We start from the raw sequence: 56,003 nt of genomic DNA on the forward strand, positions 1-56,003 counted from the left end.
ATCAAACATTAAAAAAGCCCAACTAAGAGACACATTGAAGAAATGTGTTATAGACTGTCACCATCTACTGGATACTGAATGAATCAGCAGAAAAACTGAGAGAGCTGAAAGCTGAGAGCAATTTGGAAATTGTCTAACAGAAAGAAGAGGGTGTCCCCCTCCAAAGAACCTCAGAACAGGATATATAACCCGGAAGACACCATGTGTGACCCCCAGCGCTTGCTGAACCCTGTGGACAGCTTTTCCCTTCAGCCAGGTCACAGCACTAGGAGGAGTTGACTGAACCCACAAATAAACAGCAGAATCCAGAACTGTGACTAACGCCTGGACCAGCAATGTGGCAAGGACTCTCCACCATTCCAGGGTTAACAGGAGAAGAAGTGGTGAGATTTCGTATCAAAGATCGTATTTCTCCTTCTGTTCTTTAATATAAATAACTGACGGTTGTCTTGTTGAGTCCAGGCCTTAATTTGTGCCAGGGCTTGCCAGGTTGAGCCTTGGTACCTGTGGGTTTGGCAGTTCTGAGCTTGCTGCATCAGTTATGAATGTAAAACATTGCTTGAGCCCCAGCACCTCTTTCAGTGCACATTAAGCACTGATTGAATCTACGCTGTTTGGTGAGACGTCAAATCATTTCTGTTTTGGCTTTTCACTAACTAATGTGGTGATGTTGTTTTTGGAGCCTCCTGTAGTGGCTGATGTATGAGAGTCAGTTTGTTTCAGTGCATCTTCTTGTGCGAATGTAAGCCAGTGAGGGATCTGCAGGTGTGTCTGCATGTCGGGCAGATGTGGCTGCATGTTTTTGCCATAGCCTCCTTTCTTTGATCATGCTTCTCTTTGGCTTTTTCTGTTCTGCTCTTCTCAATGGCTTTAACCACTGACCAACAGGTCTGCTGCCACCCTGATCTGCTGGCAGCAACAACTTCACACGTGTTTGGGTCGACTTGGCCAGCTTTTAGGTGAGCTCTGAGACTGTCCTTATATTGTTTTCATTGGCCTCCCAGCATACGTGCTCCTGTTTTCAACTGTCCATCAAATATTGCTTTGGGGAGTCACCTATTATTCATATGCATGAGGAACCAGCCCAGAAAATGGCACCTGGACCATTAGGGACTCAATGCTAGCCATGCAGCACTGGTCCAGGACTTCAGTGTTTGGTGTCCTGTCCGCTTGATGTTACAGATGAGATGCTGAGAGTGTAAGCCAAGGGAGAAGGCGGTATGCCAGGTCCCCCATAATAATTGTAGGGACAGGTACTCCATTTATGACAATGGCCTTTGGTGGGAATAATGTCCCAGCCTGTCCATGAATGTGGACTCCTAGTCAGTGGAAAATCCTGAGCTTGTCCAGTGCAACCCATGTTAACACTTATAAATCACCCACAGCTCTCCAGGCCTCAGCAATGTGTATAAGGTGCCTCCTCACCCAGAAAGAAAGGCAGGACTAGCAGACCCGTACTGACGAGGAGTGCAAGAAAGTGCGTGATCTGTTCACAGGGTGGCTACTGCACTGTCCTCATGTAACAAACCCAAGCCTCCGCAGGCCTTTTGACTCTACGGTGTCCCCTTTCGCCAGCTGATATGCACAGGATCTTATAACAGCAGTTTAAAAAAGCAGCCGTGAGCCTATCCTCCGACAGAGGGAAGAGCTTGGGAGAGAGTTCCCAGGATGACAGGTCAGCACAAATCCCAGCCCATGACGTGAGACAAGCAAGTCCTGATTTGGAGAATGAGTGAGCAAAGGGCCCCTCTTGAGTAGTGGGGAAGAGGGAACAGAAAGAGAGAGAAAGCTCCAGAAGGGCAGTTTTTTGATACAATTGTTTAATAAAGGCAGCATTCAAATCGCTAACTGGCTGCTCGTTCATCCTAAGCTGCTCAACACTGATGGGAAGAGAGAAGGACTCTTTGACAGCAAGTCCTGAGTCAGCTGTGCTGGCTTCATCTGTTCCCCGCCCAGGTGCTTAGGGAGAAGCGGGAGGGGGACATCTCCTTACTCCTGTGATCCCAGACCCAGGCTCCAGGGAGGCTGCACAGGACATCATGGGATTCGCATTCCCCCTTGTGCGCCAATCAAAGCAACAACTGAGGCCATATTGTTTTGGATGAGGCAACATATGGTTTAGAATGAAGCTAAATGCTCATTGGATTAGGAGGTGCGTGCTAAACCTTGTGACATCAGTGCTCAGCAGTGATATTTACAGTCCCTGGCATTTTTCCAGAGCTGTAGATGTTTGATTAACTGGGTGTTCTCGGATATTCCTAGATGCCAATGCTGCACTTGCATATTTATCAATGGCTTTTCAGGGCAATGGAGCTTTGCTGGTTTATCCCAGCTGAGGCTCTGCCCCTTATCCTGTGGTTAATGCAATCAATCAGAGCATTCTTTTCTCTATAAATAGTAAACTACTCAAGATATTCAGTGAATGAAAAACATTAAAACGCACTGGCCAAATTCGGTTCTCAGGGGCAAGGAAGTAAATCTAGCGTAATTACTTGGCAGTTCTACCCAGGCACCTGAGAACAGAATGTGGCCCCTTGTATATGATTGTCCTTTTTGTTCTTCCCTCTCCTTAAAACTGAAGGTTGTTCTGTTGAATATGTGATAGCTCCCAGGATGTTTCTGTGTCACTGTCACGGACGTTTATAAATGAAATGTTTTAAACCCTTCCCCCCTTACAATAAATGGTCCCCGCCATGCTCTGAAGTTCAGACCTCACTGAGGTGTGTGGGCTTGAGCTGAATTCACACCACAGCAGTTGCTGTTTGGCCAGAGCCGGTTTCCAACGTGGCTCAGTGAATGCCGGGGATTGTCCTTTGCAAATAAGAAGGCTAGAATGTTATTTGAAATGAAAGCTGAGATTCTGCAGCAAAGAGCAATGTTTGTGGACGGAACTTAAAAATTGTGCATGCTCACATGGCTTTCTGCTAATTGAAACAGAGGCCAGTCAGCTCCCATTAGAGATAGGGAGAGTCTGTCTGTTGATATCAAAGGAAGTTGGGTCAGGTCTGAGGACTCGAGCTCACTCGAGGAATTGCATTTTAATACATGCCTCCCATTTCAACTGGTTTGGAAGTTGTTTGGTCATCTAGTGAGGAGGAGACCAAACTGACTTATAACCTTGTTTAAAAATATCTTCATTTTATAACCTCTCGCCAATTACACAGGAGTAAGTCCAGTAGAGGGGCATAGGTCATAGGTCACTGACGGACGATTTTACAGTCATTGTGTGACTCATGGACAAAATAAAAGTCAAGAATCACTTAAAATAAGGCAAAATACATCCCTAGGGATTATACTCCACTGGTACCAAAGTGTCTCACTCACATTAATGACACAAGTTGTAACAATATTAATCAGCACAAGACAAACATGGGCTACTTCCAGACTATCCTCCTGCATTTCTGATTTATTCAGAGCGGGGATCTGCAATACCTGCTTTGAGCTAGACACATTGTGCAGCCCGACAAACGAGCTGCTGGAATTCTGTGGAAAAGAGAAATAAAAACTAGGGAACCTGTAATTTTCCGTAGATGGTGGATTTCGCATTTCAACTTTCGCTAGTGCGCTAACATCAGTGAGATGCAGACAGCATGTCTGGGGGAAGTGATGATAAGGGATCTAGTCCGTGCTCCTTTCGGAACGGGTACTCACAGGGCATTCTGCCATAGTCCCATGGACATTTCACTCCCTGAGCTAGAAACGATAGGGTTCCTCTCTCTCTCACTTCCACCAATTCTTTTTGCCGGTGTCACTCCACTGACTTCAATGGAGCTAGTCACTATTTACACCAGTGTGAATGAGAGCCAATCGGGTCCCATAAATCCAGATCCTTTCATGGTCCCCGCCCCATTTCCCCAAAGGCATCCTGCCCTGTCTCCTAAGCAGCCCAAGTACACAGTGCCCTTCCCCCAGCACCACTGCAGGAAGAAATGGAAGGGGAGTGAGGATTAAGCCCGTGTACACGAGGACGAGAGAGGGCCCTGCCACAGACCCAGCTAGCTCAACTAGTCTAAGGTCAGCCTAAAAGGACTTGTCATGAGCTGGAAAGCCGGAAAGCTGCAGAGGAACATTGCAGCCAGTTGTATAGCGCACACAACCTCAGCCCAGCTGTCACACTGTCTGCAGCCATGTGTTCCAGGCACCGCCACTCAGAGACGCAGTGAGAATTCAAACAGGGTTTAATATGATTGTTATTGCACAGTGTAAATATCTGAGGATGCACGATGAGTGAGCAGTGATCACCTGCAGAGGCCAACACTGGGACCAAGGCTGCACTGCAGCAACAGCTGTTACTCCAGGGATGGGTGGAGCAGCGGGGCAGTCTTTACCTCCTACCCTACGTTTAATGGTGAGCGGAGACAGAGGAGAACGGGGGCTGAATCACCGATTTCTAGGCTCTGCTCATATCCTCTTTTCCCAGTGAACTTGAAGGTGGGAGGGATGGAAAGAGGAGGGTTTGAATTCCGGCTCCAGGCAGGGCTGTATGCAATGATACCGTCCTAAGCACAAAGTGGGTGTGGAAGCAGCCAAGTGTCTCTGCCTGGTGGAATCTCTCCTCTGCGATGGTCATGTTCCCACAGCCTCTGCTCCCCTTGTGCTGATGTGACGTTTTCCAATCACTGTCAGCTCCCGCTATGAGGGGGAGAAAAGCAAATGACCGGACATGGCTACTTGTTGGGTGCCATTGGTCCTCCCTGCCTAGGCAGCCAGGTGGGTACAAGGACAGAGGAAAATGTATCAGTGACATTAAAAAATACTTTAAAGTGGCCCAAATTTAAATGGATCCAGTTCCTGGCTAGGCCCTATCATGTATCTTCAGTCTGTGTTCTAGCGAATTCTTCCCCCAGACAGCGATGAAGGGTCTCTCTGCCACGCACGGCAAACTGGGAAAGGTCAGAACCCATTGGAGCCTCACTCCCAACACAGCTCAGGCTGTGCTCCTGATGCACACACAGGGATCTACACTCACATCCGAGCCACAACACAGGGCAAAACACACAACCACAGACCCCACCAATGCCCACAGCCATCCACGCATTCCTCTTCACAACCCCTACATGCAGACATCTACCTAGACACTGAGATAAGGGTGACCAGATAGCAAGTGTGAAAAATCAGGATGGGGTGGGACGGGGGTAATAGGCTTCTTTACGTGACAAAGCCCCGAATATCGGGACTGTCCCTATAAAACTGGGCCATCTGGTCGCTCTAACTGAGATAGACACACAGCCCTGAAACCAACCTTTCACAAGTGCACGAGCACACTCCAACAGCTACATGCACTCAGAGTACATTGGCTTATCTCGGTACTCATACGGCTCTGAACACTGTCTCGACTGCCATTTGCCTTCAGCACCTGTCAATCTAGCCCTCTTACTTTCTGTATCTAAACATGATGATTTCCTTTGTGGACCCACCACTGCGGTAGAAACCCATACAGCCCACAGTGAAACCACCCGGCTCCCTACCACTCACACAGACACAGGTTGCTGGCTGTGTCCCACTGAGCCATCTGGAAGAGCTGGACCCCATTCTCTCGTAGACGTTGCAAAGTGGTCTAGGGTGTTGGATTAGTGCCACATTCAGGCACAGGATGATTATGGCAAACCCGAGTGGGCAAGGCAGCTTCATCCTAGTAGCTGGGCTGCTGAAGATGATAGCTGCCTGGGAAACCCTTGGATAACAGACTGGCTGAAAAGCTCAGGAGATTCCACTGAAGCCAGCCACGCTTTGCGATGGCACTGAACGGTTTAAGTGCTGGGGAGTGTGCAGTGGAGTCTGTATCCCATACTTCCAACATATCCATCATGTCGTTTTTACGAGCTCCTCCAGCTGCCAGCATGTGTCAAGGGGACACAAACCATTGCAGAAGAAAGAGAGAAATAAAGTTTTCGTTGGATGACACAATCAGTTTTCTGGCATCTTTCCCTTTTACGCTGCATTCCCAAAGCATTGGGGACAGGGAAGCTACAGACACACAGAACAGAAGCCAACTTCCGCACATGGTCACGGAGGAGGAAGGGCAGTTAGCTGTAGAACACGGGCTTGCGGTGTATGCGCACCACGTTGTACGTGTTTAGTCCTGGGGCATCAAAGCCGGGAGACAAACCCTTGCGGTCAAAAGGGTAGAAATTAAAGAGCTGCCCATCCTGAGTCTCCAGTGACACTGAGGCAGAACCCAGCTGAAGAACGCACGGGAACTCCTTGTCAAAAACCACCTGGAAGACTCGGTCTTCCAGGTGGTGGAGCTTGATTGTCCGGTAGTTTTCAGGGATCAGCTGTTCAATATGGGGCCCAAATTGTTGCATGACCAGCACCCCAAGGGCCCCAGTTTTAATCTCGTAGAAGGTCAGGTTGGAGTAAGTGTAAAAGCCAATATAAGGGGTGGGATTTGGGGGAGGGCGTAGACTCTTCTCTGCCTCCCGGAACACTGTCTCCATCGCTGGGATAAGGTACTCGTATGTCTGAGTCACAATATCTCCGCCTTGGGGCCTAGGCCCTGCCATTAGTACTATGAAGCTTAAGCGGAGCTTGGGCACAAGGGAGAAGGTGGCTGAGTAGCCATCGAGGTCGCCATCCTTCCTGATAATATCATAGCCCAGCTGCTCATTGATCTCCCAGGGTGTGCCAGTCTTGTTGGCAAAGTATTCCCTGGAGCACTTAAAGAGAGGCGTCAGCATCGTCTTCACAGTGTCAGGCTCCAAGAGGCGCCGGTGGTAGGTGCCTAAGAAGACCATTGCCAACTTGGCAAGGTCGGCGGCTGTGGAGTACATCTGGCCAGAGGGCCTGTACCAGCCCAGGTCATAGAGGGGTGCAGGCTGCCCACTGCCGTAGAAGCCGACTGCCATTTGGGAACGGATCGGTGGTGTGATATCAAAGCCAGTGTCCTCCATGCCCAGGCGGTCCAGGATATTCTCTGAGACCCAGCGCTGGTACTCCCCTTCAGCGGTGTGATCTGCCAAGACATGGGCCATCAGAGAGAAGGCCAAATTACTGTAATGGCACCTGAAATGAGAGAGAAATGCATGTCAGTGCCATCCGCAGAACAGGGCTGCAATGGCGACGCTAGCAGGCCGGGTGCCCGTGTGTGCCAAGGCCCCAGGCTTCACTGATCTCTCACAAATGCATAGCTGGAAGCCAGCCTTGCTTACCTGTGTGTTAATGTCTGATATTTATTTTGATGATGCTAAGTTGATAGGAATGTGTTTAGCGTTTTTTAAAATGTGTGTAGGACTCAGCATGTACTGTTCTCACTCAGCCATGCCTCGTGTTATAATGGAATGGCAAACATTTGTCTTGTATATAGCCCTGTAACTAAGTAATCCAGCAAATGAGAAAGAAGGCTGGTGTAATGCAAAGGATGGTCTCTTACAAGACGACGTTAAATCCTACTCATTAAGCACAAATGAGTCATTGTGTGAGACCAAGGCTCGAAGATGTTGTTAACTGTGTTCCCCCTGCCTCCTGCCCCATGAAGAAGGGACCGGTGTGGGAACTATTTCTGTTAGCTCGGTTTCTGTGCGAAGAAGCTAGAAATATGGACACAAGAAAAAATTCTTCATCTCGGGACTGTTTGGACTCTAACTGAATAGGAAGATGGAGGTTCCCAGAGTAATGGTGGCTAGCCCTAAAAGACTTTTGGGAAATTGGCAGACTACTACATCCCTGCTACCTTCTGAAATTATAGACTGTGACTCACCTGTACATGTGCTTTTACCTGCTTTAACCTCTCCATAACTCTCATTCCCTTTTTTAGCTAATAAATCTTTAGTTATTGTGCTATAGAACGGGCTAAATGTGTTGTCTTTGATATAAGATTTAAGGTTCAAATTGACCTGGGCTGAGTGACTGGTCTGAAGCAACCTGAATGTTTTGTGGTATTTGTGAGTGACAATTTATCACATAGTCCAGCTTGCCTGGCAAGACAGACTGGAGTGTGTGTGACACCATTGCAGTGCTTTGGGAGTCCACGTTTGGTACCAAGTTGGTGAAATCTAATCACAGAACATCGCACCAGTCTGGGGTGTCTGCCCTGGTTTTGACAGTCTGACCCGAGGTAGGCACTCAGGGTCCAAAGCCACTCCAGACAGCGGGAGAGCAACAAGCCTGACCTCCACAGATTCCACAGCATCAGGCATTCTATAAAAGCCACAGGCAGATCCTTTCCTGATCAAAGATTGTGATGTGGCCTGAGCATGTGCCAATGGGAGCTAAGAAATTTCTCAAACCTGCTCTTTTGTGACCTGAAACCACCTTAAACTTTCAAAGGAATAAAGGAGAGGGGCAGTGCAGACAGAAAGAGGAGCAGCGGTTTTGCCATTCTGAATTGCTGGTAAGTCAGGAAACGTAGAAGGGAGGATTCCTACAGCAGCATTAGCTTAGCCACACTGATTCAAATAGTCATAGAGTCCAAGACCAGACGGGATATCTAACCTCCTGGATAACACAAGGCATAGATCTTCCCCCCAAAAATCTCTAGAGTGCGTCTTTTAAGAAAAATGTCAAATCTTGATGCATGACCTGTAGGTATTACAGTCCTCATTTTGCAATAGAGACTGGAAATACTACACTCACACGGTACCTGCCAAAAGACATCACTGCAAGAACAGGTAATTCTGCATTTCCTACCTTGTTGCTCTAGTTGTTCAGCAGACAGTGCACTACGTTTGCTGCATTTCATTTCTCTTCAGGTTATTTTTTAAGGGAGGATAGGGCTGAAGGCCTGTCGACGCAGAGGCGCACCATGCCTCTCAGGAGCAGGCCATAAGAGTCCCAGCTAAGCTGCTTTGGAGACTTAATGTGGCACAAGCATTTAAACCACCTTAAGGTGGCAAAAGCACTTAAATGGCTTTAAGTCTTCAGGGCAGCATCACAGCTATGGTAAGTCCTTAAGGAAGCACAAGTGCCTGAGTCCTGTAACTCTAGAAGCTGCTTCACATCCTTAAGCTTGAATGGTGTCTATTGACATAAAACAGAGAAATTCGCACTTCAGAATGTCTGTCTGTCTGTCTAGAAGTGTTTGCAACCGTTCATAATGTTGTTACTTATAATCAGGTTGTATTTCCACACTTGGGCATGGCCACACTTCGCAATGAGCACTCCAGACACACCGAGCTCAGCTCCCTTGAAAAAACGCACAACCATCATTTTATACAGCAGGAAAAACGTTCATTTCCTCCCCACACTTATGTCTCCAAAGTGGCTGAAAATAATCTCTTCAAAGTTCCCAGAAAAATGTTCACCGTTGCCTGGATGCAAAGACTGGACACGTGCCTGTGCAAAGATGAACTTTTCAGAACGTTATGGGCGTGTCTGAACAAGGGGAAAGAATCAAAATCATTTTGATGCCTGACGTACCAAGGTGCTCAGAGACCAGCAAGTGATCCCGGAGGCAGGCATGTACCTCAGTGGTGGGTGCAACAGAGACAGGTTAATAGATCGGGAGGCCATAACGAGCCCATTAAGCTCATGTAGTCTGACCTCCTGTATAGCACAGGCCAGAATTTGAGTTTCCTGAGCCTATCCCATCACTTCAGGGGGAGCTAGAGCAGAACATTTAGAAACCGATATCCAATCTGTATGTAAAGACTCCATGTCATAGAGAATCCACCAGCTCCCTAGGCAAGTGGTTCCAATGATTAATTATCCTCACTAAAAAATATGCGAAGTTTGAGTTTGAGTATGTCTACTGTCAGCTTCCAACCATTGGAGCCTGTTCTGCCTTTGTCCCCTAGAGGGATCAAGCTTCTATTATCAGACAATTTAAATGTTGACATTTCCTAACTGTTGAGTGCTTGACTTTGCAAACCCCGGTAATGGTCTTGTAACAGGGTTTTTTATAGACATTTGTAGATATTATTGACAATATGTTGATTTTTCATGTCATTTCTTTATCTGACAACTGGATTTGTTTCTGGATTGGATCACCAAGACGTCAGCCGGTGCCTCCTCCATTGCAGACGTAAATTCTCTCCTGTCTTTTTCTACCAGATACAGATCAGTCTTGGGACCTGGGGTTAATATGGCAGAATGGCCTTCCATCTCTGCTGGCTGTGCTGCTGCTAATGCCGGCTTCCAAACTGTTCCACTTTGCCTTCTCTCTCTGTATCTAATGGCACCTGAGTGAACGACTCGTGTTAGAAGGGCGTGTGAATTACTGTACTGTAACAGGAAGGGGCTTCCGGCACCATTTGCAGCTCTGGTTGTGACTACTTAGCAATTACGCATTGCTACAGTTGCCAGATATTAGCCAAGAGACGTGTAAGTGATGCATAGACCTGACCTGGTTCCTGGGTCAGCGACCAGAACGTCATCCTTCAGGAGACCAAGGGCATCTTGTGTGCTTCCTCGCCACAGCAGGCTGGTGGACCTCAGCCTCCTGGGCAGCCCTGTGCAATGGGAACAACAGGACATAAAAGAGCAAGAGGCAGATACTGACTTATGTTAGGATAACATGAAGATTCATTCACTGAGTCTGGTCAATAATGATCCAAAATGGGACACCAAAGACAAAGGAAAACAGCAATGATTAATTACACTATCTACCAGAGACACAGCAAATGTGCAACTACTCAGAGACTCATAGACTTTAAGGTCAAAAAGGGACCACCATGATTCTGTGGCCTGCGATGTGCAGGAGGATCCTCACGAGATGAAGGAGGCTGCCGACGGGCTCCCACCTGGGATCTGGGACCTGGCGGGAAGCGGGGGGCTGCCACTCACCTCCCCCAAGAGTAGGCGGCTGCTGCTCACTTCCCAGCTGAGACCGGATGGGAAGCGGGTGGTTGCCGTGTGCCTTCCCCAAAAGCCGGCCACTGCCACCTGCCGCCCAGCTGAGAACTGGGACTTGGTGGGAAGTGGGGGGCCGCTGCCTGTCTCCCCCAGAAGTCGGCAGCTGCCGCCTGCCTCCCCTTCATTGTTTTTCCCCAGGTACCCCCTGCCTGTGTCTCAGGTACCCCCAGGGGTATGCGTACCACAGGTTGAGAAACTACAGCTTCGGGCAGGCAGGCCAGAACTGTGTTTGCTGTGCTGTGGAGTGAGCTCCACCATGAGTTAACTTGAAAACTTCCTGGGGCTTTGAAAGGGGCGGGGCGGAACTTTGCCGAAAAAGGCTCTAGGCCTCTCGCCTGGGTGGTTTTATTTTGTCAACAGCACAGGGCAGCTTTGTTGACAAAAGGGTCATTGCAGCGTGTACGCCAGGACTGAAAACTCTCTAGTGGAGACTGGGCCTTAGCAACCTTGGACTTCACACCAGCACGAGCCCAGCTTGGAGCTGTGAAGGAAACCTGGTGAGTGGGTTTTGCAGCACACCGATCAGAGAAGTGCCAGATAGCAAGACTGCATTGTGTATGACTGTTTATGGTGTAAAAAGCATCCCCTCGGACACACGTCATGTGTGACGCTGCAGCAAATTAACATTGCTACTAAAATCTTAACCTCTGCATTTCCTGACTGCGTGACTTTAACGGTGTATTTGTAACATCGCATTTGCTACTGGGGTCACTTTTAAAATCTCCCTTCCCTAACCACCAGACTGCAATGGCCTATGCAGCTAACCACAGCTTGCTGATGACAAAAACGTGCATGAGATGTGGTGCGTTTACTCTGGAAGGTGTTTTTCATCCCTCGGTTTTAAAGCACCTTACAATGGTGGCTGAGCACCATGATCCCCATTTCACAGGGAAAGCAATGGAAGCAAAGGCACAACCTCTGCTTGCTGATGCCAAGTCTACCTGCTCCCAAAAGATCTCAAAGCAGGAATGCCAGCTAAGTCTAGGTTAATAATAGACTCTGCACGCCTCTACAGGAGTGTCAAAGCAGGGCACTGGATGCAGCTAACAGCAGGCATTAACAGTCGTACTTTGAGGGATTTTCTGATTACATCAGGCCCTGCTATCTATGGCTACTTTAATATTGAAGTTACTCATTTATAAGAGAAACAGCAGATTAAGAGTGAACATCCCCTGCCAGCAAGCACCAGGCTATTAATAGTTCAGGAATCCCAGATCAGGAGGCGGCAGTGCTAGCTACAGAGAATGTCTCCCTTCAAAACAAAGAACGCTTAGCAATTCTCTGCCTCCTAACGCCACCTCTCAGAGACTGTGAAAGCACTCTGAGCCGGGGGGGAACCTGTGGTGAGAAGAAGCTGCCCCACATTTCATCCCTGATTTCAATTCAGGCTCCTGCACTGAAAGAAAAGTTATTCCGGCAGGAAACAGCCAGGAATCCAGCAGCTCCGACTGGCTCAGCCAGGGGAAGATCTACTCATCATGGCTTCTACCAGCTCAGTCACTGGGGGTATATCCCAGACAACAGACCAGCTCAGTGCACCTCTTAGTGGCTGGGCTGGAGAGAGGCTCCCTGTGGGCTCTCTGGTTGGAGCTGCTGGTTCACAATGGGAAGCGGCTGTTTGCAGTGCCTGACAGACACACAGACAGAGGTTTTGCATTGCCATTACCTGATCTGTTCTCTCTGGGGACAGGGAGTTTTGTTGTTTTAACTGATACATTGATGCCTGGGGGTCAGTCTGGAGAGTTTGGTGAAGATGGAAGAGCTGGTTTGCTCACCTGAGAGCTGGCTTGCCATCCTGCGCAGTGTAACAGGTGATGGCTTGAGGGGCAGCGACCCCTTCTCCAGAAAGATCAGCCCATCCGCTGTGTATCTTTGTTCAGATTCCTTGAGTCGCCCCAGAGGATTTTTAATAACGAAGCTCTGGGCATAGCGTTCCAAAGGGTCATCCAGAGAGGTCACTTTCCCTTCCTCCCACAGTTTGTAAAGCATGATGGTGGGGAAGATCTTGGAGATGCTGGCAATCCTGTCATGGGACAAACAGTTACATGTCTTCACCACCTGCTGCTGGTCCAGCACTGCTGGTCCACAGGTCAAGCCTTACAGGCTGTCCGGGCATGCCAAGCCCTCTCTGAACAAGTGAGCGATGCTAAACAAGTCCAGACAGGGATCAGCATTTAAGGGACGCTCAGCACATCGGATTGCTCAAGTGGCTGGTTATCTGTCACTTTATTAAATATAAAACCTACATTAATGTAATCGCCAGGGACCAAAAGTCAGGAAAGATGAAAGGTCAGCTTGAACATCTATAACTCTGTCCCGGTTGCCCATATGCATTACGATACAACCTACACTTCTGGGATCACATGCTAGTTTGCAAATAATGCAGCAGAATACAGTATATTCTAGCGTCCATAAGATACTCATATATATTTAAGATAGCTGGTGTTCATTTCATTAAAACGGTAACATAATGTGTCTGTAAATGGGAAGAGATTAAGATTGTGTGTTCCACATTCTGATCTGATTTTTGGATACTTAATTTTGCAGCCTTAACTTCGTATCAATGTATAGACAGGGGTCCTCTGGAAAAAAATAGTTTGTAATCACGTAATTAAAGTCTGTATCATAATGTATATGCACAAGGAGGCCAAATTACAGTTGTGCAGGGAAATTTAATTGTGGTATTTCTTAACTTTTGTGTGCTTGACTTTGCAATCTTAATGCAATTTCCTAGGATATCAGAAAACAAACTGAAAAAAACCAGAATGTCTATCATGTGGAATCATAGTGACAATAGGTTGGATCATCAGAAGGGTTGGAAGCTTTAGATCCACCACACAGACCTCTGTCACTTGAACTAACAGAGTAACTGGTAGCAGTAGTAGTCTGTTTTCCTCAATGTACAACATTGAATTTTATCTGTCATATTGCCTATATACCTAGTTTGATTCTTGGTTAGTTCCCTCTGAAGTTCCTCACAGTCTTCTTTAGACTAGTTTAACCTGAATAATCAGGAATTTTGCCACTTCGTTGCTCACTTTTTTCCCAGATCATTAATACACACGTGAAACATGACTGGTCCTAGAAGGGAACCTTCCTGAATCTCATGGTTATTTTTATCATGGGAAAAGATTAACTATTTCTGCTCTTTGTTTCCTGCCTCTTTGGATACCGGGCAGGTTCTCACTAAAGTAGCGCTGGTTAAGGAATCCTGTCCATACCTGTGCATGAACTATATACAGTTATGTCCATGCTCATTGTACAAAATTCTGAAGGAAGCATACGTCACTTCTGCCTATGCAAGCATTCCAACTCCATTGCCGCCCTCCCCAAAATGTGGTGTTTGCCATTTAAAGGGATCTCCTACTAAGCCAATGCAATACTTCCCAACAGAGACTCACTGCAACAATATGGAACAGACTTCTGCTGGACACTAAAAACAGGGACTTAACAGAGACACCGGTTTTATGGCTCATTACAACAATTTGCAGCACACCCTTCTGCCTGCTAACCCGTCATTGCCCACTTGGTGTTAAGTGATCTCCTTACAGAATGTGGGAAACCTTTATGCATAACAATCTGTCTCACCCTGTACGGAGCCCAGACACTGATTACTGCTCCCAGACCTGAGGGGAGCTCTGGGAATCTCGAAAGCTTGCCCCTTGCACCAACAGTAGCTGGTCCAATAACAGATATTACCTCACCTACCTTGTCTCGCTCATGTCCTGGGAGCAACATGGCTACAACAACCCTGCAAATGACTCTGCAACAACGGTCCCTTTCATGGTAATAGCGCCCGGTGCAAGGTATAAGGAGGATCTAGGATGGCTGTTTCCTTCTTGTTGCCCCACATTTGGAAAACGTAGGGGATTTTTAAGATTTCAAACTGCATTTATGTAACGGAATTGATGTGAAGTGTATGCATCCCTCCCGCTCCCTGTCTGTTGGGGCTCCTGCTGTATAAACTGCGAACCCACCTGTAAATGGTGTACTCATTGGGAATCACTGAGAAGGGGTCAGAGCCATTCCTCTTCCCAAAGTTGCCTGTCCAGAGCACCGTGTCATTGTAGATAACAATGGCAGACATGGCAGGGAGGCCCGGGCTATAGATTTGATGGCGCAGAAGCATGTCCACCTGGGAGGAGATCAGAAAGTGGTGAGGAGGTCGCAGACAAGCACAGACTAGAACAAAGGAGTGAATCAATACAATAATGCACTCACACTCAGCAGGTGTGATTACATGTATTTACTGGTAAGCAAATGGCTTTGCACTAAGACCAGTCAAACTAAAAGAATTTTTCACAAACTCTTAGCTTTTGAATAATTTCTTTAATGTTTTTCACTGTTCTGCATCTCTGCTCTGTACCCTCACTTACTGATTATTATTTGGTTCCCGTCATCTGAGTATCTGCAAACCTCATGTTATTTTAAACAAACATAAAAATTACCCAGAATAATACCTAGTTATTATATAGCACTTTTCACCAGTACATCTCAGAGCACTTCATAGGCGATACACTAACCCAGCTGTGCAGTCTTCTCATAAAAATAACATGTGACTGGACAACTAGCAAAGTTTCCATAGACAAAGGGGAAGGAATGCAGACCAGGATAAATAAAGAACATGTCAGAGATCTTCTGACCAATTGGAATGAGTTCAGTACCCCTGGGTACACTGCTTCTCACCGAAGAGAAAGACACTCCCATTTTCCTGTGAAGGAGTCAGGAAGGGAAGTGCAGAGTTGTGCTTCTCAAACGGGATAGGATTGTGACTGTGTTACCCAGAGGATAACCCAGAGTATGGGAGGGCTCAGAATTCAACTGCTCCTTGATGCATTTGAGGCAGTCGCCTGTCCTAATAGGACGCTGTGATTCTGACCAGCCCAGGAAACTGAAGAATCAGATCTCTTCCCAGCCTCTCTTCCCTACACCTACAGGTTAAGACATAGACACCCCCCGTCCATGCCATCCCCACAGACCTTCTCCAGTGCATCCTTCAGGATTGGGATTGGGTGGTCCAGTGGCACCGGTTCTGGGTAGCGGGGGCACATCTGCATAGCTTCTGATCTCACCTCCATCGCAGACAGGCCTGGAAACAGTTCCGGAGAGGAGGCTGGGTTTGCTGACATGTTTTAAATAGAGGCTCACACAGAATGAAGCGGCGGGGGCGAGGCCACAGGCCTTACAGATCCTGCCGCCCGTGGCTGGGAAGAGGCCTTGTGTCAAGCGACGGAGGAGGTTGACAGGCTTACTACTGACGCAGAATTTCAGCACATGAAATGCTGCTGGTGCCCTCGCACCTTTCAAGGCTACCCTAGCCAGGCATTGAGGACATGAGGGGAATCCGTGGCCGAGTGGGCTGGAGACAGCGGGCTAGCTGAGAGAACAGAGTGGACACAGGGCTCAATCCTAGTGCTATTGAAGTTAGAACGTGTTTTGCTGTTGCGTCCAGTGGGCCCGGGTTGTGTCCCAAAGGCTCCATCCGGAGCATCGATGGGGCATCGTGACTCCATGGCCAGGGGCCAAAGCAGCAAATAGGAGAAGCTTATTTCTGTAAATATTGTGAATGCTGCCTGAGAGTGACTGGCTATCCATGGAAACAACCCAGCTCCAACACGACACACGGGACAGGTGGGGCCACACGGAAAACAGCCCAGCATCTGCCAGGCCAGGGACAAATCAGGGGCCCAGGAACTTTCTTCTTCATCTTCAATGTTTGGTGCAGGTGAAGAACTCTCATTTGACAACGAAAATGGGAACTCTCCTGCCCAGGGCCAATATTTGCCCATCTGACTCCAAGGAGCTTTCGAAGTACAGCGCCCCAGCCCTGCACGTTATAGAGAAAGTGCCTGTGCGTTCCCCCTTGTACCCCATGGGGGTGGGCCTGTGCCGTGCTGCGGTGCTGTGCAGGGGAGGAGAAATGTCACAGCAGAACCTTCGGGCTGAGACCACGGTGGCCATGGTGGCCATGCTGCCCCAGGCAGATTCTGACCAGTGCAACCCCAAAAGAAGAAAGGGAGCTCCGGACTCAGCGGTGAGTCCAAACGAGTTGAGCAGCAGACGATGTGGGTGTAATACCTTCTTCTGACCTCTTCCAAGTGACTCTCTGCAACCCGTTCGGCTCCCTTAGCCTTACATCCACTTCCTAGTGCATGAATTACATCCCTGCTCCCCAGGAGCCTGCAGTACCAGAGGCTGAGGAAGTCTAAGGGAGTCTATGGGATCTAAGCTGGCATGACCCACACGGCAAGGGGCCAGGAGAGAACGGGAGGGGGTAAGAAAGTGTACATTAAAGTAGCCACCCACCGCTTTAACATACCCCTGACTCACTCCTTGGTGCCAATTACTCCTGTTTGGTTTTAGGAGGTATAAGAGAATTGAGCTAAGCCTAGGGGGTCTTATGGCCCCCCCCCCCGACTCACCACCCCTGAATTTGCTTCTGAGTGTAGCCCCTGACTTCCTGAGGCAACCCTTTCTTATCAACCCTGGGAGGTTTCTTTTATTTTTCATTTGGAATCTCATTAGCACCCTCTGAGACCCTTCTCTCTCACTGAACTCACTGGTCAAGTAATTAGGCTACGTGTAATGAAATACAGGCCCTGGGGGCAAAGGGCTGTACCTGCTCCTTTCCGGGCAGGGTCCAATCCTGCACAGGTCATTCAGACGACAACCTCTTGCCTTCAACGGCACTGGGCCTGTGGGGTCTGAGACCCCCCGCGTGCAGCCGATTGCTGGGTACTCACTGGGCTCCACCTTGGGGAGGCTATACTGCCACAGGAAGCAGCCAGTCATGGCCACGGAGAGCAGGAAAAAGAAGATGAGCACCGCATGGATCCACTTCACTTCCATCATCGAGAGCCTGAGGAGCCGCCGCCCACTGGAGGCCTGCTGCAGAGACGAGACGCGGGGTGTCAGTGGGACTGTTTATAGGGGAGCGAGAGAGAAGAACTGCCTGCTAGCATTAGACAGCTGATAACGTGTCCAGCTGAAGTGCCACCGAATTCTGACTAATCTATGCCACCACTGATGCGGCTGGTGCTGGAAGTTACTGGAAAATTGGTTGGGCTTTCAGTAGACAAAGCTCATGCTACTGAATCACGCCCTCTCAGGTACAGAAGAACCACAGCTCATTCCCAGCATGCCCACCACACCTTTAGCCCGAGTCATGTTGTGTGTGATGTTGTTTGCATGCAAGATGTACACCAAATAAATCGTATTAAATTGTCTGCACTCTGGCTTCCTTCTAATCAGGTGCGATTGGGCCACTGCCCTGGGACTGGAGCCTGCTACGCCCCCCCACCAGGACTGAAATCTAGGATGGCTGATTCAGGATTTCTCCCAAACCTTTTGGTAGGTGAGCTCTCTCTCATGTGAGAAGGGAACTAAGAAAGCCATGGTCCGACTTGCAGGTGCTTTTCTCACTCTCTGGCCCGTGTGACTGAGTATCTTGATGGGAACCCAGGCTCCTTTAGCACTCAGCCCTGCCCCTGCCCCCCCAAGCTCACAGGGCATGTTGATGTCTGTTGCAAATATTTTGTTAAACTGTTTTGTCTATTTCAAACATTTCCACAGCAGGTTTGGAAGCTGCATGGTACTCTGGGCAAAAACAGCCTCTGACCCTTCTCGCTGCCTCCATCCGACAGATCATCCTTCCTGGTGCATGCCGGATGGACCAAAGAGCAGGCAGCCAGAGCATTTCCATTCTCCATACTCCAGCTGCCTGGGCAAAGACAGCTGTCACCTGCCAGGGAAACCCCCATCAACACTAAGGAATGCGGCATGCACCAGAAAAGTACCCCATCCCGGATCTGTCCCAGATCCAGTTTCCCACAGGAAGGGGGGAAAACCAGCATGCGCCAGGAAGGGTGAGGTCAGGTCGTCTGTCTGATGGAGGTGAGAGAAAGACATACACAGAGGAAGGAAGGGCAGCATCCAGGCCAGATGCCCTGTTCTGAACGTGCCAGGAAGAGGGTGATGGAGGATGATGGATAGATACGGAAGAAAGAGGAAAGAAGCGAGGGACTCATTGCTCAGCTCAGGGCGACAGCTAAGCCCTGAACTCACAGAAACATACTATGCCCTCGCTGACAAGCGCAAAGGGCTCATTTGGGGGGAAGGAATTGATCAGCCAGGTCTACTGCTAGTGTCCTACTGCCACCACCCCCTGCAACCCTGAATGACAAAGCTCGCTCTTACCTGTCTGTTAGTCTATGCTGGAGAGCTGCTCCCTAGAGCTGCGAGGAGATGCCATGTTCCTGCTGTAGGAGCTGGCAGTGCGGACCAGGACCCTTACTTTTTGTTTTTAGCTCCCACATGGTGAAGCTGCCTTTCTGCTGATTGCACTCCTGCCCAGCCTGTCTCCTCCTGGCTTCTCCCTCCCCTTCCCTCGATGCCTCGGTGACTCCCAGGACCCTGACGTCAGAGTGAAATCCAAGGATTTTCTTGGTTTAACCTTCGCGGGAGGAGGTAACCCCATCTGCTCACTTCATGCACTTCAGACTTTCCCGGCACACTAGACATTGATCCGAAAGGCAGGGGCGCCCTGCACCCTTCTCACCTCCTGGACTGACTCCACCTTCTTTCACCTCCCCTGGCAGGCAGGCACCCTGCACCCCCGGTCCCATCTCTTCACACACCAGCAGCAGCCCCTATGTCCTGCTCTCCAAACCCAGAGACAAACGGCCCTTACAGAGTAACAGGAATGGGACACCTCTCGTCATCCACTGCGGTTCACTTGAAAATCTGCCTCTGCCTGCATGGAGCTCTTCCTTCTCCATGGGATTTACAGGAAATCAATTACCCTTACCCACAAATAACCCCCATCCCAGGCTGTGGGGAATACACCCTTCGGCCCCTCTCTTAGGCTACGTCTACACTACCCCTTGTCAGTGTAATTTATGTCACTTGCAGGGGTGGCTTTTTTTATGCTAAGAGGAGAGCTCTCTCCCGACGGCATGGAGTGTCTTCACCTGAGGCGCTGCAGCTGTACCGGTTCAGCTGCACCGCTGCATGTGTAGACATGGCCTAGCTGCCTGGCAGCCTGTCCTCGTCCGATACAGCTGCGAGAGATTCCATACAATTCCTGTCCCAAGTGGGAGAGGAGACCTGTGGTGCCCAATACACTTTCAGTCTCACTGTGCAATCTGAAACGAGCATGGTTCTTTTCCTCCCCCTTACACAAGTCTGGAATAACCCCACTGACGTGTCATTTACAGCCTGGGAGGAGAATCAGACCCCATTTCCTCCCCCCACACACACACTTTCTCTGAGCCCCAAAAGTTTGGGGAGAGGTTCAGGTAAGTTGCCCTCTATTAAGCCCCTTTCTTCCACCATGCAGTGCAATATTTCCCTGTGTCCCTCCTAGTGGATTAACACTCACACTTCTGCGTCACTCAGCTGGTGACAGACCTTATCACAAGTTGTTAGGGTCCAACAGGATTCGGAGCTCCTGTCCGTACCATCAGATGATGTCTCAGACACACAGGCCAGCTGGTCTTAAATGTGGCAGCAGCAGAGCAGAGATCTGCCAGCCAGCCTGCCGCTCCATGCTCTAATCTGCAACCTCCCGTCCAGAGCGAGCTTTGCTCCTTAGCTGCTTGTTCCTTTGTCTGTGTTTTTCTGTCCATTTAACCCAATCAGAGCTTCAGAAAGTGTCGCTCACCTCCCCTAGGCAGGGAGATTAAAGCTCCAGGGCCAGAGTGGCATTTGCTCCTCACTCTCTCTCTCAGGGTTGAAAGTGCCTGTGATATTGAATATTAATTCTGTCTAATGCCTCTCTGCCACGTGTGTGAATTGGGGCTGAAACCAGCTGGGCTTTGCAAACTATTTATAGCGCCTTCATCTCCTCCTGGCATCTGCGCGGGGCGGCGATTAACCCTTGTGACGGACAGCACCTCCATCTCTCTGGCATGCAGCTCACTCACGCAGCCCCAGTGCATTTGCAGCCGGGCAGCTGGCAGGCTGGGGAAATCGCCAGGCTAAATATTTATTAAAAATACAGGAAAAGCGAGCCCAGATGGGCAGAGCCAGGGGACCAATGGGGCAGATACTGCTCTTACGTCCACTAGAATCAATGGAGTTGCACTGTTGTAAGCGAAAGGGGAATAGGCCCAACCCTTTGCTGGCGAGCTACACACTCGATCTGAATACAACGACGTCAAACTCTTTCCGCGCCGTTGGCCTGGGATCGGATGCTGGCAATCAGCAGCAAAGGGACTGGGAGCAGTGAAGGGGCTGCGGCTGGTGGGAAGGTTCAGCCTTACCCGAATCTGTAGCCCTTCCATGGCAGATTAGGAATCGCTTCTCATCACCAGCACGGAGGGGCTGCGCAAGTCCAGGGTTGGGCACCCCTATGGAGCGAGGAGCAAAGGGTTAGAACAGGGAGACAAGAGGGACCACAGGGCGAGTCTGAGCAAGGGGAGGAGAGACCCCAGATGCTGGAGTATGGCAAGTGAGGGCAGGTTGCCTGTTAGACTGAGACAGGAGAGCCCAGCACCAGGTATGACGCAGGGAAAAAGGGGATAGCTCCGGAAAAGCTGGACCTCATGGCCAGAGCTCAGAAAGCATGACAACAGGTGCCAGCTTCACGCCCTCTGCTTCCCACCCCCTGAGGGAACTAGCTAGCAATACGGAGTCCTTTGCAAATTGCCCAGTCCCCTTTCCCTCCTGCCGCCGGGACCCTGGCCCCAAAATCCTCTGGCTGGTAGTAGCAACCCCAGCCCCAACATCCTCCCCAGAGAATTAGAGTGCAGGGGTCTTCCAGGCTGAAACTCCTGCACTGGTTGTGCGGTGAAATGATCCTTCCTCCCGCCCAGGCCCTGGTGGGGTGGTTAAACCCGGCCCCATCCCTGGCCTCTCTCTGCTGGCGACTTACTGCACCTGCAGACAGGAGCCCATCTTAGCGACCCATGCTTGGAGAAGCCAAGATGGAGGCACTGATCTGTGATGCTCTGGGGGCTGGGGGCAGTGCCGAGGGCCCGTGTCACAGGCTCTGAGCGACCACCGTATCACTGCCCCTCCAGCCACCAAAGCCTCTCTCCTCTCCGGTCCTTGCTGCCCACGAGCCGGGATTTCAGCGGTGGGTAAAAGAACCTTTGAAAGCTCTTACCCGCCTCACTGCTGTCTTCCTCCAGGTTCCGGTGCCGATGAACTGGAGGCTTTCCTGCTGCCGCAGATGTTGTGAAGAGTGGCTGGAGCACTAATCCCGGCAGGCAGCCTCTCAGCGCAGATTATTCTCTCTGCCTCACCCCTTCGTACACAGGGGATGAAACATCTGTCCAGAGAAGCTGCCAAAAATGAGAGCGGCATTGCTAGTCTCGTGGGATGCAACAAGACCGGCAGGGTGGAGTGGGGGTGGCGGGAGTGGCTGGTCTTAACACGCCACAGGGTGAAGCATTGGTTCATTCCCACAGCACGTCCCTGGGAAGCTTTGTATAGCTACCCCTGGTGCAGGGGCAGAGGGCGGGAGGTGACTTATCCGAGGCCACATGCAGAATCAGTGGCAGAGCTGTGACCTGAACCCAGGAGTCCTGACTCCCCGTCACTTGCACTCACTCTAAGGCCACGTCCACACTATGAGCTGGGGGGGGGGGGTTCTCGGCTCGTGTACACAGTCTGAAACCAGCGGGTGTGCACTCGGCGTGGCTCAGCCATGCCTCTGCTGCCACAGCTGTGCTGCCGTTTGCACTCCCACTAGCTCGGTGGACACGAACCAAGGACTTGCACCTGCACCTCGGAAGTGCAGAGCAGCTGCCAGGCTGGCGGTACAGCCCTTCGCGTCCCACCACGCCTCTGTCCAACGGGCGCGGGAAGACGCGGGCTTCAGCAGAGCTGGGCTGAGGGCAGCTCACCGCTAACTCCGGCCCCCCTCCAAGGTACTGCTCGTTAGTCACCGATAGTGGAATGGACATGAGCAGGCACTGGAAGTAGAAAACAGGGTTACTTACTAGTAACTGCGGTTCTTCGAGATGTGTTGCTCATATCCATTCCACAACCCACCCCCTGGAGTTGGCGGAAAGAAGGGACTGAGGGGGCGTAGGGCCGGCAGCACCTCATATACCGTGGCATGGGTGCAGGCCTGCACGGGGCGCCAGAGCCAGCCCTATGGGATTTGCTAAGGGGAAAAAAGCTCCGGTAGCCATGCATGGAGGCGTGCCCACACCTATAGTGCAATGGACGTGAGCAGCACATCTCGAAGAAGAACCTGCCCAGCCCTTCCATCATCCATCAAACCAAACGAACCTCACTTGGTCTGAGTTTTGGGAAGTTTCATACGCCACATTTGGACCGTGTGATGCCTTTCATGCACGTCCTGAGTTCAAACTGGACTGGACAGAGTGAGACCAGGACAGCAGCTATGCCACCCTGGCAAGCGTTGGAAGGAGCAGCAATCTCTTTTCTGCCAACTTCCAACCCAAAGAGGTGTGACTAAGTCAGAGAAGTGTCAGATGCTGCTATCCAGGTCCTAACCGCGGAGACAGAGCTGGTTTATGTTCTCGGCGGAGCTGTTTACATTCTGTGACCCTGAGACGTCTCTTTCATCTAGACTCTCTTCTGGTCGTCTGGTTGAGACACGGAGCCTGTCTCCTATGAAATGAAATCAGAGCCCCCCAGGGCCCGACGCTGCACCAGGGGTGTAAATGGGAGCTCGCTCCTTTGAAATAAGTGGAGCTAGTCTGAGAACAAATCGCATGTAATAATTTCTCAGCCCACCTATCCTCACACCTGTCCATCAATGGTGTAAAGAAGACAGAGAATCAAAAAGCATTATTGCCTTCTCCCTTACCCCACTTTTACATTGACTCCAGTGGAGCTACTCCTGATTTACATCAGTTTAACTGAGACCAGGATCTGCCACTGCATTTTGTTCTTGAAGATGCCAGTTGTTCCAGGCTGGGGCTAAGCAGAGCGGTTGGGCAGCTAGCTCCCCTTCCAGCAGCAGCGGAACAGAGACGGGCTTTCAAGGGGAGTTTACGGAACAGCTTTGGTGCCTGGAGAACCCCAGTGTGCGGTAGGAGAGGAGCTGAAGGGAGCAGAGAGCTCTCTGAGAGACAGGTGCCCAAAGCACTCTGGACTCTCAGTATGTGACTCAGGTCTGCTCCACACTTAACATTTACATCGACCTCGTGACATCACTCAGCGCTGTGAAAAATGTCATGCCCTGAGCACCGCAGATGGGCTGATTAGCCCCCAGTGTAGACACGGCGAGGCTGACAGAAGGCTTCTTGCAGGGGGGATTTTCCTCTGCTCAGAGCTCATTTCCGCAACGCTGGCTGCTCTACCGCTTTACCCCTTACAGAGCAACCCTGCGCCCCAGGCACCTCCCCTTGGGGAGTGTGGGCTGGAGAACAGCAAACGCCAGCTCTAAGAGACGATGGGCTTTGCTAACAAAACCAACCCCCCTCGAGCTTTCATTCCTCCCCCCTGCACATCCTTGAATAAGAATTGCTGGGCCAGGACCACAATCTGTCTGGGGGGCCCTGACTGCTGCTGTGGCGGGACCCTCTTTTCCCAATTCCATCTCCAACCTGGAGGTGCAGGAGGAAGCGTTTCCTGTTGGGGGTGGACAGCTGAAAGTGAGCCTCGCATGGCGCGTGTCCTGGAGACTGTGGAGTACCAGGGGGCGTCTGCCACGACTAGCTGTGTGTTCGGGGAGATGCAGGGAGTGACTGGGAGAGGGACTGTTTGGCTTTAAACAGGAGCCAGCACTGGGGTTGGGCATGTCCCGGCAGCTCCTCACTGTCCGGGTGCGTATGGGTCCTTAGTGCTAGGAAAGGTGTGAACAGATCCTGATGTCCCAGGTGTGGGAGGAGGAGAAGGAGCTCTCTATAGGTCGGGTGGGGACTGGGGTTATTGGTTAGTGTCCAGAACAGCAGAAGAAAGATCCTCCTGCACTCCTCCTCCTCACCCCACCCAGGGAACATCACCCTCCGCCTGACACCATAACCCTAACCCCGGCGGGGTGCAGAGGGCAGGCCGTGGAGCCGGGGTGGGGATGGAGAACAAACCTGCCCCGTATTCACCTGGCAGCAGTGGCTCCTGTCCCCTGGGGCTGGGCTTGGGCCCTCTCAGGCCTCCCCTCCACATTGCACCGAGCTGGGATTAGGGTGGTGGGGCAAGAGCAAAGGGCGCTGCCGTGAGAGATGGATGCCCCCAGGTCACAACGCACGGATCAGGGAGCCAGGCTGTTCCTGAGGGATAGGAGGGGTTTCTGTGCGTGCAATTGCACCCATCAAGGCCCACTAAAGCCACCTGTGGCCCAGAATGAGCCTCTTGCAGCAGGTCCGAAAGGAGGTTCCCTTGTTTGGGGTGGTGGATGTGCTTTCAGCTGCCTGGCATCTGTATCGATTGCAGCTGTACGTAGCCCAGGGGTCCCCGTTCTATTTCATACGAGCCTCAGAAGTCTGCAGGGGACCTGGATTTTTACTAGGCCATTTCAAAGCTCCCTTGTTAACTGCCTGCTGGCAGCCAGGTCCCCGATAATGGGTATCGCCTCCGGAGATTGCAGTCCCATGGCAACAAGGAGTTTAACGGCTGCTCTTGCTGAATGGAAGACCTGGCTCTGGTAATCCGCCCCTGGTCCCTTAGAGACAGTCCTGTGACTCCCTCGCTGCGCAGGCTCTGGGCTCTCTCTCTGTCTCTTGCCCCTGCTCCTCCATATATACAGGCTCTCACGGGTGGCTAGAGGGGGCACAGCCCATGCTGCCCCTCCTTCTTCAGCAGTGTAAATGGGAGCTCGCGCCTTTGAAATAGGTGGAGCTAGTTTGAGAAGAAACCGCATGTAAGCCACCTCCAGGAGGCTGCTACATGTTCTCCTCCCCCCGGGGATCTTTTGTAGCGTCAACTGCAGCAGGTGTATAAGTGCATCAGTCATGGGAGCATGGAGTCCAGGCAGCAGCTTTCCTGCCCCGTGCGCCTGCAGAACTACGTGAGCACCACACCCGAGGGGAACACGGGCAACAGGCTGGAATCCCTGACCCCCAACTCCCCTGACACTACAGGGCCCGCGGAGAAGGCCATGGAAGGGAACAGGGAGCAGCTTTCTCTCCATCTGCCTTGCAGATGCAGTGAGTGACAGGCAAGTAGCCTGAGTGGCTGTGACAGTCACTGCGGAGTGTGCTGCGAGGTCTGGATCACGTCAGAGACTTGTGCCATTTCTCTGTTCCCAGAAAGGCCAGGCTGACAACCTCCATCTATGTGAGACAGTCCCACACACCCTGTGCTCTCCAGATCCATCTCCCAGGGATTACCTTCATCACCCGTGAGTCCTAGGTGTCCATTTATCTCAGCCTACCTGTCTCTGTTACATGTTACATGTTACACTGCCCTCTCTATGCCTGCTGTATCCTTTCGGAGGGCAGGCCTGCACTACAGACCGATATCGGTGTAACTACATCTCTCAGGGGTGTGAAAAATCCATCGCTATACTGACCCCTCTGTGTAGACAGCACTATGTCAACGGGAGGGTTTCTCCTGTCAACACAGGTGCTGCCTTTCGCCTTATAGTGACAGACTCAAGGAGCGCCATCTATGTAGTGTCACAAAGAGAAGGGTAAGGGGTGACTTGCTCACAATCTGTAAGTTTCTACATGAAGAGCAAATATTGAATAATGGGCTCTTCAGTCTAGCAGGGGAGGTGCAGCGTGATCCAATGGCTGGATGTTGAATTGAAACAAATTCAGGCTGGAAATAAGGCATCAAATTTTAACCGTCAGAGTAACTGAGCCTTGGGAAACTGTTCCAACGACTGGGCTGGGATTCTCCATTCAAAAATCAAGACTGGCCATTTTTCTAAAGCTCTGCTCTAGGAATTGTGAGGGGGAAGTTCTCTGGCCTGTATCAGACAGGAGGTCAGACTGGATGCTCATAGCCTAGATGATTCTGACCTTAGAATCTATGAATCTATGAGTCTGTGACTCGGCTGCCTGCAGTTCCTGTGGCACCCTTTGGCTAAACCCAGTGACCTCGTAACATTTCAGTTTGCTTAAACTCCTCTCACTCTTCTGGATAAAACAATACTTTCACGCTGACTCCCTTGCCTGCTGCCCAGAGAGTTTGCCATGAAAACTGGTAGCCCCTGCTGACTTCCCTGGGTCCCCAGTGGGCCCCTGAGTCTCTTCTCTTGCCTCCTGGCCTCCATGGGGCTGTGGATCTCTCCCTTCCGGGCCCTGCTGTTGGGCTGTTTCCATAGTGTCATAGATGCGAAGGCCGTCCAGCCTGACCTCCATAACACCAGGCAGAGACCCTCCTCCAGTGTTGCCGGGGGAGCTAAAGCAGAGATTTTAGAAAGAGACGTTGGGTTTTGACCTAAAGCATCTGAATGATGGAGAATCCCCCTGTCTGGGGGTAATAAATCATCCCAATGGCAAATCACTCCGACTTTACCAGGCCCCAAGAGTGTTGCCTTGTTTTTTAAGCTGAATTCAAACCAAACGTTACTGACGCTGGCCAGAGTAGCCCTCGGCCCCCATGGGGCCTGCTAGAGATGCGGACATCAGCACTGTGGCAGCAGAGACCAGGAGGAACAGGGCTGTGCACCCACTGATAGTGCTGCAGCCCGTGGGATCCCATCAGCCCCCACTGGGTGGGAGGAAGCTCATCTACGGGTGCAAGGGCTTGTTTGTGAGCTTGCTGAGCAGCTCATCCTCTGCCATAGACACTCACCAGAGTCAGGCGCCTCCGTCGCCCACTGAGATGCCATCCCTCGGTTCACAGCAGCTGCACACCGAGTTCCCTCCCCGCATGTTGATTCTCCTACAGCCCTGGTTTAGCGCATTGCTTGCCTCAAGCCCCCACTCATTCTGGTCCATGAGACACATCCCTCCATCCTGTTTTATTCATTGCCTCCCCGGCTGCGGGTGTTCTTCCAGCCCGTGCTGCGTGTGGGAGGGAAGCATGGCCTCTGCCCCCGACGTGCTGACCCTGAGGATTAGGCTTTTGTGTGGGTTTTGTGATGATGAAGTAAGTTATGGCTGTAGCTTCCCCCACCCATGGCGTCACTTTGTACCCGCTCCTTTCCCAGCTCGGTCTCATTTGCTAGCCACGTTCATCCTTCCACGGCTACACAATTGCCTCGGATGTGTCCATCTGTCATTTGTCTGATCAGTCTGTCCAGTGCTTTCCCTGCTATTAAAGCCAAGTCTGCAGGATTGTATATTGCTGAACAACCACCATTGTGACCACCAAGTCTGACTCCCTGTATAACACAGGCCATAGGACGTCTTCAGACTAATTCCTGTTCACCTAGAACAGAGCTTTCGGAAAAATAGCCAATCTTGATTTAAAAATTGCCCGTGTCAGAGAAATGGCAGACAGCTAAAAAGCGACAAATTTTGTAAGTACGTGTATACAAATGCTAGAAGTCTAAATACTAAGATGGGTGAACTTGAATGCCTGGTATTAAATGAGGATATTGATATAATAGGCATCACAGAAACTTGGTGGAAAGATGATAATCACTGGGACCCAGTAATACCTGGACACAAAACATACAGAAATGACAGAGCAGGTGCAGGAGTGGCACTATATGTGAAAGATAGCACAGAGTCAAATACGGTAAAAATCTTAAATGAATCAAACTGTACCATATCATCTCTATGGATAGCAATTCCATGCTTGGATATGAGAATGCTACCCGCACACGCGAGGGCATCCCGCCCTACCATGGGCTCAAAGTGTAACCTGGTTAATTTAGGCACCCCCCACCATCTCCCAGTTCCCAGGGCTCCAAGGGTAATCTTCTGCAGGTTTGTGGGGCCTTTTACCAGTGAAAGACCATTATACAATAATATCCTTAACCTTTATCTATTAACAGCTAGCAAAACAGCTCCATGCACCAGGCTTGGGGGCATTTAACTGCCCAAGAGAATACAAACAGCCTCCATGTGTTATGTTGAAGTACCCCGTGCAGCACTGGCACTATGATGTCAGAGTGACAGCTGTCCAATCACAGCGAGACCCAGAGATCAGGCTATGACATCAGAGCCACAGCCATCCAGTCACCACCCAGGGCAGTGATCTGTGGATTTCAAGGTATCCATCAGCACTAAGCTGATGGGGATAAGTGGAAATAACAGCAGGGTAAAAATGTAAAACAAAGACATCCCCGGGAGTCTCAGTCCAAAAACCTGCAAGGTCAAAAGTTCAGAAGCATGTCTCACTGTGTCTCACTGTGCAATGTATTGGAAAATAAAGATTTTAATTACTATGGTCATTCCAGAACCTATTACTGTCAGCAGCTTGTTTGCTAAAATGCCGCATCACGGAGAGTGAGGGAGCTCAGTGCCCAGGACTTTGAAGGAGTGCTCCAGCCTGGTTTGACATGAGCATTTAGCAGAGGTGGGATGAGTCAGGGCAGTGACAGGTAAAGTTATAAATTAAGCCTCTTCATCATAAAGAGCCCCCTTCAGTTACTTTTGGGCTGAAATGTTGTAGGGCCAGGTCTCTGCTGGAGGGCATTATTCCAGAAGCTGCTCTCAGGTACCCAGGCCCCCTGCCATAGGCAGGTGGAGGGTCCAGGGCTCCCCACAGGCTCCCCGGGCATCTCTTACCATGGCTTGGCTCCAGCTTTCAGCCTGGCCAGAGGGTGGGGCCTCAGGGGAAAGAGACCATGGAGGGGGGCGGGGCTCCTGCACGTCCCGTTTTTTGCATTTTGAAAAGGTGACCATCCTAGGGCTCACACCTAACGTTGGCAAAACCTTTCCATCTCCCACTATGCTCATTCGTGCTGCCTATTTGTCCATCGGGCCTCTCCTCTGCATAGTTTGCCAAGGGATGCGGATGTGTTACAGCTACTCCGGGCTCTATATCCACCTGGTGAATTATTTGTAAGGAGCTACACCTTACTAAGTGCACTCTCAAGAGCGTGCTTATAAATATATTAACACCTCGTCGCTCAGAAATACCCAGCTCAGGGAATAACCCAACTTTGCAACTGACACTGTCTGCCAGTGCCCCAACCTAGCTAAGTGTGTCTGAATTGGGTGTGTTCTTCCTTTCAAAAATAAATCGTACTGACGTGTATAAGGATAACCTGGTTCTTCGGTTTGCTAGTAGAAAAAGAAAACCCATTTGTCCCACTTTTTCTGGGGAAGCATCTACTGACCCCGTCTATTGGAAGTACCTGGAGAATACTATAGGGCATAACTAGAGGAGCAGAGCTACAAAATTACTTGAGCAGAGCAGCAGAAAGGAGAGAATTATCTAGTTCTCCTGCTCAAAGTGAGCAATTTATCCAACCAGTGCATCCATTTCCTGTTAGACAATTACCAAAAATACGTTTGAAAACCCAGTTCCTTATTTGAAATGGTTTGATGTGCCCTGTACATGGAACGTCTGCAACTCTTCTCTCTTTATAGTGCAGGCTGTGTGACTGGGCACCTAATTCACATTTGTGCTCCCTAGGTGGGATGACAGAAACATTATAAATCTGGCAGTGAATGCCTGACTTTGTGCATGGCAGGTAATCCCATGGGATGAGACCGAACCCCGTGCAAAGAGACAGCCCAAAGGTTCGGTCCCAGAAGAGTTATACTTGCAAGGATTAGCTAAGGCTGAAACGGTGCTTGTGCAAGGTGAGTTGCACACAGGAAGTGCAGCTGATCTGCACACTTGTGCAAGGAAAACTCAGTTTCACAAAGGCACTGGGGGGAAGGAGGGTCTGTCCCAAGGCCATGACAGGACTGACACAAAAAGCAATTCAGAAAGTATGAAGATGTACATAAGTAGCACTGCCCATCACTGGCTGGGTGGTGCCGCCTGGGAAACAGCAGAGAGCAGTTTTCCTCCCCCCTGTCCATGGTCAGTCATAGTCAGTCAATGAATCCAGACTTTTAGGAACAAGTTGGTAGCCCAGGTAATTGCATTTCACTTCTCTGGACTGGTATAACGTGTCCTCTTCTTTGGTGCCAAGTGATTTCTGACCTGTGCATCTGAGAGGCTTCTGTTGTCTCTCCCCTGGCTCTGCGACTGTTGTTCTCCAAACCAGTATTTTACCCAGGCAGGTAGGTATGTGACTTCTATCCCAGATGTGCTGGCTTTGAGGATTAGGCTTTCAAGGAGAGGGAAGGGGGTTGTGAAGACAAAATAAGGCATGGTTGTATTACCCCCACTCTCTGCCCACCGGGTCTTTGTCTCATTTGTTCACCACACGCATCCTTCTGTGACTGTATGATCTCCTCTTCTCTCTTTAGCCTTGTCCACACTGGAGGAGTTAGTAGTGCCCATGGCCCAGCACCGGTAGAGAGTGTTTAAGTGCTAGTGTGGAAAGGGCTCAAACATTGTTACGTCCTTGGCGAGGACCCTACTTTGTGCAATTCTGGAACCAGTGGCTGTGTAGGCTGCACACACAGCATCCCAAGGGGCACGGCCCAGGCTTCTACCAAACCCCATCCTAAGAATGATTAGGGTTAAAAAATAATTTCAGTGAAAACAGGGATTTTGAATTCAAGTGCTATAAAACCAAGGCCTTAAAGGTGATGGCTGATGTGGTAGAGAAGGGGAGACATGGTGGAGGGAAGCACAGAAGGGACTGCTGTGATCAGAGCAACTAGCCAGGAAGGTCTGTTATCCAGGGGTAAAACTGAGATGCTGATGATGTGGGAGAAGGATGAACTTGTTGCTAAAACACTGCGCTGGGAGTCAGAAACCTCTAGGCTCCACTCGCAATAGACAAAGAGCAGGAGGAATGGCTAGAATTAAAATGATCAAAATGAGACTGCTAAACTGGGCAAATGTACTCATCGCTAACTGTACCTCGTCTGTACGCCTCTTCACTTGCTGCTTACCCACCTAGGGCAGCTTGGCATGATCCTGTGTGCTCTGTCTCTGTGTTACCCATTTGTACATTGCCACGCACAATTGGGTCCTGATTTATTGAGTTCGCACAGTGTTACTGTCATTTACATAATAATCAATATCAATAAAAGGCTGGCACAGCCTCCCCTGCTCAGTGAAGGAAGAAATAATGCAAATGGATATTGAACCTCGACTTTTTCTTTCGCTTCCTCTTAGTACCAGCTATTTACTCACATACTTCTGAGCCAAGAGCACCCAAGCAGCTCAGAAACGCTATCACTAGCACTCATGCTCACAGCACTCAAGACAACGGGGCAGCATTGTCCCTATTTTATGGATGGAGGACGGAGGCCCAGAGAGATTAAGCAAGCAGAGCTTAATCAAACTGAAAAATGTGGGGGTGAAAAACTGCTTAGATTTGAACTGAAACAAATTCCTTCCAAAAGAATTTTTTGAATCAAAAAGTCAAAATGATTTTGTTTCTTCATAGATGCATTGATTCCGAGGCCAGATGGAACTCTTGTGATTATCTAGTCTGACCTCCTGTATAACACAGGCCAGAGAATTTCCCCTGGTAATTCCTAGAGCAGAGCTTCTATAAAAACATGTATGCTTCATTTAAAATGGTCAGTGATGGAACATCCACCACAACTCTTGATAAATTGTGGCAATGGTTAATTACTCTCACCCTGAAAATGTCTGCCTTATTTCTAGTCTTAGTTTGTCTAGCTTCAACTTCCAGCCATTGCATCCACATACACTTTTCTCTGTAAGATTGAAGAGCCCATTATTAAATATTTGTTCCTCATCTATGTACTTAGAGACTGTAATCAATCACCCCTTAACCATCTTCGTGGTAAACTAAATAGATTGAGCTCTTGGAGTCTATCACTATAAGGCATGTTTTCTAAGCTTTTAATCATTCTCATGGCTCTTCTCTGAACTGTAACAGGGCATGGCTTTGCTCTCATCTTCTTCCCTGCAGAAACTGCATGGACTCCACTAGTTGTGCCTTCCCTGAACTCTTATTTTAAGGTCCCTTCACTATTTCAAAACAACGCAGGTGCAACAGTCTGTTTACAGCACGACTGTGCTTTTTGGCCCTCTTGCCAGGGCCTGAGAAGAACAGAGACCTCTTCCCCTGAAGTCTCTATATAACTGGACTCAAAAAGCCAAGCCAAGCCAAGCCAAGCCCAGCCCAGCCCAGGTCTGGTCTGGTCTGGTCTCCCAGGTGGGACTTCCTGCCTGCCTGCCCCTTTTTCAGCCTTGGGCTGATGGGTTAATTGGCTCCTTATCCCAACCAAACAGCCAGCCTGATTGTCTAATTATCCCCATCAGCTTTCTGGGGGGGGGGGGAGAGAAATGGGACACTAATTAACATCCAATGATGAGAGTGCAGGCTCACCTGTTTGCATCCTGTGGCATGAACCCTCTTCAGCTTATCAACAGCCTTCCTGAACTGCGGACACTAGAACTGGACACAGTATTCCAGCAGCTCTAATATCAGTGCCAAACACAGAGGTAAAATAGCCTCTCTACTTCTACTCAAGAGTCTCCTGTTTAAGCAGCTGGGATCACATTAGCCCGTTTGGCCACAGCATTGCACTAGAAGCTCATGTTCAGCTGATTATCCACAGCTGATTATCCACCCAATCTTTTTTAGAGTCCCCGTTTCCAGGGGCAGTTTAGTTATTTGTCATGGAGTCCCCATCTTGTAAATATGGACTTCATTCTTTGTTCCTAGATGTGTACATTTACATTTAGCCATATTGAAATGCATATTGTTTGCTTGCACCAGTTTACCAAGCCATCCAGATTGCTCTGTATGCAGGACTCAGTCCTCTTCATTATTTACCACTCCCCCAATGTTTGTGTCATCTGCAAACTTTATCCCTGATGCAAGTCATGCAGAATAAAGGTTGAATGTGCGTTGTGCAATCAGTGTCTCTTGTGCACCCCTGTTAACTTCACTGGTAAGCAATCCTGCAGCTGATGCACCTGCAGTAAAAGACCCCAGCTTACTCTCACACAGCTTTATCAGCCCTGCAGTGAAAACAGGAGTAAATCACAGTAGATAACATATCTGAGACACTTAAACCAGCAGGTCTATCTCTGCATACAGACAAGGAGCAGAGCTGCAGCACAAGAAGGTGCTAGAGTTACACAGGTGCTTTTCAGAGGAGAACCACATTCAGTGTTTGCTTTCCTGGCTTTTTAAAGTTCTTTAGGCACACAACTTCCCTGTAGGTTTTTTTTTTTTTTTTTTTTTTCATTTAATGAATCATAGTTACAAAACTATTGGGGAGAGAACAATCTATTACATGGAAAGCAAACTCTCAGATCAGATATCTTTTAAATATTGAACGTCACAAAATCCTACATACCAAAACCAGCACTATATGTATTAATGAATAAAACATTCGGTGATTTTAATCGGTTTAATTGTTTGTACACGTCGGATATTTCTGAACTTTACACACTCCCGGGGTGGAGTGGTCTCTCCCATTTGTAGCAAAGGATCATGTTTCCTAGCAGGAATGTTGGTTTCACCTGCGTTTGTCAGCCAAGGTCACCTTCTCCTGTGTCTGGGCTACTGCATCACAGGAAGGAGGGAAAGTCAGGACTGTCATCTTGCAGAATTTCCTCCTGGTTCTTCAGTCAAAGGCAGGGCACGCCCCCTAGGGTGTGCACTCAAATTCACAGGGCCTTCAAGATTTGCACAGATCCAGCTGATGCCCGGGCTCCCCAAATCACAGCCACTTCAATCGTCTCTTAAGGAGTGTCCGGAGTCACAGAGTGGGGGCTGGGCAAGCTATTGCAGACTGTGTCCAGGGTCTAGATCTAATCTGCTTGCAGTGGCTTTGAATTATCCACCAGGCTCAGAGCAGAGTTTATGTTTATCATTTTCCTTTAGATTGTAGGGTGGCTTGGGGGAGTTGGGCTGGTTTCTGTTTTAGAGTTATCCTTAGTCAGTAGGGTTCAGGGCTGCTTTTACGGTTCAACATAGAGCTCACCTGTGACAATCAAGGTTTGGCAAAGGCTTCCTCCGAACAGGATAGAAATCTATGTGTAGTGGGGAAACCCTGGGGAATTCACTTTTCACTTTCTCTGCATCCCTCTTCAAGGAGCTGAGCAGAGAGGAAATAATGAAGGTGAAACAGAGGGAAAGGAGAGGAAACCAACTGAAAGGGAGAGGGAGAAGAGAAAGGGAGAAAAGGAAGGGAAGAAGGGGAAAGGAGGAAAGGGCTGGAGGAAAGGGGGAGTGTAATCTGGAGGAGACACAAAGCTGTGAGATGAATAACGTGTTTGGTTCAGAGCAGCACGTTTAATTTATTCTTAAATGCACCATAGATTTCAGTTAGGCATTTGCCATCATACAAGTGCATTTGGGCGTGTGTAACTTGTGTGTGAAAACACCTGATGTATGCGCACACACACACACAGTACATTTGGGAGCCTAATTGCCCAAGTGGCTACACAAGTTCCCGAGTTGCAAGTACAAGACCGGCATTTGAGTGCAGGTAGATTCAAGCAGAGTGGCATGCGACTAACATTGAAAATCAGGCCCTTCATTTCTATCCCTCTTGTCAGTGTCTGAGCATTTCTCCAGCCCAAACCAAGAAAGCGCAGCCGGCTGTCCAGCCAGCAGCTCAAGACTTTGGCAGGTCTTCCACCAGATTCAGATGCTGGTCCAATAAAGACATTACCTCACCCACCTTTCTCAGACAGGAAGGAGACGGTTAATGAAGATGTGTCCGGAGCTGTCCCTCGGTGTAGTTACATGGTTCAGATCAGGCATGTTTAGGAGGAGACCGAGGTCATGAACACCACACATCAGCTCTTTTCAAACTGATTTGAACGTCCCCCATTCAACTTCACTCCCCGCCTCCTGTCCGTCTGTCACTACTTGTCCAAAGTCCCCTTGCTTTCATTCAGCCTCTTTGCTTCCCTTCCCTCCTCTGCTAACTTGTGGGTTGTTTATTCCCCTTAAGTTCTGCTTAGTTTTTTGATCTTTCCTCACTCCCTTGGTTTTATTCCCTGCTCACTGAATCCCTCTGTTCTGAAAAACGCATCTCACTCGACTTTATTGATTCCGTCATGAGACGAAAGCCAGTGCCATCCCACCAATGAGACGCCAGCCAGACGAGGACGGCATGTGAGAGTCTGCCTGCAGCCCCCGTTCAATGCTGTCAGATAAAATTCAACAGACCAGGCCCCCTGGCTGAAACAGAACGCTGAGCCATTTTGCCACATGCCCGGCCCTCGGCTCCCTTCTCCCGCTCACAAGTCTGTGCTTCGCTGCTTTACAATCAATTTTTTATCATACTTCAAATAGTAAATATTTTAGAAAGTGCATTTCCAGTCGCAGATGGGCTCGCACACGCGCTCTGCTGGGGAGATGAAGGGGAGAGAGCAAGCCAGCCTGTCACGAAGGCTCAGGTTTTACACCGCACAGCAGGTTGAGAAGCTGCTCGCATTTATAAAGCTTTAGAAAGTGGATCGAAGACGGCGCCGCTCCTGGCGTGCTGTAGCCCGGTTCAGTGGGGTAGCTCACCCACGGAGAGGCTGGCCTGCTGTTTCAGATGGCAGCATGAAGGGAGCCAGGAGATGTGCAGTAAGCTGGCACTATGGGCCTGGAAATAGATTCTTTTAATGCATGGCACATCCACCTGAGCAGATGAAATGCTTAGTCTGAGGACGGCTGTATTGGCGGTAGCTTGATGGCCCACTGAGTCAGCCATCCAGCCAGCAGCGGCTGCCCTGCAGCTCAGACCAGATGGTGTGGGAGGTGGACTGGGACACAGGGAAAGCGGGTGCTGGGCAGTTCTTTGTCTCCACATGCCGAATTAAGTGCCATTAAAGGGCACCCTGTGAAGTGAAGTCATCGACACGGGCTTCTGTACTATGTACATGTTGTGCCAGACCCCCTGCCGTCCACATCTAAACCCCAGGAGCAGAGGTTTCAAGGCACGTATGGGGTAAGAATGTAAGCATGCCTGCGTGGTGCGGTATAAACATGCTTCTGGGTGTGTCATGGCCCTGTACCCAGGCCACTTTGTAGTCTGGGTGGGGGCAAGGGGCATATCTTGTGTGCTGGGTTCAACAGTCTTCCAGCCCCATTCCCACAATGCACTAACCCCTTTCCTGCCTGACCCTTACCCAAATCCATAAAGGTCCCTGCTCCCCCCTCCTCCCCCGTTCTCACCTGTAATTGCAAGCTGCACTGACCACTCCAGAACAGGTTTCTGCTGCACACTTTCCACCACTACGTGTGGACATGGAACCTGCTTTGATAGCCGCCACCTGGTCAGAACCCAAGGCTGGTCAATCGAAACCCTAGCCTCCCCATCAACATCCCCTCCCTCTCTCTGGGGATGCATGCAAGACTGGAAGGCTCCCAGCCTCCGCCCCCAGAGCCCCGTGCCCCACCAAGCCCTCCCTGGCCAGGTACATGTGAATATACGTCACCTGGAGACAAGCTGGCAGTGCAATGTGCACACAAATAACAGGTAACTGTAGTAACTGGGGGGGAGGGTGGATCAACTTCCCTATGGGTTAGACAAAACAGATCTCAGGGAAAACAAAGTGAAGTAACTGCGCCATCTCATACTGAACAGTACTAAACCAGACAGCCCCGCTCCCCACAAAAATGACCTCTTTGAACCATGGAGCTACTCCTGGCTAACAGACAGCAGGTGTCCTGCATACAATCACAGTGGCCCAAAACCATTGTAAAAGCCCATCCCAACCTCTTCATCCACTGTTGTCAAGGTCCTTTGGCACTGCGTAATCCCCCTAAGCTGTGGTCTGGCTCAGGGCTGTAAATATCAACACAGGATGAAAGAACAATGAATTCAATTGAACTGGGCAGACACCCTGGGCAGAACAATCACCAACCAGGCGTCATATCTGTGGAGGTGCCCACCCCAATTATCCATAATGAGTCATTACCTAAATGACCAGCTAATGACCATCCACAGGAGGGGAACAAAATTGTGTGTTGAAGCACAAGTGGGTGGGAACGTTCCTACCATGACGTGATTTGTGACTGACCAGTAGCTGTCCAGTGTTGAAAGCTTCCAGAGGGCAAGACCTCTGCACTGGTACGGGTCTCTGAAGCCAGCTGTTCTGCCACTCTAGGGTTGAGGCCAGCTCCTCACAGAGCTCTGCTAAGGTCTGCTTCCTCATTCTGAAGTTCTGGAGCCTCTGGTCATCATCGCTGGACTCTGAACAGGAACACCTGAGAGATATCCTGACCAGACTAGGTCAGACAGAGGGACTCGGATGATGTCGCCATCTGCACTGGCCCCAGCTAAACCCTGTACACCACCCAGCATGTGAGACTTGGGTCCTGCTGTCACCCTCTTCCCCCATGTTCCTTTCCCTTCCCCATCTCATTTTTTCTCTTTCCTCTCTCGCTTTTTTTGCCTTCTGTTTGAGAAGAGGCTGGCTCAGCCAGCCAAGGCTGTATATGTTGCAGCAGGGCTGCGAGGCCATGAGCAGTGAGGCAGTTAAAAGCAATGTTAAACAGCCCAGCGCTGGTACAAGTGTGCCAGGTCTCGGAGTGGCTGATCAGACCTGGTGCCACGCCTGAGTTCCTCCAGCAGTGACGTTTGCAAGTGAAAGTCAGCACCAGAGACAGAAGCTGTGTTTTCTTTCTTTGCTGTTACTTTCTCCCCCCTTTTGTCTTGTTTTGCCTTCACGAAACAGACTTAACAACAGCAGCGGGTCCAGCCCATCCAAAGTCACTTTTTCTCTTTCCACCCCCCCAAAAATGACAGTTTTTACCACCTTTAACACCACCTAAAAGGATGTCAAACTAGGGGCTAGGGGAGAGGCTTCCCTATAAAAACCCTAAAGGGAAAAGGAATAAAGGATATGTTAAAATGAAAGCCTTACTGAATGCGTTACATTTCAAGGGCTTTAACTGGTTTTCCGGCACCTTTAATAAAAGGTTATAAAGGTGTTTAATAGTGTGTCTGCCGTGGGGCTAAGCAGACCATGGGCTCTCTCCTGGAAACCCTGAGCCAGGTTTAACTCTTCAGTGTTGTGTAGTGAGAGGGTCATGTTAACACCTTTGACTCTCTGGGCCCATTTGTTCCATCGAAATGAATATAACAGGAGGCCCAGGGGAGAGGCGCATGAAGTGTTAATAAAAATGCTGGCTTAAGCTATCAAGCCATCACTGCAAAGCCCTGCTGTTAGCCACAGGGAAGGGCCCAGACAGCAGCTCCTTGGCAATAAAATGAGGGGTAATTTCTTCCAGGCACCTGCTGCTGACCCATTTAAAGAGCCCCGAGGCCAGGCAGTGTGGGCTGCTCTCTGGCCGGAGTCTGCTGGCGGGGGGAGATGTGTGTAGCTGTATCCCAGTACTTCCCTCTTTGAAAAGGGGGCGCGGGTTCCCCCCAGCCCAACAGTGGGAAGGGAATAAGGAGTGGGTTCTTCCTAGACCAGGGCCCTGCCTGTGTGATGGCGAGGGCTCTGGGGAGGGCCTGTGGGAGTCAGAAGTGCACTAGGGCCAGGAGTCAGACGGGAAGGGGGGTCTCCTCTGCAGCTCAGGCTGTGACCATACCCGTCTGCGGCAAGGGGCCTCGGCCAGGCGAATTCCCGATTCCAGGCTCCAGTGACCTGCCCGCAGATGGCAGCACAACCCTACAGTTCGCCCGCCGAGGACTGCGGCAGGCGTTGTGGAGCCAGGGAAATACCGGGCTGTGTGCCAAGCTGGTTGGGCAGGCAGGGCAGGCTCCTGGTGTCAGCGCTCAGCTCAGTGCAAAGCGGGTCTCGCACACTACCACCGCAGCATGCGCCCTGCCCTCCCCTGCCAGGGCCATCTTCACCCCAGGCTGCACTCACTCTGCCCAGGTGTGACTGCTGACGATGTGTGCAGGGCCAGGGACCCCTGGGAGCTTAGCCTTCCACTGTCACACCACCCAGCACCGTCCCCTGGGACGCAGGTTTTGTTGCCACTCATGGCCTGGACCGCCCACCCCCCATGGATCCTGCGCGTGCCGTCAACTCTCCCTCTGCGCACACGGGTCAGGGTCTCCTCTGCTCCAGGCAGTACAGGGGGAGTGGTAAGGCGGCGAAGCTGAGGATCCGGTTTCCATGTGACCCACCGCAAGCACCACCTAGAAGATGACATGTCCAAACCCGCCAAGCCAGGCGTGCAGGCCCTTCTGACCTGGATTGTTAAATACACCAGGCATGCAGTTGTGCCCCTCTCTGGAGTAGAGTTATCACCGGCGGGTGTGCAAATCAGATGCCTGTGCACACACACGGCCATAATTAATTCTTCCTCCTTGCAATGACCTAATGTGCACAATCATGGCAACTGCCTGTCTGGTGAGACGCACAATTGTGCTCTTAACTGGCTTGAAAATGTGTCTTGGAGGCAGCCAGAAAATGGTTCTGAGCTGCTGGACAACGTGCTGGGAAGCCGGGAAACCTGTCCTGTGCTTTTACCACACGGTGCCAGCTTGCTGTCACCCGCGCCCGTGTCCCTGCACCCACCATCACCACCTGAGTGAAGAGAATGTTGACAATGGGTCACCCAAAACCACAGCTCTGGACTCACAGAGGAAAGGCTTCTGTCTCTGCAGAGGGAAAGGACCCCGGTGCTTTGGGGTCTGGTTGTCGGGGAGCCTCGTCAATAGATAAAGGGCACTGCCAATGAGATCCTAATGCATCGATGCCTGACGAGAAGGGGCACAGCTAAGGGAAGCCCAGTGCACGACATCTGGAAAGGAGCAGCTCTGCATGGTCAGACGCGTGTACAGACACCCAGCACTATGAGACCGCACTGCGGAGAGCCAGTCTTTAGATGAGACACTGACTTTGGAGCCTGCAAGTCCACCCAGTCCACTGGCTCTGCCCCATGCCTCCTGTCTGGGAGGCTTGTGCCATTTTCAGATTGCAGCCTGGACCCAACAATGCACACACCACTATGGTGACATCCTGGATGTGTGCGGGTGTGGATGTGAGTGACTGAGCTGTACTCACCCATGGACGAAGAATGATATTGTAACTAAAGCCCAGAGGCAGCTGTGAGGCATCCTGGGCTCTAATCTGGATTCTACCACAGAATCACTGTGAGACCGTGGGCAAGTCCCTTATTGCTGGTGCTGATGTAAAAAGACAGGAGACTAGAGTACAAGGAATTTGCTCTGCCTACACTTAGAAAAATCAGCTTCTGACTTTTAGGACAAAATGTTTGAAGAAGGAGACCTGCTGGTCACGTTTGAATATCTGTGCGATGGTATTTGCACATGTAATAACACCATCGTGTATGCAAGGTGAACATACAGATGGCTAGTTAGGCGTCTAAACAGTTATTGTTGCGCACAGTCACCTGATTTGTATCCTCAGCCATGGTAGCTGAACACACAAATTCGGGTACAAAATAATAATCTGCAAAACACTCAGCCTGATGTACAACAAAATAAGATCCAGTTCAGGGCCCAGCCCAGGGAAAGTTCTGTGCTTTGCTGCCTGTAGCATGATAGCGGGATCCTAGAATTCAGCTAGCATGGTCAAAGCAATGCGAGGCTTACAGAGCACATCCTCAATGCAAACCACGACAAGCACAGGTAAGGGCTTTAAAAAATAGTAATTCCCATGTAAGGTCAATGCTGTTACTTCGTAAGCATTCATTCATTCATTCATGCATCAATAAGCAGATTTTAAGGCCAGAAGGAACTCTTATGATCATCCAGTCTGACCGCCTGCATATCACAGGTCAGAGACCCTCACCCAGCTGAAGAATTTCTGGTTTACTAGAGCAGATCTTTTAGAAAAAAGACATCAAAGCTTAATTTAAAGACGCCAAGTGACGGAGAGTCCACCACCACCCCTCGTTAATTGTTCCAATGGTTAATCACCCTCCCTGCTAAACATCTGCATTGTATTTCTAGTCCGAATGTGTCTCACTTCCAGCCCTTAGATTTTGTTCTTCCTGTGTGTCCTAGATTAAAAAGCGCTGAACTGCTATGAAAAATGTACCCCTGTAGATATAAAAAAAGTAGGTTGTACATAATACAAGTAGTTCAAACCTTGGAGTACCCATGCAGCTGCGCTCTGAATGGGCTGCAAGCAATGGAACAGCCCTACCGAGAGCCTGTGAAGAGGGAAATTATAATAATTAAACCGCAGGGTCCTGGTGATATTTGTTGCTTTCGGAAGGTCATGATAGGATAAAGAAATACACAGTGCTAAGAGGCCAATCCAACACCAGTCAATACAGGGATTTCACAGAGACCTATGCCATGATAGCAACCATCCAGGCTAATGGCGATGACCAGTGACTTCAGAGGGTGCGTGTATAATGCAGTAAAGCGCCCGCGACTGGCCCGGGTCAGCTAACTCAGGCAGTGTCGATGTCCAGGCTCGGGCTGGAGCCCAGGGTCTGGGACTCTCACCCTCTCACTAGGTCTCAAAGCCCAGGCTGCAGTGTCCGTACTGTAATTTTATGGCCCTGCAGCCTGAGCCTGCGTCAGCTCAGCGGGGTCCTCCGCGGCTGTTTCACTGCAGCGTCGACATAGCCAGAGAGGCCTGAGCCGCAGCACCGACCCTCCAGGGCAGAGGTACCGTACCACTCCCCGTGCTGAGAGCTCAGAATCCTGAGTCAGACCCCAAACTCATCAGATCGTTTTTAAAAAGAATATTTCTGAGCGGTCTTCAGGCTAGAACTCCCCTGCCCACCTCTGATATGATTTTTGCCACCCTGCCATCAATTCATTTTATGCCCAGGCCCCACATCAATTACTTTTGTGCCCCTTGGCCCTCACATCTGCCCCTGCCTCCAGCCCCAGTCCATCTCCACCCACATAGCCACACAAATATTCTGTCCCCTTGCCCCCAGTACAGCTCTGCTTTTCCTGCACTGTGGCAGCTCTTCACCTTTTCCCAGTCCCAGGAGACCTTCACACGTCTTCTCCCAGGCCTGGGGAGGGCAGGCGGCCCTAATGGGGGTTTTCCATCTCCCTTCCCAGGCCTGGTGATGCAGCATTAGAGTGGAGGATGGGGAGGGAGTGGAACCATCCTGAGCTGCTATGCTCCTGCTTCCTCTCTTCCCATGACAATAGTGTCGTCTTCTCTACATGTGGGGGTGGCAGCTTGCCCCAGTCTGTCAGAAAATCAAGCTCACCTGCAAAGAGTTCCCCAGCCACATCCGGAACAGAGACAATCCTTGTTGGAGAGTCAATACTCAGAAGAATTGAAAGAACATTCTGCAAGGGACAGGTGGATAACTAGACGGTATGTTGCCTTCCTGGAGCCAAGACATGAGATGTCACTCTAAGACTGGACAGGCTTCTGATGTTGATGGTTAAAAACTAGGAGTGGTGGTTCATATTGCCACTAAAGACCCTGCACGAAATCTTGCAATTAGCAGATCAGTTCAGGGAACTTGGAAGCATGCAGAAGGAGAAGAATGTCCATCTCAGTAGAAGGGGATTGATTGCCTGGGGCACAGGCAGGCTCGAGTAGTCAGAAGGGGGATAAACTAATAGCAAAACGGGAAACTAAAAAGAATGAAGATATGAGCGCTCAGTTCGCACAAAGCTGAGATACGGAGAGCAAAATTAACCAAGGAACCAAAGGACATGAAGAGAAGAAATTATTGAATGGCCGGTACACCAATGCCAGGAGCCTGGGAACAAACAGAGGAATTGGAGTTGCTCTTTTATAGCATAAATTCAATCTGGTTGGTGTTACTGAAGCCTGGTGGGATGATTCACACGACTGGAATGTTACAATCACAGGTTACAACCTTTTTAGAAAGGTTCGAGTGGGCAAAAGGGGAGGAGTCATGACACGCTGTCAAAAATGACATCACCTGTTTCCGAGTCTCCGACAATTTTATCTGTTAGGACATTGAATGCTTCGGCTGTGAATTCCTTCATGGAACCTGTTGGTCTGGACCGCAGAAGACCTGTACACTTTTGCCTTGCCTCCAGGATACAGGAAATGGGCCTTGCTCGAGTGAACCCAGCTCTCCACAGACAGACTCCAGTTCTGAACACATTCCTTTTGTCCACCTGTCCCTGTAGGACAGAAACCCCAGCCGGCATCAAACAGGAGTTTGGGGCAGCTAAGAGAAAGTTACACTTGGCCTGCAGCAGAGGACTCGGACTAGATGGTTGTGCATTGGTCTCCAGATCTTCTTGAGGTAGGCTTTACTTCTGCCATGCTCAGAGCTTTCCACAATACAGAGAGGAGCTCAAATTGGTCATCCATCCACTTCATCAATCCCATATCCTCTCCACATGGAAACATCGTTCGTCCACACCAGCTCCAAGCAGTACAAACCCCTAAGAAGCCCCAAATCAAATAGCACAACATTTGACATATGGGTGTGAACCTCAAGCTTCCTCTAATAATTTAGCCCTACCGGTAACTGGATTTGATAGAAAAGTCACTGAAAGAATGAATATGAAGATAGCTTTAACTGCTAAGCTGCAGACTGGAGATAAGGAAGAATACAAAGCACAGATGTGCCAGAGATGCCAAAAAGAAGAATGCAAAAACTAATCAGACTTTGGAAGCAAGAAAACTTGTCTGAACACAGGACTTTATGGACCAACCATAGGAGAAGGGGCAATTAAAGAGAATGATGAGATAAGCAAACAAATTCAATTAATATCCCACATCCTTGTTATTGCTATATGTAGGGACGGAGAAATCTTTGCTCTAAAACTAGTTTTTACAGGAAAGGAGAGTGTGGCCTTCAGACTAATAGACGTCTTTAACAACAAAGGTGTAGAGTAATTTGCGTAATCTAAGAAACACAAGAGCCCTGCTACCCCAGGACAGGAGGGGATTTCTCCAAAAGGTTCTAAAGGAAATAAAGACATAAAAGGGCAGAGGTAATGTTGACTATAGGAAATGTTTTGGAGTGTTTGCACTGACTTCAGTGGCCTTTGTATCAGGCCCTAGATCCTTAATAACAGCAACTGTTTGAGGCGATTAGAAAGTTGCTCACCTAGTGTCTCAGAGAGACTTCAGGAATGAGAGCTCCAGATTAACTGGCTAATTAAGAATAAACTAGTACAGCTCTGAGATAAGTGCAGAGAAACTTCACTGGGTCAAACGAGCACGGCTTCTGAAAGGGAAAATTATGCTTTGCTGACCTTAAAAAGTTAATAAAACGGTAGATCAAAGTGACCCAAGTGGATGTAATTTACTTGGATTTTTTAAACACTTTTGATAAGGTTCCTCATAAAAGACTATTACAGAAAATAAATAGCCACAGGATAATGAGGAAGGCCTGTTGGATTAAGAATTGATTTCATTAAGAGATAGGAAACGTGGAATTGTAATGAAACTCTGCTCCTCAGAGTGGAGAGAGTTGAGGAGAGGGCTGCCTAGGGAGGCAGAGTTATTTAATATATTTATTTATTACATATAAAAACGAAGTTAAAATATTGGCATTGCAAAGTCAAGCCCTCAAAAGTTAGAAAATGACAGTATTACGAGTGCCGGTGCAAGTTAAATTCAGTCTCCTTGTGCATATACATTCTGACTGTCTTTAATTCCTGGTCTCGTACTATTGTTTCCACAAAATCCCTCCTCCTTCAGTGCACAGGATGGATGGTGTTTGCAGAAAAAGGCAGCTGCTCGATATTACTTTTTACTCTCATTATTCAGTGTGTCTCCCCTGGTCTTGTTTACTGCTCACCAACCAAACCCTGCCCTGAATATGGAATTGTTCTTTTCCATCCAGGCTATTCTATGGCTCTCATCACAGTAGCATCTGAGGATCTCACAGACATTCGTAAGTGTGTCTTTCCAAGACCCCTGGGCGATACGGAGGGTTTTCATAGACAGGGAAATGAGGCACAGGGAGATTAAAACCAACATTTGTAAACCTCCCCACAGATTTGGGGTGCATCAATTATTGGGCACGCAGCTTAAAACATGTCGAGCCTGATTTTTCAGAGCGCTTCGCTTTTTTGTTTTACGTTACTTTACATGTTCAAAGCAGTGTACAGACATTAACTGGTTAATCTCCACAAACTCCTGTGAGGTAAGTGGCTACATCTGAAAAAGGATACTTATAAAAAGGCAGCAGTTGCAAATCCAGTGAGCAATGAACAGAGGAGAAGCAAACAGAGGGAATTTGCCTGGGTATTCACCAAGGGGGAGAGCCCACAGAGTTTTTGCCTTTCAGGCTTCTGTGAGCAATAAATACATCGTCTGATGAGGCTCTTGATACATTACAAGGGAGGAAATATGGATGGCGAGGGATCAACCCACACGGGACGTGCCATGTTTGTCTTTCTCCTGGAGGACAGGAGCAACTTCTTCTCTACAAAGTGCAAGCTGCTCTCCATGCTGGAAGAAAAGGTCAAATCTGGGCCCAGAGACACAAGTATCGACCCTGTGTTGCATCAGGAGAAATGAAGACTTCTTGGATAGAAGTCAGGATTTGGTACTGTGGGCACAGCATGCTGAAGAACCGGCGAGGGCGGTGCAGGGGGGGCTGAAGAACAAGAAAGAAAGTTGACAGCATATGTCCTCCAGAAGAAGAAGACAGAGGAGAACCAATATACTCCCAACGCAGATAGAGGTAAGCAACTGCAGTCAGACTCTTGGCACAGGTACTACTGCTGAGAATGCCTTGGAAGAGTCATCTGAGGGAAGGGACCAGGAAGCATGGGATGCATTGTCCCAGGGATGCGGTTCCATGACCACCACTCCCAAGAGGGTGGTGGTGGTCAGGGACACCCTCCTAAGTGGGACAGAGTTATCCATCTCCCGTCAGGACTGGGAATCCCAAGAAGTGTGCTGAGTGCCAGGAGCTAGAATTCAAGATGTGATGGAGAGTCTGCTGGGACTCATCAAGCCCTCGGACCGCTACCGCTTCCTACTTCTTCACATGAGACCATTGACACTGCCAAGAATGACCTTGAGTAGATCACTGCAAACGCTGTGATTTCAATCTGTGGAGAAGAATAAAGGAGTTTGGTGTTCTCATCCATCCTCCCTGTTGAAGGAAAAGGCCCAGGCAGGGGCCATCAAATCCTGGAAGTAAATGGGTGGCTACACAGATGGCGTCAACAAGAGGGCTTGGGCTTCTCCGACAATAAGTTCATGTTCCAGGAAAGAGGATAACCATGCTGGGATGGGCTCCATCCATCAAATACTGGGAGGAGCATCTTTGGACATCGTCTGGCTAACCTGATAAAGAGAGCTTTAAACAAGGTCCTATGGGGCATGGTGACAAAAATCCGGCCAATGCACATCTAGGCTCAAGTAATGAAGACAAGGGGAAGGGGCTAATTTCTGGAGAAGGGTCTAGAAATCACAACTGTATTAAAAAGACAAGAAGAAAAGCCAACAGGGCAGTCTACAAAATATTTTCAATGTCTGTATACAAATTCAAGGAGTATGAGGAACAAGCAGGATGAACTGGGAGTCGTGGTATATGAAGAAAATTATGACTTAACTGGCATTACAAAGACTTGGTGGGAGAAATCCCATGCCTGGAGTACCAGCATTGAGGGATATAGCTTGTTCTGAAAGGACAGATATGGGAAAAAAGGAGGAAGTATTGCGCTGTATGTCAAGGAAGTATATAGTTGCTCCAAGTCCAAGGTGAAGGGAGTCACAGGCCTACTGAGAGCCTCTGGGTGAGGACAAAAAAGGAAAAGTACAGTTGTAACACTATGGTGGGGTCTGTTAGAGACCATCAAATCAGAAGGAGGAAGTGTATGAGTGAGTCGACAAGCAGGTAACAAGGTCAGTACCCAATCTCTGCCAGCAATCCATGAACTGACAGAAGACAGGTGCTCCTGGGTCTTGGTCTGACTGGTAGAAGCTCAGACTGGATGACAGAGGATGGATCACTCGATATTTTGCCCTGTTCTGTTCATTCTCTCTGAAACATCTGGCACTAGCCACTCTCAGAGACAGGATACTGGGCTAGATGGACCATTTGTCTGACCCACTATGACCATCCTTATGTTCTAAAACTGTGACTTAGGCACCTGGGTACTTTTGTGGATCTGGGTCTTTGAAATTAGAGTTTAATCAGCCACTCTCTGACTCTGTAAATTAGATGGCAGCTAGCAAAGCCTTGTTAACCACATATTCTTTTGCTGCTTCTTTCCATTTGTAACCATTGTCAGGCCGTCACCCACGGGAATTGAACCTGGGACCTTTTGACTGCAAAACACAGGCCGTTGTCAATTAAGCTAAAAGTCTATTTCTGCCGGCCCTTTGCAGAACCAATTAATATTTTCTTACCCAACCAGAAGGGGCAGGGGCAGAGACAACATAACTGAGTGGTGTGTAACCGTTTTGTTTTTACTATATAGTAACAAACGGTATTTAGAAGACTTTTTGATTCATGCTGGTCACGTCTCTTTTTTTTAGGATATCATAATTAAATTAAGGGATTCTTCATCCAATCCACTTCACACTTGGCAGAACAATTCTTCCTAAAATACAGATCCAAGCCCCCAAAACTGAGGCATTTCTTTGCCAGTGGAACTTAGATGGGCTAGGGTGGGGTGGGCTATGCGCCAGATCTGGTTTACCAAAAAAAAACGCAGCTGCAACCTTAGCTCTGGAGTGCTTGATAGCAAACGCTAAGTAATTATAGTAATGAGACAAAACTCAAAGTGGGGAGAACAGTTCATGGTGAAATAATCAGCTCCTGAAACAAAGGGATTGTATGAAAAACTGACACTGTATTGACGCATTCTCTCCAGCATTCCAAGGCTATCATCACCCTCGACTTGCTAATGACCAATTTAATGCTATTCTGTGCCCCAAAAGAAAACACTCCGATCTTGAACTGCCTTTCATGTCCCGAAGCAATCTGCCAGTGTCTGAAAGCAACAGAACGGGGGCCTGGGTGTATGTTAGGAAGACTCTGTGGTCCATTTGGAAGGTTCTCTACGCTGATGGTTTTTAAGTTTAAGAAAAAATAGAGCTAGCTGAAAACTGGGGAAATGGTGTAGGAAAAAAATTCAAAACATTGAAATGGTTTCCATTTCAAAAGGTTCATAATGGAGCCACTTTCAGTATTTTGCAATATTTTATATCTAATTTTATTGAAATATCTATCAAAATAATTTTCAAAATCCTTACAAAAATGTTTGTTCACTGAAACTGCATTTTTTACTGTATCTTTTGTAAAGAAAACAAATCAATGATTATTTTGAAAATAATCTTGATAAGTATTTTAATAAAACTGGATTAAAATATTGACTTAAAAAATCAACAACAAAAAATTGTGGAAAACAGAAGATATCAACATTATCAACAATTTTTTGTGTGAAAAAGTTTCATTTTTGAACAAAGACCATTCTTCAGCAGAAGAAATCTACCTTTTTATTTGCAGAATTCTGACCAGCTCTATTAAGCAGTAGACGCAGTGCAGAAAAAGCATGAGGGAGTGATCCAAATGCATGAAAAGATGGAAAGGACAGGAGCATTGAGAAGGGGGCACATTCCTAGCCTATGAAATAACCCAAACTTTGCAGACCAGAGTGGACTGTCAGTGTGAGTGGTGTAGGCTGAGCACTGGTGCACCACACTGGCTGCACCAGGCTCACGGGACCTTTCTCTAGAATGGACAAAGATGAAGGAGCAAGGCAGTGGAAGACCCGGTAAACGAGCCTGAGCAACCCAGCCAGTAATATCAGCTACAGAGGAACAGGCCTGACATTTACAGGGCTGTAAAGCAAAGAAAACACAAGCAGCTTTATCCCAAAGTGAGGGACTGGCTACCTCTCAGGGTCCTCAGGAGGCTCCAAGGTAGGAATGAATTCACATCGTAAGGGTCACAGCAGAGAAGGAGGAACCCGAGGCTACCTGAGCAACTTCCTCTTCAAATGGAGGTTTAATTGCTCCGGGATAATCTAAGATGGGAAGCCCTTCTGAGAGGGGAGCAGAGAACGGATGCGAGGATCATTCTCACCCAGTCTGAGACTTGCTCACAATCAGAGGCTAAACAATGCACTGCAGTGCTTGGCAATGCCTTGCCGTCTCTCCACCTCTACGCTGCTTCATAAACCACCAGGGACATTGCAGCGGATGAAGTAATTAATTTAGACTGTACAACGGGTCACTGAGAATACATGGGAGTTCAGCTGGGAGCACACTCTGTCATCCCGGGTCCTTTCTCTCACATACCTCTGGCACAATCCCAGCTGCCACAGGTGAATGCAGCACCAGGCCCTGGGGCACCCTGCTCCGTGATCGCTTGGGCTCTGTAGGAAGACGTCAGCAACTCAGGGCCCATGTTGTTTAGTTGTGTCCATCTCAGGGTTTCTATAGTGCCCATCACTGCGATACCCAGAGGCCATACCGCTGTGGGAGTGAGCACTATAGACACCAGGAAAGGAACAGTCAGTCATCAATAACTCAATACCTGGGCGAGAGTTTCTTCCCCATGCTACCTAGCATCCAGCATATGCCCTGAGGCACAGGACTAGACAGCCCTCGTAATTTTACACTGTTATTTTAGAGAGGGACCGGCAGGTGTCGGTGGGCTGCCTCTGGTGGCTAAACGGGGCGTGAAGATGATGCTGGCAATGTCAGAGCTGACACTTTTCTCATCTTGACCTTCAGTCACCTCCCCCCGCTGCTCCTGGAAAAAGCTGTGCCCCTCCGTACCATGGTGTGAATCAGTGCCTTTCTCTGGAGTTCTCCAATTAAGATTCAGCAATGCTTAGAGGGCAGCAGTCAGCCCACACTGGACTAATTAATTTTTCCTGCCTGAGTAATTACAGTCCAGAGGCAACCATGAAAGCCAAGCAAATCAATTTGTGTTCTACTGAGATCCCCATCAGTCACGGAGCACTAACCAAGAAGAAAAAAATGACCAGACACAGCGCTGGCCCCCAGCACCACAAACCACAATAACTGCTCCGAGCTGCCGAACGTGACCAGCAGAGCCAGGGACCCCAGCTCACAGACCCCAGCCTTGCCCAAGCGGGAGGCTCAGCTGTCAGCTGTTGTGTTCACCCTCGGGACAACTGAGGCGCCATCGCTTTACTGGTGCTCACACCCCTTGAAACAGATTCCTGTTCCAGCCAAGAACTCCTCAGACAGCAGCTTAGGAGGATGAGCGGGACTGTTTGTCAAGTGTGGCTGCAGCCGATCACCCAGCCAGGAGGGTGACTTTTCTAGCCTCCGTGTTGGTGGGGACCTGGCGGCTCTGCTAGGGTCGATGCAGAGTGGCCAGTATCTCAGGAATTGTCCAGGGACAATTCCCCAAGCATGCTGGGGATCTCTGAGGCTGCTGACTCCCATTGGCCCAGGGATATGCGCCCAGGTTTTAATAGGGGACTTCCTGAGAAACGTTCTCCCTCACTTGATGACAGGGGACAATCCCTCAACAAAGTAGTCTTCCAGACTCCCTATTCCCCTTAAATCTAACGGTTCCACCCTCTTTCCCCCCCACTCCAGGTGCAGGATGGATGAGGAAGGGGGTGTCTCTTACCTGCTGTGGGGTGCAGAGAGGGGGCAGGTTTCTCCTGAGTGATGCAGGGATGTAGCAGGAGTGGAAATCCAAGTTCCCCCCAGTCGTTCCATGACTTGTACTAAACGCACCAACACCTTGGCCCTGCCTCCTCTCCTCAGGTGCTGCTGGAACCGTCGTCGAATTGGGTGGGGCGTGCCCCTGGCAAGAGCTGCCGTGTCAGTATCAAGCACACCTGGTCTGCACTACAGCGTTAGGTCAACGTAAGGCAGCTGATGTCGACCTAACTCTGTAAGCGTCTACACTAAGAATGTCGCTCCCACCAATGTAAAGCTCCCACTACGCCAACCGAAGAGCGCCACCTCTGTGGGCAGCTCTCCTGCCGACACGGCCCTGTGCACACCAGCGCTTATGTCGGTGTAACCTGTGTCACTCGGGGGTGGTGTCTTCACACCTGAGTGACATAAGCTATGCCGACAGTCTCTGTGTGGCATGAAAGCTTGTCTCTTTCACCAACAGGGGTTGGTTCAGTAAAAGATATTCCCTCACCCACCTTGTCTCTCTAAAACCCTGGGAGCGACACAGCCACAACAATGCTGCATGCAATAATGTAAGTGATAGCTACCAGCTACCTGTGCCCTAATGAGAACCACTGGCGGGAATAAGCTGACCTCTCCAGACACTGCTGGGTTCCAAACTGTAACCGCTTGGGCAGAAAGCTGTGGCTGTCATTGCAGACAGCTCCGTGGGAAATCCGGCTTCCGGTGCAGCAGCAGCTGTTTGTAAGGGAACAAGATAGAAAGTAATGCTAAAAGTATTCTAATGCCATCCTGCAAACCCGTGGTTCATCTTCACCTGGACACCATGTGCAATTCTGGTCCCCCTGTCTGAAAACGTTATGTAGCAGAAAAGAGGGCGTCCGAGACCTGTGACAGAAACGCTTAGGCTCAGAGAGCCTGCCATGTCAGGAGCGATTGATGAGATTGTCCCTGTTTAGTTTAGAAAGGAGACAAAAAAGGACTGAAATGCGAAGTGGTACAGGGAGGGTAAATTGGGTGTTTCCGTCTACTGTCCCATAATGCAGGGAGAGCTAATGGAAAGGTAAATACATGAACAGTGAGAGAAACGATGTTGAAAGACTTTGTCGCATGATGTTTCACCACCCTGTGAAACTCCCTGGCACAAGACACAGAATTAGAAAGACAAGGTGGGTGAGGGATTAGCTTTTCTTGGACCATCTTCTGGTGGGGAGCGAGACAAGCTTTCGAGCCACACGGAGCTGGTCCTCACAGGGACCTGGAGGTCGCTGTGCAGCTCCACAAGCACAGCAGAGGTCTTGTCTCGGCTGGCTGCTCACACCAACCTGGGGCTCTGCAGCCCGGGGAGCTGAACAGAAGAAGGCTCCTTTTGGCTCTCAGGAGACAGGAGGAGAGCAGGGCCGATTCCTGGGTCAGGGCCCCCCTTTTATTTGAATGGGGTGCACTTAGAGATGAGCTGTCAGGCTTGGTCAGCGAGAAGCCAGCACCCTGAAAGATGTTTGGAGCAGTGCTCAAGTGAACGGCCTAGCGGCTGTGTTAAGTGCCTGCTGCTCTCTCTGCTTTCTTCTGTGTTGTCAGCAGACAGGTCATGGCGCTGACTGTACAGCGGGGCTGCCCTGTGTGCAGAGGGGAGCTGCTCTCCTCGCCTCGGTTACAGGAAGGCTGGGGAGGGTGGGGGCCAGGACTGTTAGCAAGCGTTTATTTCTGGCCTTTCTGCCAACCCACCGAGTGACCTTGGGCACGTCCCTTACCCTCGGAGACCCTGCAGCTCAGGTCACTCAACCACAAAATGGGGCTAATTATACAAACCTGCCTCCTGGCCTGGCTGGGAGCAGTGCAGGGTCTGGCGAGGGTAAGTGACGCATGTTAAACTCCTGGGAGGAAAGAGGCACCAAGATGGCAGAGTATTCTAGGAAAGCCCTGCGGATGGGAGCTCCTGGGGGTGAGCGCTCACCAGCCCAGGGCGGAAGGACTGAAGACTGCCCAGGGGCAAGTTCGGGAGCAGGGCAGAGGAAGAGAAGAACTTCTGCCCCTTGCCTGTGTCTCCATCTGCCCAGCAGCCACAAAGCTGCATTCCCTGGGCAAACAGCTGGCATCAGTCAAAAAGGCACCACAGCGCACTGAAAGCAAAATGGCTGGTGTGGAGACAAACATTCCCCCTCCACTGGTAACGCTGCTTCAGCACGCTGGAGTTTGTTTTGCTACTCTCCCCCTCAGGACACAGAACAGCATTAAGGAACGGTTGTGTGACAATAAAGCCGATCCATCAGTGTTTCTCTGCCCGGTAGTTGTGTAGCTCAGTGCTCCTTGTAGCCCCTTGGCCTGTCGTTCTGAGGCAGCCATTTACTTTAAAAAGCTACTCTCTTTAACTAGAGAGGAGGTTTTTTTTCCATGCCCAGAAGTGGGTTAGGTTTTGCTTGGCCAGCTGACATGATGGCTCCTTTCCACAGTGGACTGGTGTTGCCTGCACACTCGTTTTCAGACTGACTGGCCTTTCTGCTGCCTTGTATGAGCCAGTGTTGAAGGTGGTTTTAACTTGGGAACGTCTCGGCTCTGGATTTTTTGTGAGAATTCATGGCAAATGCCGGAATCAGTGGGATTTCTTACTTCACTGTCCTTCTGTGTTCTGCTCCCTTTGCCCTCCCCCCATCCCTCCCAACGAATGCCCTTGTTTTTTGGTTCTACAAACCTCAGCAAAGTGCAGACCAATGGGACCCTGAGGCATTGCTAATGCGCTAGATGAAATGATGAGATTCCTGCCTTCGCCGTGAGCACCTCATGGCATGGTAACCATCGCAGTTGGGTTTCAAGGTTGCCGCAAGTCATTTTCCAAATGCAGTGATTTGAGAGGCTGCCGAGGGTGAGAATTCCCAAATTTGTGTCCCAGAATAATTATCTTTTCTCAGCTATAAAGCGCTCCCCGAAAGTCCCCCGCCCCTCACGCCTCAGCACCGAGAAGCTGATCGCTTTTGACGCGCGCTGAACTTTTGAACCCGGGGAAAAAAAAACCGCTCCGTTATTTAGTTATACAAGAGAGTCATCGAAAGTTCAGTGCCCTTTCTCACGTTCGCACCACCAAAGGGACATAAGGAAAAACATCAAGTATAATATCCGTCAATGTAAGCGAGGCATTCAGAATACATCACCGATGCATAAATAACCCAAATGAAACTCCAGCAGCGGGAGGAGGTTCTGGAAGAATGGACTTACACAACAATATTTCATTATCCATTGCATCAGAATGATTGCCCAAAGTCTCACCAAAGGTTTCTCTCCATCAATCCCTTGGTTCAGATGCAAGTTGGAAAATCCTGGGCAGCCAAGATCCAAATGCTCCGGATTTCTCTTGGTTCACTAACTACTCCTTCCTGCCAAAGATCATAAAAAGCCAGACACCAATTTGCTGAGCATGTGAGGGGTGTGAAATACCCACTCGGAGCAGGTGAAGTTAATTGGAAAAGAAAACATAACCCCAAGCCACTCGGAGGTTTCAGTTCACGAGCTCTACTGTGACTTTGGATTTTTCATGAACCTTTTTTTCCCAACTCAAGTTGGATGGAAAAATCGCTGCCTTTAAGTACTCAGGAGTTGGATTTTTCCCTTTCCTAAGGCTGGCACTGAGCCTGGTGACCATATACTACTGCCTTAGCAGCTGATTATTAAAATATTTGAGGAAGTTTAACTCCTTAGTGCCTTCCCTTGCTAATTTCACCCCCCAGAAGTCAATGCGGCTCGGTGGGGTGAGGCAGTGTGGTTGTGGATGCCTGTGTTATAGAAATGAAGAGTTATTAGATCATAAAGCCCATGTCTCTGCTAGGGCAGGGTTGGTCTCTGTGCTATAGTCACTAGTGTTTTCTCCACCCTGATTTTAATGGTTTCGAGTGATGGGAATTCCGCGGTGTCAGCTGGGAGGCGATGTCCTAGCAGATCTGTTCGGACATTTATCCTGTATAAGCTTTCTCAGCCAAGTTCATCATCCCTGGTGTAAGTATTGACCCCAGCAGAGTTGTGCCAGGGATGAATTTGGCCCAGCAACGTTGGTTTCTTTATGACTGTGGCCAGGTCTACACTTACCTGGAAGTTCGGCGGCAGTCGCCGGGAATTATGCAGAGTAACTTGCCTAACTGCCATTGACTTTGTAACTCCTTTTCTACGTGGTGTCTCCACGGCGCTGTGTCAACGGGAAATGAGTTCCCGTCAACACAGCACTATGCCACTTGAGGGGGTGGTTTTAATGCATCGACTTCCGGATCGATTGAGCGGGTCTTCACTGACCGCTTAATAAATCCGGATAGATCAATCTGATGGCGGCCAATTTGCCGCCATCAGTGAAGACATACCCTGCATGTGGTGGACCCTTGCTTTGTAATCAATAGGAACCTATCCTGTGAATTGGCCACCACACGACCCTTCTCTGTGGGCATCTGTGAAAGAAAGAAAGAAAGAAAGAAAGAAAAGATTTTTTGTGCTTTTAGGCAAACCAGGCCTTCGGTCAGTTCCATCCCAGTTGAACCTATCTGTACCACCCCACAGCGCCGCAAACGATTCCTCTCCCTTTCCGGTTTTGGCTATGGTTATCATTAGGTCTCCCATTAGCCACATGGCTTCTGCCAGGCCATATGGGTTATACCGTTTCCTAATGATGCCTTTTAGCCTGCATGAGCCTCTCACGATGTTCTGGCATTTGATGGCCAAGTTCCTCCAGACCCATGGCACATCCACTGGATGCATAGTTAGATGATGTCATCACTGACAGCCAAAACTGCAAGACCTGCCTCGATCATTTATGAGCTGCTTTCCAGTCCTTGGCGGCGGTAAGGAGGGTGGTGAACGCAGCCAGATGCAGAACTCGAACAGAGGAATCAACGTAGCTGGGTACATGCGGGGAAAAGGCCACTTGTAGAAAAGATCAAGGTCAAGGTCAAAGACAATGTCTGCTCCACTCCCAC

The 56,003-nt window shown here is 49.5% G+C and overlaps 1 protein-coding gene across 1 annotated transcript; it reads right to left on the minus strand.

Moving 5' to 3' along the window:
- Positions 1–4,182: 4,182 nt before the first annotated feature.
- Positions 4,183–21,074, minus strand: LACTBL1 (lactamase beta like 1). Its single transcript, XM_067566932.1, has 7 exons — positions 21,054–21,074; positions 17,535–17,679; positions 15,771–15,880; positions 14,769–14,926; positions 12,567–12,814; positions 10,283–10,388; positions 4,183–7,005 (listed from the first exon to the last, which is right to left on the minus strand). Exons 1-7 carry the CDS (start codon positions 21,072–21,074, stop codon positions 6,027–6,029), a joined length of 1,767 nt encoding a protein of 588 aa, XP_067423033.1. The 3' UTR covers positions 4,183–6,026.
- Between the last annotated feature and the right edge of the window lie 34,929 nt (positions 21,075–56,003).

Source organism: Emydura macquarii, unplaced genomic scaffold (genome assembly GCF_026122565.2).
Source record: "Emydura macquarii macquarii isolate MOO-44397 ecotype Brisbane River unplaced genomic scaffold, CSIRO-AGI_Emac_v2 contig_2768, whole genome shotgun sequence".
Taxonomy (NCBI): domain Eukaryota; kingdom Metazoa; phylum Chordata; order Testudines; family Chelidae; genus Emydura; species Emydura macquarii.

Bases quoted from the DNA above. Each gene is read 5' to 3' on its own strand.
- LACTBL1 (XM_067566932.1), bottom strand. From the start codon at position 21,074: ATGGAAGGGCTACAGATTCGG. The intron at 12,815-14,768 runs GTGGGTTCGCAG...GTCCCATGACAG, and splicing joins AATGAGTACACCATTTACAG to GATTGCCAGCATCTCCAAGA. The intron at 7,006-10,282 runs GTCAGGTCTATG...CTCTCATTTCAG, and splicing joins GTCGCTGACCCAGGAACCAG to GTGCCATTACAGTAATTTGG.